General features: G+C 51.0%; 5 protein-coding genes across 14 annotated transcripts; 4 read left to right on the forward strand and 1 right to left on the reverse strand.

The window, feature by feature from the left end:
* The first annotated feature begins 3069 nt into the window (after positions 1-3069).
* Positions 3070-16086, forward strand: Fis1 (fission, mitochondrial 1). Of its 2 annotated transcripts, none has more exons than XM_050127894.1 (5): positions 3070-3358; positions 12589-12721; positions 15078-15154; positions 15531-15636; positions 15761-16053. In XM_050127894.1, the coding sequence occupies exons 1-5, from the start codon at positions 3335-3337 to the stop codon at positions 15856-15858; spliced, it is 438 nt and encodes a 145-aa protein (XP_049983851.1). In that variant the 5' UTR covers positions 3070-3334; the 3' UTR covers positions 15859-16053. The 2 variants fall into 2 exon arrangements, with proteins under 2 accessions (XP_049983851.1, XP_049983850.1); XM_050127893.1 differs by lacking the exon at positions 3070-3358 and adding an exon at positions 11474-11853 and having other exon boundaries at positions 15761-16086.
* Positions 16087-16771: 685 nt separating this feature from the next.
* Positions 16772-28064, forward strand: Cldn15 (claudin 15). 8 transcript variants are annotated; one of them, XM_050127883.1, is made up of 8 exons: positions 16772-16838; positions 16947-17323; positions 17485-17570; positions 17826-18129; positions 22516-22680; positions 25111-25192; positions 25279-25395; positions 25477-28064. In XM_050127883.1, the coding sequence occupies exons 4-8, from the start codon at positions 17913-17915 to the stop codon at positions 25577-25579; spliced, it is 684 nt and encodes a 227-aa protein (XP_049983840.1). In that variant the 5' UTR covers positions 16772-16838; positions 16947-17323; positions 17485-17570; positions 17826-17912; the 3' UTR covers positions 25580-28064. The 8 variants fall into 8 exon arrangements, with proteins under 8 accessions (XP_049983840.1, XP_049983838.1, XP_049983835.1 ...); XM_050127881.1 differs by having other exon boundaries at positions 16779-16838; positions 17666-18129; XM_050127878.1 differs by having other exon boundaries at positions 16779-16838; positions 17716-18129.
* A 2239-nt stretch (positions 28065-30303) lies between these two features.
* On the reverse strand, positions 30304-36527 carry Znhit1 (zinc finger HIT-type containing 1). 2 transcript variants are annotated; one of them, XM_050127892.1, is made up of 5 exons: positions 36397-36527; positions 34019-34189; positions 30903-30982; positions 30612-30781; positions 30304-30521 (listed from the first exon to the last, which is right to left on the reverse strand). In XM_050127892.1, the coding sequence occupies exons 1-5, from the start codon at positions 36413-36415 to the stop codon at positions 30500-30502; spliced, it is 462 nt and encodes a 153-aa protein (XP_049983849.1). In that variant the 5' UTR covers positions 36416-36527; the 3' UTR covers positions 30304-30499. The 2 variants fall into 2 exon arrangements, with proteins under 2 accessions (XP_049983849.1, XP_049983848.1); XM_050127891.1 differs by lacking the exon at positions 36397-36527 and adding an exon at positions 35809-35955.
* A 40-nt stretch (positions 36528-36567) lies between these two features.
* Positions 36568-46496, forward strand: Plod3 (procollagen-lysine,2-oxoglutarate 5-dioxygenase 3). Its single transcript, XM_050127872.1, has 19 exons — positions 36568-36710; positions 37018-37109; positions 37209-37345; positions 37424-37587; positions 37694-37806; positions 37922-37985; positions 39384-39481; positions 39676-39777; positions 39936-40061; positions 40188-40309; positions 40483-40587; positions 40721-40846; positions 41102-41243; positions 41349-41462; positions 41560-41628; positions 42766-42870; positions 43577-43723; positions 44636-44761; positions 45895-46496. The coding sequence occupies exons 1-19, from the start codon at positions 36593-36595 to the stop codon at positions 46048-46050; spliced, it is 2226 nt and encodes a 741-aa protein (XP_049983829.1). The 5' UTR covers positions 36568-36592; the 3' UTR covers positions 46051-46496.
* Positions 46497-51870: 5374 nt separating this feature from the next.
* LOC126491929 (2-acylglycerol O-acyltransferase 2-A-like) lies at positions 51871-57385 on the forward strand. Its single transcript, XM_050127914.1, is given in 11 exon segments — positions 51871-51952; positions 52339-52520; positions 52659-52850; positions 53039-53051; positions 53197-53223; positions 53226-53361; positions 53486-53504; positions 53506-53671; positions 53838-54026; positions 54535-54714; positions 57342-57385. Coding segments are annotated over 11 exon segments (1230 nt in total).
* The last annotated feature ends 10523 nt before the right edge of the window (positions 57386-67908 follow it).

The following is a 67908-nucleotide window of genomic DNA, read 5'->3' on the forward strand; positions in this document are numbered from 1 at the left end:
GTGTGTGTGTGTGTGTGTGTGCTCACTGTGGAAGTAGAAGAACAGAGAGCTGAGGCTAAGGAAAAGAGCCAGTGGCTGGCTGTTAGATGCACAGTCTGGGTTTACTGCACTGGGCTTTAACCAGCAGAGCCCCTGGTATTTGGCAGCTATGGTCATCTTTGGCTTCTAGCGGCACGGGGTGGGGCCTCTGAGAATCATCTTGAAGTTTGGGGGCCCTCAACTCTTAGAAGAGCTAGTTATAAGGATGTGTTAGAATCCAGCTTCTGGGGGCTGGATACCTGCAGCGGTGCACGCCCCCACCTGACAGGCACCCTGTGGAGACGTTGTGAGTCCCTAGATAACAGGATCTCTTCCCCAGGAGTGGTTTTGGGGAGCCACACATCCTGCTCCCCACCCTCCTGCCTGGGAATCAGAATCTCAGACATTGGCTCTTCAGGCATGACAAACCCCTGAAGTGCCTCCAGTGACTGTACCTGTGCTCTGCTTTGTTTTTAAGATTTGTTATTTAATGTGTATTATGTGTGCCTGAGTGTATGTGTATGTACCGTATGTGTGCAAGTACCCGAAGAGGCCAGAAGAGGGCGTTGGCAGTTGTCAGGGGCCAGGTGTGGCTACTAGGAACCTATTGTGGAATATTAGCTTAAGATGTGTTACATTTGTTTATGCTGTGGAACATTTGTTTAATGATGCAAAGATGTGTTGCACTCTTTTATGTGGCATTTGTTTATCTCTGTGAAGCTGTGTTACATTGCCTGATTGGTCTACTAAAGACCTGAACAGTCAATAGCTAGGCAGGAGAGAGAATTAAATAGGAGGAGAAATCTAGACTAAAAAAAGAATGAGAAGAAAAGAGAGAAGGAGAGGAGGATGCCAGCCACACATTCACACAGACATGTACCCACACATCCACACACCCACACAGACACACAGCTAGTCACAGAGTAAAAAGGAAAGAAAGTATAGAATAAAGAACGGTTTAAAAAAAAAAGCCCAAAGAAAATTTAAATTAGAAAATCTGGCAAGAAATAAACCATGCTAAGGCCGGGCATTCATAAGTAAGATGAAATCTCAGAGTATTAAAAAACAAAACAACTACAAGAACCACACTCAGGTCCTGTGGAAGGGCAGCAACTGTTCTTCACTGCTGCCCAGCTCTCCAGCTCTCATTGTGGCATTTTTTAAAAGAAAAAAAACCTTCAAGACCAATTCTCAGACACCCCACCCCCTGTCGCTAGAAGCCAAAGATGACCATAGCTGCCAAGTACCAGGGGCTCTGCTGGTTAAAGCCCAGTGCAGTAAACCCAGACTGTGCATCTAACAGCCAGCCACTGGCTCCTAAAGCCTGGAGCTACAGGTCCCTAGTTTTCACGACTTAAGTTCTGGGTCTATCAGCACTTAAGAACTTCTCCTCGGGCTGGAGAGATGGCTCAGCGGTTAAGAGCATTGCCTGCTCTTCCAAAGGTCCTGAGTTCAATTCCCAGCAACCACATGGTGGCTCACAATCATCTGTAATGAGGTCTGGTGCCCTCTTCTGGCCTGCACGCATACACACAGACAGAATATTGTATACATAATAAATAAATAAATATTAAAAAAAAAAGAACTTCTCCTCCTCGCCTGTTGACTGGCAGAGCAAAAGAGCCCCAGCCAGAAAGCTATGACAGCTTTAGTAGTCTATCCAAAACCCTCTAAAGGTAGCTTCAGGTTTCTTAGTTATCACAGGGAACTGCCTGGTAGCTAAGGCCTGTGATCTTATCTCCACACAAGATCTGTTTGTTGTGGGCCAGGGAAATGGCTTAGTTGGTAACCGGCTTATCACGGGAGCTTGAAGACCTGAGTCTGGACACCCAGAGTCCACGTAAAGAGCTGTGCATGCTGGGGCAGGCATTTGTAACCCAGTGCTGGAGGTGTGTGTGTGTGGGGGGGGGGGTCCTGGGGCTCGCTGGTCAGGCATTTGTAACCCAGCACTGGAGAGGCGGAGGGGGGAGGTTCCAGGGGCTCGCTGGTCAGGCAGACTATAGGTGAGCTCCAGGTTGGAGGGTTAATTACTGCAAAGCCTCAGATGGACAGGAAAGTTGACTTGCCTAATAAGGAGCTGATCCACATAGCAAACCCACTAGTATCTACCACTTTGACACTATAGGGATCTGACCTGCAGATGGAACCCTCTATCCGCTAAGGGCTCCCTTCCCATCCATGCCGTTCACACAGTTCCACTCCCGAGGAGAGACTGTGTTCAGCTGTTCTGGTTAAAGAACACATAGGCTTCTGGAGATGCCGGTCACTTCTATCAAACACAGGTTCAGTGAGAGAATTTGTCTCAAAAAAAAAAAAAAAAAAAAAAAGACAGACGGAGAGCCCGGTGTGGTGATGTGTGCCCCTAATCCCAGCACTGGGGAAGCAGAGGCAGGCGGGTCTGTGAGTTGAGAGCCAGCCTCATGTACACAGGGCATTCCAGGTCGAACAGGACTTCATAGCGAGACCATCTCAAAAACAAAAAAGAGGGACTGAAGAGGAAACCCAAGTCGGACCTCTAGATTCCACAGGCACTCACACACGTATGCACCACACACACACATACACACACACCCCAATTTAAAATAATAATAAGTCATTTTTATTACATTTTATTTTGTGTATGTGCACACCCAAGGTGCATGTATGGAGGTCAGGGAATAACAGCAGTCAGCTCTCGCCTTTGACCATGTGGCTCCCGGGTATCGAACTCAGGTTATCAGACTTGGCGGCAAGCACCTGTACCCGCTGAGCCATTTTGTGGGTCTGTAAAAATAATCTTCTAAAAATCTGATAGATGGAGAGACTCTTCCCAGCATCCGGTCGCGCCCCGCCCTCCTCGCGTCGCCCCGCCCCCTTGTAGGACAGCGTGCGCTCATTGGCCATTGCGGTACTCTTGCTCCGCCCTTGATCCCGCCTCCCTGCGGAGGACAGCTGCTGCGCAGACGCTATGACTTCCTCTTCCCAATGGAGGGGCTCCCGGTCCTCCAGATCACCGAGCCGGCTTCCTAGAGCAGCCCCTGCAGAGGTGCCACCCGGAAGTTCAGGCTCCCAGAGAGGACCCAAGCGTGCTCCCAGTAAAGCTCGCCCTCCTCCCTGTACCCTGAGGCTGGCCTCAGGTGGCTGTCCTTTGACAGGAAAGATGAACGAAGCCCATTGGCTGTCGCATGAAGGGTCGCAGAGCTGCGTAGTAAGGGATGAACCCCCGAAGAGCCTGTGGAGAACAGCCTGGGCCTAGCCCTGGCTCTAGCTGATAGATCGCTACGGATAAAATCAAAGGAGGCTGTCATGAGATCATCCTCGGGTGCAGGGTACATGGATGCACAGAGATGAAGCTGCAAGGGTAAGTGGGGTCGATGCTGAGGGCTGAGACGTTCAAACACTATCTTGAGTAGCCATTTATTTATTTATTTATTTATTTATTTTTGAAGCAAGGTCTTGCCATGTAGCCCAGGCCAGCCTGGAACTCAGGAATCCCCCTGCCTCAGTCTCCCAAGTGCTAGGGCCATAGGCATGAACCACCACCACTCTCGGCTGTAGACGGTATTTCAATAAGGACATCAGTGCCTCTATTTTGACCACGAAATGCAGCTTGTGCCAGACTGGGTTGGACTGTGTTGACTGGAAGCAGGAACTACCTGATTATATAAGTATTAGCTATTCCGGCTCTTCCACTACGGTGTAGCTTCCATGAGAACAAGGCTTCTCGTTTCCTACCTAGCACTGAGAAGAATGCCTGGTACATAGTAGCTGCTTAGTAAATAGTGTGGGTGGTTTTACTCTAGATGCTACATCTTCAGTTACCGCTTTGCCAGAGCAACTGGGAAGTAGAAGAAAGGTAACTGAAGGTTGGAAGATATCAAAAGCGGCGTCCTGGTCAGGAGGATTAGCTGAGCATCCTGAACTGACCCCTGGCACAGGCTCCGATGAGGTCAAGAGAGGGGCCCAGAGCCCAGAATCCGCACCACAGCTAAATTTAGTCTCACCGACCTTCAGTGTCCTTGTCCTTTGTGCCCACACCCATGCCAGTATTGGAAAATGATTTTGTTTTCTTTGAATATTACCATCTACAGGTGCAAAGCCAATATGCGTGTGTTGTTTAAGCCGTCTGTAGCATCATTTAATCATTTAATAAGACCGTTCCCAAGATGAGTATCTTCGTGCCTGCCTGTTCTTCCCCTTTCATTGAACATTTTCCCAAAGAGTATATTACTTAACCAAATTATATTGTGTCTTACTGCTTCTTAGGTTACTTCCTGTGTATTAGCTTTCTAGAAAGTTCATAGTGATGATGGGCATTCCTATAAATAGAAACAAGGCTTCAAAGCTGACCTGGGCTATTGGGACCCTGCCTCCCATATATATGTGTACGTGTGTGTGTGTGTGTGTGTAAAAACATGTATGTATGTGTTTGTACATATACGTGGGAGGCAGGTGAAATATCTCTGTTCATAAAGGCACTTGTCAAGGCTGATGACCTGCATTTAATCTCCAGCACCCACATAAAAGCCGTATATTTGTGCACGTCTGTAATCCTAGCACTGGGGGTGGGGACAGGTAGATCCAGGGCAAAGTAGCCAGTCTATTGGGTACACTCGGGGTTCAGAGAGAGAGACCCGGTCTATAAGGTTGGGGGGCAGTAGTGGAAGAGATTGGATGTCAGCTTCTGGCCTCCACATGCACACACACACACTCTCTAATAATAATTTTTAAAAGTTAATAATGAGGGGATGAAGTTGGCTCATAGGTTAAGAGCACTTGTTGCTCTTGCAGAAGACCCAAGTTCAATTCCCAGCACCCACATGGTGATTCACAACCATCCATAATTCTAGTTCCAAGTTATCCAACACCATCTTCTGACCTCTGAGGGCACACCAGGCCTATATGTGATACATGTATACACATGCACATCCGTACACATAAAGTGAAAAATAATTGTTTCCAAAGTTACTAATGACAAGAATCTGTTTCCTCAGTAATTACGGCTTGAGTGTCTACTGGTGTTAGGCACTGAACTGGGCTCGGGAAGAGCAGACAGACGCAGATCCTGCCCTCAGGAACCTCCCAGCCTAAGGCAGGAGGCCAGGACTCAGCCCATGGTCAACACAAGTGGCCCATGGCACACTGAAAAACAGCACAGAGCAAACAGAGCCACTAGCAATGAGGATGAAATCAGATTTTCAGTTTCAGGAGGGGGGGGGCAATGGTGCTGGGGAGGAATTTTAGAACTGCGCCCCCTTAAAAACCGGTTCTTCGCCTGGGTTGGGTTCTGAATTAACATGCACTGTGACTTCCTACTTCTTCCCCTCTAGTTGGGGGACAGCGAACAAGTACTTCCAAACTTAGGGACCAGCGAGATGGCTCAGCGGTGTGCTGGGAACAGGGAACTGCAGTTGAGAAAATGGCTCCATCATGTTGGCATGTGGCAAGTCTGTGGGGCATTTTCTTGAATTTCAGTGAGGGAGGGCCCAGCCCAATGTGGATGGCACCACCCCTGGGCTGTTGGTCCGGGTTCTATAAGAAAGCAGGCTGAACGAGCCATGAGGGGCAAGCCAGTAGGCAGCACAGCTCCGTGACCTCTGCCTCCAGGTCCCTGCCCTGCTCCTTCCCCCCAGTAATGGATGATGTTTGGGATGTAAACCAGATAAACCCTTTCCTCCCTAAATTGCTTTTGGTCACGGTCTTTAGCAGCAATAAAATGTAACTAGGGCGCGCGGGTAAAGTGCTTGCCGCGAAGCCAGACAACTTGAATTTGATCCCGAGACCACGTGGTGGGAGGAGAGAACTGAGCCCTCCTGCAGGTTTTCCTCCAACCTCCATGTGGACTTCATGGCATGCACACCTGCCGGCCATGGTGGAGCACACTTTTAATCCTAGGAAAGCAGAGGCAGGTGGATCTCTGTCAGTTTGAGGCCAGTCTGGGCTACGTAGCACCTTCTAGATCAACTAGGGCTACATAGGAAAAAAAAAAAACACAAAAACAGAGTATAGAGTGAGGCATACACTTTGTTAGAGAGGAGTAACTGTACGTAACTGACTTTGCCTCTTGCGTGGGCTCTAAGCACAGAGCCCCTTCTGTCTTTTCTCATCTGAAGTGTCAGTAAGAACCAGGTGCAGAATTGAAGGCAGCTTTAGTTCAAAGCAGGTAGAAGAGGAGACCGTTGGTGTTGTTCAGCCAGTAGGGTGCTCACTATGCATGTGTGAACTCCTGCATTCCCCTCCCCAGCACCACATAAACCAGAAGTGGTGGTACCGCACCAGTAATCCCAGCTCTTGAGAGGTGGGAGCAGGAAGATCAGGCAGACATTCAGGGTTAGCCTCAGCTACCTAGTGAGTTTGAGGCTAGCCTGAGCTAGAGACTGGGAAGGAAGGAAAAGAAGCAGAGAAAACGTGGAGTGAGAGAATGAAAACCTCCTTTAGTGCACAACTGAGGTTAAAAATCCCAGGTCCGGGGCTGGAGAGATGCCCAGTAAGTGAAGAACTTGCTGAACAGGCCTGACGCCCCAGTGATCCCCTCCACCATGTTAAGTGGGAGAACCAGCTTTACAGAATTGTCCCTCAGTCTCCATACTTGTGTTACGGCCTTTGTCATACACATCAGACTCCACGTGAGAACGGTAACTTTCTAGAGCCTTTTTTCTTACGTCTCAGAGGCCTATCCCAAGGAGGAGTTGAATGGGTGTCCATCAGGTCTGCCAAGACAGAAACATTTGTCAACCCGGTCTCCTCTCAGTTTCGCCAACTCCCTCTGGTCAGATTAAGTCCTTGTGTTTCTGTTCAGGGCTAGGGATAGAATCCAGGCAGCTGCAAATGCTCTACCACTGAACCGCACCCCAGCCCCTCACTGGGAGATTCTAGGCAGGGACTCTACCACTGAGCCACACCCAGCCCCTCACTGGGGGATTCTAGGCAGGGGCTCTATCACTGAGCCACACCCCAGCCCCTCACTGGGGGATTCTAGGCAGGGGCTCTATCACTGAGCCACACCCCAGCCCCTCACTGGGGGATTCTAGGCAGGTGCTCTACCACTGAGCCACACCCCAGCCCTCACCATCCCGGTGCTCTGTGACCAAGTTATATCCTCAGCCTTCTTTTTTATTTGTTTGTTTTTGAGATAAGGTCTTTCCATTTAGCTCTGGCTGGCCTGGAACTCGCTGCATAGACCAGGTTGGGCTTGAGCTCATAGAGATCCTCCTGCCTCCGACTCTTGAGTGTTGGGATCAAAGATGTGTGCCACCGCACCCAGCTTTAGTTGTTTGTTTGTTTGCTGTTTATTTTTTATAGTTATTTTATTTGGGGCAGGAGAATGGCTCCATAGTTAAGACACTTGCTGCTCTTACAGAAGATCCGGGTTCAGTTCCCATCACCCACATGGTGGCTCACAACCTTACATAACTCCAGTTTTGAGGGATCTGATCCCCTCTTCCAACTTTCAATGGCACTAGACATGCACACGGTGCACATATATACATGCAGACAAAACATTCATGCATATAAAATAAATTAATTAAAATTATTTTATTTTCATTATGTATATCTGTCTGTGCCTGTGTGTGAGTGTGTGCACATGATGCAGGTGTCCTTGGAGACCAGAGGTGTGTCACCTCTTCTGGGACCATTGTGGTTGCTGGGAATCAAATAGGGGTCTTCTGCAAGAGAATCAAGTTCTCTTAACCACTACCACTGAACAACACACACACACACACACACACACACACACCTTTCATTATTTTGAGACATGGTCTCATTAAAGTTCGCTTGGCCTTGAATTCATTCTTTGACCCTGGTGGGCGCTTAGCTTGTGATCCCCTTGCCTGCTCCTGAAGTAACTAGGATCTGGGCTCACAACCTCCAGTCCCAGAGTGCCCTTGCCCTTGTTGGCCTGGAATTTGCTCCCATTTGCCTGCGTTGCTTGTTCCTTCCCATGGTTATGCCAGAATCCCGCTTCCTCTGAGCGCATCACTGTGTCCTCCAGCAGCTTCCTTTCTTTGGTCCCTTTCCCGTAATGTTTCAGTGCGCCTTTGTCTCCCTGAGCATCTGTGTGGGTTCTGGTCTTCTTTCCCTCCTCATTTGTTCACTTATAATGGAGGAGTCACATGGTCAGGGGCTGAGTGTGGAGGCGCCAGGACAGCTTAGTGAAAATCGGCTCTTTCCACCAGATGGGTGCCAGGGACCAAGCTCAGTCATCAGCCTTGGCAGTTAGCACCTTTACCGACGGAGCCACGTTTTTGTGCTAGTGATCAAGCCCTGGGCTCATGTTTACTAGGCAACACCCTGCGCTCTGAGCTACAGCCTAAGCCTCCACTTAAACGAGAAAACGATTTCTCTCCTCTCAAAACCTCACACAAACTTGGGTTCAAGATTCTCCAGATCCCAGGTGATTCTCCATTTTGTGGATCCTATCTTGGGGTCTCCCCTATGCTGGCATCTGAACCCCCAATTACAGCACTTAGTCTGTCAAGACATTGCCTGCTTCAGATGGCCCTCACAAGCCCCAGATTGCCCTGTACCTACGAGTGCCTAGTTTTCAGATTGAGAGCAGTAACAGCTGAGAGATTCAAGGAAGCACCTGCCATCACTGGTTTCTTAGGAAATTACAACTCAGGAGTAGCCAACTGGAAGACGTGCGTGGGCTGTGTGTGGGCATAGAGGGTAATTCATGCATGGCCTTCATGATACTTCCACGTGATCACCAGCTCAGAAGCCCTGAACTGCAGTTGAGAGCCTTTTATGGCAGCTTCACTCCCCTAATGAACAAGGGGTGGGTAAGGCACAGAGTTCCAAGCTTTTCATCTAGGACGTGGTCTTCTGGAGGGGCCTCCGTCCTGAAGCTTCCCAGGACCCACCAGAATCCACCTCGTGAGAATGGAAAGAGTTCTCGTTCCTCAGGAAGACCCAGGGATTCAGGACCAGGATGTTCGGTGACCCCCATCAGGGATTTTATGTGGGTGTGGTAGCCCACACCTTTAATCCCAGCACTTAAGAGAGAGGAGGTGGATTTCTATGAGTTTAAGATTATCCTGGGCCACGTAGGCCATTCAGGGACAGCTAGGGCTACGTAGTGAAAATACTGCCTCAAACAAACAAAACCCAGGGATCTTACCAACATTGCGTCAGAGTGATCTATATACATCTATCACTTTGTCACCCTGTTTGGGGTTTTGTTTTTCATTTTTAAAAAAATTAATTATGTGTATGTGATGTGTGGAGAAGCATCCAGAAGCCAGAGGCATCGGATCCACAGAACTGCAGTTACAGGAGGTTGTGAACCATCTGACATGAGAATTGGGAACTGAGCTCAGGTTTTCTGGAAGGGCAGGCTGTTTTCTTCATTCTTTATTTTATGTATTTTGGTGTTTTGAGACAGGATCTTTCTGCATGGCTCTGACTGTCCTGAAACTCACTCTGTAGACCAGGCTGGCCTCAAACTCACAGAGATCCACCTGCCTCCCAAGTGCTGGGATTAAAGGCCTGTATCATCACACTTGGCCAGACTGTTTTCTTAAGTACTAAGCTATCTCTAGCTCATTTTTCATTTTTTTTTTTAAAGACAGGATCTTGACATGAACCCATAGAAGTAGAGGTGTCACGCGGCAGGACTGGGAGAGAGAATAAAGACAGCTGGGACCGGGAGGAGCTGCTGAAGTTGGTGGCTTATGCTGAGCCATTAAGAAAGAAATACAGCATCTTACACAGTATTTGTAAGGGGAGAATGGGCCAAAGTAGCAGAGAGCTAAATCAGACGATGCTGGCAAAGAGAATACATGATACTCAGACACCTACATCTGCCCAGGGACTGATAGCCACAGCCCACGGGGAAGAACAGGATCCCAATAAGCTGCAGTCTTCACTCCTTCTCGGCACGGGCCCCAGCCTCAGACCTACCCAGCCTGCTTCTGGACAATGACGCACAACTAACCTCCCCTTTGTCTTTTTATCCGGGCCTCCGAGAAAGCCTTGGATTCTGTCTTCAGACAGGGTCTCCTGTACCCTAGACTAGATCTGAACCAGCTGTGTAGCCAAGGATGGTCTTAAACTTACTGATCCCCTGCCGGTGCCAGGATTCTGTTTATTTATGCCCCCAGTGTAGGTGCGTGGGGATGGGAGTTTGATTTCTATCGGGGTCAATCTCGGTACTTAGTGAGCAGCATAGAGGAAGTACTCATCATGAGTGAGGAGTCAGCCAGTAAGCAAGGGGCGGGGGTAGAAGGAATACCAGGGCTGCACGTGCAGAGGGCCTCTGGTCATTGCGGGTTTCAGAATCATAGGGCAGGGCAGTGAGTGTGCCGACTAGTGTATCAACTCGACACACAAGCTAGAGTTATCTGAATGGAGGGCCCCTCAGTTGGGAAAATGCCTGCCTAAGAGCCAGCTGTAAGGCGTTTTCTTTATTGGTGATTGATGGCGGAGGGCCCAGCCCGTTGTGAGTGATTTCTGGACTGGCGGGCCTGGGTTCTATAGGAAAGCAGGCTGAGCGAGCCAGGGGAAGCAAGCCAGTGAGCAGCACCCTTTGTGCCCTCTGCATCCGCTGCAGACTCACAGGTTCCTGCCCTGCTTGAGTTCTGTCCTGACTTCCTTTGATGATGAACTGTGATGTGTGTGTGTCAGCCCAACGAACCCTCTCCTCCCCAGGTTGTGGTGTTTCATCACAGCCGTCGTAACCCTGCCTCGGGCAGTGAGAAAATCTGTCTCACATTCAAACCCAGGCGGTTGGCACCTAAGGCTGACTTTGGACCTCAGGAGCATGCGCACACACGGAAGGGAGGGGGAATTTGTGCAGCCACAAATAGGGATTTGGTAATAACTTTGTTCATATTCCGCAGAAATGCATTAGGCTGCCGGGTGTGGTGATATACAGCTTGGGAGGCAGGGGCAGACAGATCTCAAGAGTTTTAAGGCAAGCCAATGCAACATAGGAAGACTCTGTCTCAAAAATATAACAACAGAAAAGCGTGCTGAGTCTTTGAGTATTAAATTCCATTGTGTGCCTGAAGGGCAAGATGAAAGGCCCAGACCGTTTACCACGTACTGCTCCTAATACTAAAATACCAGAAGTTAGCACGCGTCCCTTCTCCTCAGGCCGAAGGCCTCGGGTCCTCAGTTACCCCAAGAAGATAGTTTGGCTCAATTACATTGGAAAGAGCTGACGCTGCAAGAGCGAACTTTTATTCTTAATTATGTGCAAACCTACGTGTCTGCATGAGGACAACTGCACAGGAGTGCAGTTGCAGGGGGAGGTCAAAAAAGGGCACTGGATTCCATGGAGCTGGAGTCACAGGCAGCTGACCTGGCGCCTCTGCAAGAGCAGTATGGGCCTTTGACCCCCGCACTGTCTCTCTTGCCCCATCAGCTTTTCTTCATATTACTCTTAGTGTCCACTGTGGTCATGTGCCCCAGGTCTGTGGGGAAATAGTTACCAAACCCTCTTGCAGTGTGTAAGTAAGCCAAGGCCCTCGGGCCCCTGGTACCCATTAGGGTTTTGTTGCAAACACTGAAGATAAATAGCCTCCAGGGGTCTACGGAGGCTACAGTCCAGCACAGTGAGGGGCTGTTAGACTGGTCGCTAGGACGACGTGATCCTCCAAGGAGGTAGGGTCTAGCTAGGATACCAGGGGAGGCCAAAGGCAGAGGAACCCAGCGTAGGCGCTAGCGCCACCGCCCGCCCCAGGCATAGGAGGAAGGGGCGGGGCCTCCACAGGTCGTTGCCGGAAGTGCCTCTCCGTCCCTGCCACTGGACCATGGAGACCGTGGCCCAGTAGAGACCTTACTGTGAGGCTTGCAGGGGCAGTGGCCATGGAGGCCGTGCTGAACGAGCTGGTGTCCGTGGAGGATCTGAAGGTGAGGCCTGGGACATAGGAGGAGAGCAGACTCGGCAAGGGCAGCTCCTGAGGAGAGCTAGCCGAGGCCGAGCACCGCTGGCTTCGACTTGTTGGGGAAGCTGGACTACGGCTCCCAGCAGCCTCTGCGGTATCCTGCTTCTTGTGGGTACCTGCGCTGTGATCCTGGGCCTGATGGGAATTGTAGTTTCCAGGGTTTCGGCACCTCAGCCTTGCGGCCTTGAGTCTAAGGGGGCTAAGTGTGATGCAGAGTTGAGAATTTGGAGTACTCATGCAGGCGATGAGGTAGCATAGTCACCGGCATACGCTTTTGCAAGTGTTGAGCCCGGCATGGTTCACTGCATGCCTAGCCTTCGTCCTTGCAGTGCCGTTTTCTTTCCTCTTCTAGAACTAAGGTGAGGCAGATCCAGGCCCAAAAGAATGGGGGGTGGAAAGGGACCAGCAGCCGTAAGCGAAGGTCGCTTAGGAGATCATTTAGCTGCTGGGGCAGTATGTTTACTGTTCAGCTTCTTGGGGTCAGCTGGTCCGGGAGCAGTGCCCGCAGCTGCCACCAGGTGGCATCTCCACTTGGTACCACTAGGGGCTGGGTGCAGGGACCTTCCGAGGGGAGGGCGCCGAGCCTGGGTACCAAGATCTGCAAGGGGAAGGTGGTCTAGCTGGGACTAGACACCGAGTTCAGCTGGGGAACGGTGGATGCCCTTTGCTTATAAATGATGTCTTTTCTCTCTAACGACAGAATTTTGAAAGGAAATTTCAGTCTGAGCAGGCGGCTGGCTCAGTATCCAAAAGCACACAATTTGAGTATGCCTGGTGCCTGGTGCGAAGCAAATACAATGATGACATCCGTAAAGGCATCATGCTCCTGGAGGGTAAGGCGCTGGGTCCCTTGACCTCACCCCTCCAGGATCCTTTTCAACATGGAACCCTCACCCCATGGCTCATTCGTCACCCAGTAACCACCAGTAACTTCACCGCAGCAGAGGACTAGGTTGCTCCCCTGTATCCCCAATTTCAACATCCAAACATTCATTCGGATGGAAAATGCTGTGGGAAAAAAAATACATGTTCTCAGGCAACTCAGAGTGCTTCTGTGCAGGTATAAAGACCTGAGTTCGAATCCCCAGCTCCCATGGAAAAAGCTGATAGTCGTGGCTGCAAATGTCTGTATAGAGAATAGAAATGAGGTATTGCTGGGGGCTTTCTTGCTGCAATCTTAGCCCCGGTGCAGAGGAAGACTTTCTCAAGGGAATGGGGTAGAGAGGCCTCTGGTCTGTGTGTGCATGTGCACACAGCTACCCGTACATACCACGCACACACACAGTATCCACGTAACACTTCTTGTTCGGTTATTAATTGCTGTTAATGTAGCATTTACATTGTGTTGGGTAGCTGTAATTAAGAAAGTTCTAGAGATTAGAATATCTGTGGGGCTGTTGTATTAAGAGCATGTGATCCCAGCGCTCCATCCAAAGGTGGAGGCATGGGGGCGTGACCGCAGAGATGAAAGCAGGAAGTTGAAGTCCAGAGTCAGTTCCGTATCAAACTCGAGGTCAGCCTGGGCTACCCCCGAGCTCCCTGTCTTGAAAAGGCATCTTTGGGGAATACAGCTAGGTGCTATGCAAATACAGTTTAATTTTATATAAGGGCCTTTATATCTGTAGGTTTTGGAATCTGAGGGGCATCTTGGGATAATGCCAGAGGCAATCAAAGAACGATACTAACAAAGATGCCTGCGTCCTTTAGTTTTTGGTTTTGACACAGGGTCTTTGTATCGCTTGGGACGCTTCCACGTCTGCTTCAGCCACCTTAGTGCTGGGAAGTAAGCTGTGAGCTCAGGGATCCTCCTCGTAAAAGCAAATGCTGTCCCCTACTTGGATCGGTTCGGATTCTTCAGGTTTCTTGTGTAGTAGGACACAACAGGAAAAGTGGTCTCGGAGTGTCTGAGTCTCATGAGGGGCACAGTGCAGACACTGAGAAGGTCTCAACACTGCAAAACTTAGCCTCAAAGAATGGTTGCGTACACCGGTAACTCCAGCACTCAGGAGCCTCAGGCACCTGATCGAGAGTTTGAAACCAGCTTGCTTGGGCCACATAGCGAGTGGCCCTATCTTATTCTATCTGTCTGTCTGTCTGTCTGTCTACCTACTTTTAAGACAGGATTTCTTCTTGTAGTCCAGGCTGTCCTGGAACTCACTCTGTAGATCAGACTAGTCTCAAACTCACAGAGATCCTCCTGCCTCTGTCTCTCCAGTGCTGGGGTTAAATGTGTGCACCACCATTGATAGCTCTGAGTCCTAATCTTAACCCCTACCTATCCCACATGCGCGGAGAGAGAAAAAAATTAAAAAAAAAAAAAAGTCAGGTGATGGTCGCTCAGGAAAATTAAGAGAAAAGGGTGCGTTGTAGTGATGTGTGTCTTTAGTTCCAGGACTCAGGAGGCAGAGGCAGGTGGGTCTCTGTGAGTTCGAGGCCAGCCTGGTCTACAGAGCGAGTTCGGGACAGACAGGGCTACACAGAGACACCCCGTCTCGGGGAAAGGGGAAAGCTCAGTCAGCAGAGTGCCTGTCTCCTGTGTACGGGACTGAAGCCATGGTCCAGTTCCACACACACACACACACACACACACACACACACACACACACACCCGCCCCCTCTGGCATCGCAGAAACCAGGTGTGGTCCTGTACTCAGGAGGCGGCAGCAGGAGGCTTAGAGTTCTGGTCGTCCTCAGGTAGCTGTCACAAAAGAGGAATGCAAATGTCCGGCAGGAGTGACCTTGCAGTGAGACCAGTAGCTGGCCAGTGGGGATGCGCCCTTCCATGCAGACTGCAGCAGTGTGGACCAGGTCGCTGGTTCCCAGCATCCGCACGGGGCTGTCACTAGAAAGCAGAGGGTGATAGAAGCTGATAATGGAGGTCTAGGACAGTGACCTTCCCAGCATCCTAGTGAGTCAGCATGGCAGGACCTGTGGGGCGCAGTGTTAAAAAGAGGATCCAGGGGCTGGAGAGACGGCTCAGCAGTTAAGAGCTTTTCACAAGGACCTGGGTTCACCTCCCAGCTACCACGCAGCAGCTCACAACTATCTATAACTCTGGTTCCAGAGGATCCGAGTACCCTCACACAGACATGCATGCAGGCAAAACACCAGTGCACATCAAATAAAATAAATATAAATTTAAAAAACAAGAGAGAGAATCCATCTTTCTCCTCTCCCTTCTCCCTCCAGAGCTGTTGCCCAAAGGGAACAAAGAGGAACAGCGGGATTACGTCTTCTACCTGGCGGCGGGCAACTACCGACTCAAGGTAAGGCGCAGAGTCCTTCTTCCCATTGCTCATTCTGCTTGAGCCCCCCAGACAGAGCCCTGGCCCTCAGGAAGCGAGCAGCGGGCAGTGGGCTGGAGTGTAAGTGCATGGGTATACAGTAATTCCAGGACAGACTCTAAGGGAGGATGAGAGTATCAGGGTGTGGAGATCATGGTGACGTCAGGATTGGGGTGCAGCCCTATGCCTGTAGCTGTTATCTCCACTAGCTTATCACCCCCCCACAGCTGGGCTGTTTGTGGACTCTACTCTGTGGGGTGGGGCTGTGGCAAGAGGGGGGGAGGAAGATGAGCCTGAGCTGAGGCGGGTGGGGCTGGCGGGCAGCGTCCTGACGAGCGAGCATGCGGTGTGACTGCAGGAGTATGAAAAGGCCCTGAAGTATGTGCGCGGGCTGCTGCAGACTGAGCCCCAGAACACCCAGGCCAAGGAGCTGGAGCGCCTCATCGACAAGGCTATGAAGAAAGGTGACACCCCACACACAGTCCTTTATCAAACCTACCCCCCTCGAGGGTCCCTGGAGCCCCAGCCTCCAGACTCCTCTGTGGGGGGCAGGACCGATCTGCTCACGGCCCCCTCTGTCTTTTTCAGATGGACTAGTGGGCATGGCCATTGTTGGTGGCATGGCCCTGGGTGTGGCGGGACTGGCCGGACTCATTGGACTAGCTGTCTCCAAGTCCAAATCCTGAAGACAGCCTCACCCGCTCTCTGCCCTGGTGCACCCGGGAGCCTGGGGGCCGCTGGAAGAGGGTCCTGTTCGTCCTCACCATCATCTGCCCTTCTCCTCCCCACCCCTCGTCATCCATCTCTGCCGTCTCCGTGACCTTCAACCTCTCATCCCCCAGCACCTGTTGTTTAGCCCTGAGTCAAGCTTTGCAATGAGTGTAAATAAAATTGGGCTGCGGCTTGGGAACCTCTGTGCTGGAGAGTCTGTTGAGGGAGGAGCGGGTTCACCGGGTGCACTGTGGCCCCCGCTACCCCCCTCCAGGTTCCTTTGCCTACATCCCAGCCCACACCCTTCCTTCCTCCCCTATCCTGAATGCACAAGGCAGGAACAGGGAACAGCTCGGAGTACATGGCCTTTCCATCGCCCCAGAATCCTGGGAGAACAGCAAACAGAAGAGGGAACAGCAGCCTGGGATTTATGACCGTGGTCTCCTCTGACCCACTAAGCCGCCTGGAGTTTTCCACTGCAGGGGGCCCCCACTGGGCTTCCTCCGAAAACCTCCGCCCTTCCCTCCCTTTGTCTTCCCGCCCCCTCCCCTTCCTCCATCCAGTCCTTCTTAGGGGGGCATGGATGGATGACGTAGTATGAGAGAGGAAGCTGTATGAAGATGCCAGGGGCTGTGGGGGTTGTCGGGCACAGGATACCCCAATCCCAGCCTGTGAGACAGGAGGCAGAGAGCTCACAGACCTCACCCCACGCCCCCTGTGCCAGGCTCTGCGTGGGCCTGTTTGGCTTCCCGGCATACTTATCATTCCACAGCCCCTGCCAGGCTTGCTGTGGGGGGGGGGGAGGTACCTGGGGGGAGCACGGAGGAGTCTGGTGCAGGAAAAGGATGGGGGTGTCAGAGGGCATGGCTTTGTCTCACATACTCCAGAAAGGGAACCCTGGTGCCAACTCACCAAGCGAGACGTGGTCAAGAAGGAAATCTTTATGCTCAGACAGGTGCGCAGCCAGGATGGAGTAGGGGGACCCAGAGGATGGATTAACAGAGCTGGTGATAAGTTCCCAGTAAGTGAATAGGCAGAGAGATCAACCAGAATCATTTCCTAGGCCCGTGATCCATCCCCCAACCCTGGGCCCCTGGGTCCTTGGCAGCGAGATCAAGCTCAATACCGAAGCGTCAAAGGTCAGCTCCGGGAGGGACAATTCAGGAAGTTTGGAGGAAAGTAGCATTGGTCGCCTCACCTCAGCCTGCGGCTTTCAGATCCAGGGCAATTACCAACTGCTGGGGCGATGGGAGTGTGCCGGGAGCTGTGATCTGTGGTCCCAACTCCCATTACAACCTAAGAAGCCAATCATGTTGTGTCAACAAGGCTGAGAGCCAAAACCTCCAGCCCTTTGATAATGCTGGAGTCTAGTGGGAACCAGGTGGCTGGGTTCCAGAGCTTCTGTCGCCCCGGAATCAACCTTCCTGGTCCTCGGGGGATGTAAGTGTCCCAACTTGGGGTCTTCAGTGACTTGGGTTGCTCTTGGGGGTCTCAATCCATCGCAGAAGCCTGTGGTGGGCCCGTTGGAGGTTCTCTCTTGACACGCTGATCTCTCAGCTACTGAAAACTCTGTCCCTCTCATTTCCCGACCCTGGTGACAGCTGAGTCAGAGACAGGCCACTTCCCCTGGATTCCTGATGGATCCCTGGGGGCTGCTCCTTCCTTGGCTGTATCCCTGAGTCTCCTAGTAAGTCCAAGCTCCCCCCCCTCCTAGGGCGGGGAGTCCCGGGCTAGGCCGGGGGAGGGGGTGGACTTTTGGCCCGTTTATTCCCTCCATCGCAGTCAACAGCTGCTGAGCGGAGCAGGCTTGGCTCATTCCTCTGACCTGCCAGGAAGGAGAGAGTCCCAGAGACTGGGCCGAGACAATCAGACCTGAGCTCCAGGAGAAGGCAGACGAGGATCGCAGCTGCACGGCCCGTCCTACACCCTTCTCCCTCCTTAGTCTCCAGAGCCCCCAGAATTCACCTGGAGGTGCCACATCTATCCCAATCCCTGGGGCTCCAGCCCCTTGGGGGATCTGCATCCCAGCATGTCGATAGCTGTGGAGACCTTCGGCTTCTTCATGGCAGCCTTGGGACTGCTGATGCTGGGGGTGACCCTACCCAACAGCTACTGGAGAGTGTCCACCGTCAATGGGAACGTCATCACCACCAACACCATCTTTGAGAACCTATGGTACAGCTGTGCCACCGACTCCATGGGAGTCTCCAACTGCTGGGAGTTCCCTTCCATGCTGGCCCTCTCTGGTATGGGGTGAAGGGGGCTCGAGGGGACAGAGGGAGATTGGGTGGCTGGCTGGAGATATCCTAGAGGACAGGTTGGAGGTGGTTGCCGTTGGTCTGGCCTTGGGCACCATAATGACAAGTTCAGGTCAAGCCCTCGGTTCCGGGCGGCTGCAGCGAAAAGTCCTGCATGACCCAGAGCTATACATGGCTCCCTGTCCTAACGTGTGACCCTCCCTAGCTAAGTCAAGCTTCCAGGTGCAATTCAGGCCTTTGCTAGCTCCAGCCGCAAAAGAGTGATGGTCTTGGATGATGAATTTGGTCTTGGCCATCCGCAAACTAAGAGCAGTCATGGTGCCGGTGCGCGAGTGGTCACGAGGCCTCTAGGCAACAAAACTTGCTGGTGTGAATGGGACGTTGACTATATATATTTTAGTGTTTTATTCTGGGGAATGTTTGCTCAGTTGGCAGGGGTGAGACCAAGACTCCATCTTGGTTGATTGACTGCTAGCCCCAGTAACCCTCTGGACATTAACAGACTGTGGTCTACCTACCCTGCTGAACTTGAGGGCCCTCAACGCAGCTCGCTTATTGTGGAGGAGAGTCTCCTGAAAGTCTGGGTGGATGCTGGAGAGTGGTTATGTGGACATGCATGTATATTTGGGGCTCAGAGTGTGGCTTTTGTTGTTTTGTTTTGTTTGAAGGTGTTAGCATGCTACCGCATGCAGCTCTAACTTGGGCCCTGGCGTTCCTTTGCTACCTGCATTGCCTGCCCCTTGCTCCCCTGCACAATAACCCTCCGTCGCTCCCCGTGCCGTCACTTCCCCCAAGGGGTCCACTTGGACTTCCTAGTCTCCCCCATGCTACAGAGACCAAGAGCTGATGACCGCAAACCCTCCCTGGTTGCTCCTGCCAGTAGGTTCCGATCTTGCCTTTCGAGGAATCCGACTGTAGATGATGAGCAGGTGGGAGGCTCTGAGGCCCCCCAGGGTGGGAAAGTGGGTGCTGGGAAATGGCCCCATCAGTCTGGAAGGTGCCCTGAGCAGTGATGGTGTCTGGGTGGATCACAAACTCAGAGCAGTAAGTGCCCAGAAGGGACCATAGATGTGGGCAACTCGGCGCCCAGCCAGCCTGCTGCATCCCCGGTGTGCAGAGGGCATTTGGTTGTGAGCCTGGCCACTCAAGAGGGGCCTCTCACCGTGTTGCTGCTCTTTGCCTGCAAGAGAACATGAATTTGGAGGAAAATCACATGGGAGGTTGCTGGGCGTGATGGAGGATGGAAAGCCTTGAGGCCTCCAGGCCTCCAGGGCTGGAATCACTTCCCTTTTGTGTTTTTGGGTTTGGGTTGTTTTGTGGGATATGTGTGTGTGTGTGTGTGTATTTATGTGTGTGTGTGTGTATTTATGTTTGTGTGTGTGTATTTATGTGTGTGTGTGTTTATGTGTGTGTGTGTGGTATTTTAAGGCATGGTGTTGCTATGTAGTTCGTTCCCCGACCTCACTATGTGGTCCTAGGCTGACCCTAAGCTCGGAAAGATCCTCTTGCATTGGCCTCCTAGGTGCTGGGATTACAGGTGTGCATCACCGTATCTAGCTCTTCCTTTTATACGGACACTGCCCTTCCCCCATGTACATCTGTGCTTTTCAGAAATATTTGCATCATTAGCTGGACCACTCTGCAGAGCTAAGCACCCCGCCTAGAGGCCGAGGAACTGGAGAGGAAGCTGTGATTCTAATCCACTGTGTCTGGGCTGAGGACCAGTTTCTTCCTCTGTGGTCTGCTGAGTCCCAAGAGGGATCCTATCTGTTTGCACCCAGTACTAGAGGTTAAACTAAGGACTATATGCATGCTAGACCATACCCTCTGTCCCTCACTGGGGGATTCTAGGCTGGTGTTCAAGCTCTAAGAGCCACCCTACCCCAGCCCCTCCCTGGGGAATCACAAGCAAATGCTCTACCTCTGAGGTAGCGCCCCAGCCCTCTTCTTATTTATTATTTTCATTTTATTGGGTTGTTTTGTTTTATTTTTTGTTTTTGTTTTTGAGGCAGGGTTTCTCTGTGTAGTCTTGACTGCCCTGGAACTCACTCTGTAGACCAGGCTGGCCTCGAACTCACAGAGATCCGCCTGCCTCTGCCTCCTGAGTCCTGGTATTAAAGGCGTGCGCCACCACCACCCAGCTTTCTTTTTATTTTTCATTTTGAGACAATCTTGCTGAGATGCCCAGGCTGGCCTTGACTTTGCAGCCCCCTTGCCTCAACCTCTCGGGTACGAGGGTGATTTCCCACATAGCTCACCTAGCCAAGCCACTGTGACCCTGGACCCACGCACCTGCAGGTCCTTCGGTCATCTTTCCTTTCTCTATCAGCGTTCTCTGCACATTAGGAATTGGTGGGTCCTGGAGAGATGGCTCGGCGGTTAAGAGCACTGACTACTCTTCCAAAAGACCCTGGTTCAGTTCCCAGCACCCGCATGGCAGTTCACAACTGTCTTAACTCCCCAGGAACTGACACCCTCACACAGGCATACACGCAGGCAAAACACCAATGTACATAAAATAAGAATAAATAAGTTAAAAAATAAAACTGGTGGGAAGCCAGGTGTTGGTGCACACCTTTAATCCCAACACTTAGGAGGCAGAGGCAGGTAGATCTCTGTGAGTTCAAGGCCAGCCTGGTCTGCGGAGTGAGTTCCAGGACAACCAGGACTGTTTCTGAGAAACCCCAGTCTCCGGAAAAAACAAAAACCAAACCAAACCAAACAAACAAACAAAAATGGTGGGGAATTCTAGAAGGTGCGGCTGGGAGTCATAATGTCCTCTCAGAGAACTTTGTCCCTCCTCCTCACCTCGTAACTCCACCGTGCTATGGGCCCCACCCGGGAAAGGGGTACAAGGTCCCCGAGAGTGCTTGACAGCCGTCAAAAGCAGGAGGAGCTAGCAGCTTTCCTCGTCTTTGAGAAAAGGGAAACTGAGGCACCAAAAGATTATGAGCTGAAGTGACTGGGATGAGTTCGTTGGCTTAGGTTTCCCAGCTCCCCAGCTCCCACCCCCACTCCCCACCCCCAGCTCTAGACCATCTGTCCTGAGTCACTACTGCCCCCTGCTGGTCACTCCAGAAGAAACTCAACTCCAACCCAGCGTGTCCGTGGGGTTGGAATGTCCGCACAGGCCTGTAATCCCAGCAACCCAGGAGCTGAGGCAGGAGAATCAAGAGTTACCTCAAGATCATCCTCGACAACATAGCCAGTTTGACCTTGTCTCAATCAATCAATCAACCAAACAAACAGGCAGGGGATGTAGCGCCGCCTGTTGGTAGAGTGCTTGCCTAACATGCTGAAGTTCTAGTGAGATCCCGAGTCCTTCAGAGAGGCAGGCTTGTGGACTGACATTCTTTATAAGAAAAGGAGAGGATGGGAGGAGGCATGGAACCCTCACCCCAACCTCCCAGTCACCCCTCCCAACCATTTGTTTGCAATTCTACCCTAATCGCATGGGTGTCTTAGGGAGAGGCTGGAATATGTGTGTGTGTACTTATATGTGTGTGTGTGTGTGTGTGTATCTATGTGTGTGTATGTATGTCTCCCCTCGAGGGGACAGCTAGGAGACGGGGCTTCATCTCTTTGGCTATGGGAGCATCGTCCATGCCGGGTGAAGACTGTTGTGGCTGCTTTGGGTCAGCCATCCTTCTGCCAGTTAAGCACTCTCTGTGCTCTCTGTGTGTGAGGCAGCCCAGTTAACTCGCTGGTTCCCCCAAGGTGGTATTTGGTGGAATCCTACTTTGGTTTGTTCTCCTGGGACCTCAAGAGGAAGGAGTAGACATCGGTTATATTCCCCCAGGGAAGGAATTTGGCAACACCTGGGTCGAATCCCCAGGTCTGGTTGTGTGTGCCTGTCATGCTAGCCGTGGAGACGGGTGGAGGGATGGGACGCGGACCGACGGACACAACACAGACGAACATGGGACGATGGCAAAGGATCAGAAGCTTAAGGTCACGCTCAGTTATTTAACAAATATGAGGCCTGGGTTTAAGTTTGTTTGAGTGTTTTGGTTTGTTTTTTGTTTGTTTGTTTGTTTGTTTTTGAGACAGGGTTTCTCTGTGTAGCCCTGGTTGTCCTGGAACTCGCTCTGTAGACCAGGCTGGCCTCGAACTCACAGAGATCCGCCTGCCTCTGCCTCCCGAGTGCTGGGATTAAGGGTGTGCGCCACCACCAGGGCCAGCACCCTTCCCCTCATTTTTTTAGTTTCGACAGTAGCACCCCTGCAGGACGAGGGAGCCAACAGGGAGGTTGATGTGAATCCCAGAGAGGAAAATTGCGAGGAGCTTTAGGTGCTAGAGACCAGTGGGACAGCATGGCGGCCGAGGGACGTGCGGAAGAGAATCACTGACGGCTTCATTCCGCCCGCTCCCCAGGGTATGTCCAGGGCTGCCGCGCCCTCATGATCACTGCCATCCTCCTGGGCTTCCTGGGCCTCTTTCTGGGCATGGTGGGGCTGCGCTGCACCAACGTGGGAAACATCGATCTCTCCGTGAAGGTCAAGATGCTGGCCATTGCAGGAACCTTCCACATCCTTGCTGGTAATGAGGGAGTAGGGGGTGCGTGGGTTAAGGAGGCCCTCGCCACAGTCCCCAGCGGCTTCTCCTGTCCTCCTCTCCTGCTTTCAAGCGTATCTCACCTTCTCCTCATTGACCCCTGCTGTCTCTTGGCCATCTCTCCCTGTTCCCTACCCTGTCTGTACTCTGCAAATCTCTAGACCACAACTTAGTGTCCAAGAGTAGGGCTGCCCCGCACACAGCTGAGCCACATCCCTGCCAGGCCTGAGAGGCTATTTCCTCCAAAACTTACGGGGGATCAGAGTCAGGGTGTACACACACACACACACACACTCACAGTAACAACGCTATAGACGGCCTATACCTTATTGTCCAGCTTGTTACATTTCTGCACACGTTTCTTCACAATAAACCATGCAGAACTGGTAAGCAAAGAAATGGATTTTGAGGTGACCCAAGATTGGTCCAGGTATCCCCGGGGTGGATGGGAAGAACCAACTTCTGAAAGTGAGCGCCTGTACTCACACACATACCCCCGCACACCAATAGTAGTAAAACAATAATATTGATAATAGTCATTTTAAAAAATCCAGACAGGGTGGGTATTTCCCATTTTCTAGATCTGAAGGTTTGGAAAGGTCCCTCAGCCAGCGTGACAAGTGACGGGTGATAACCCACAGGGATGTCTGTCGGGGCAGGAAAGACTTTCTTGACAGCCAGGCTTTCAAAGACAGGGGTCATGATCATTTTCTCTGCCAGCTAAAGAATTAAGAGGCAGGGGAAATCTCAAGCTGGCCAGGTAGCAGAGAGAAACCTTGAACGCAGCAGATGAATCAGCAGGTGAGAAAAGGCATTTGTCGGGGATGAGGAGACACACACATGCAGCGGACACACAGAGGAACACTCAGCAAGGCAGAGGGGGAACTGAGAAGCCAAAAGTCCAGGATCTTTTGAAGGCGGGACGTTTAAGTCTGAAGAGCCTTTCCTCTTTAGGGTTGGTCAGTGTGAAGAAAGACAGGATGACTGATTGGCCCGCAGCTGTTGCATAACATGTCCTGATCCAGCACTGAACCGATGAGCCAGTTCACCCATGGGCAGGAGGAAAAAAAGCCGACGAGGCCCTTGTCTTAAGCTGCCAGGCTTTTGTCCCAAGTCCAGAAGGGAGGGGGAAGCCAGCCATCTTAGAAGTTCACCATCTTCATGACCTAGGCATGGCCACTCTCCTTGTCCCCCAGGGACTCTTTCTAAATCCTAGCCCCTCAGTATATTTGAGGGCTAGCAGGCATAGAGCTGTGTGGCCAGCGATAGATGATAACCCACAGGGAGGTCAGCAGGAATCACCTGCTGATTCATCTGTTGTGTTCAAGGTTTCACTCTGTTACCTGGCCAGCTTGAGATTTTCCCTGCCTCTTAATTCTTTAACTAGCAGAGAAAATGAAGCCAATCATGACCCCCTTCTTGAAAGCCCAGTTGTTCCATCCCCTGCACTGAGTTAACTCTGTAGTGGCTCACGACTATAATCTCAAGAGGTAGCAGGATCAGGGTCATGCCAGGCTACGTGGTGAGTTCAAGGGCAGCCTGTTAGGAATATTTTCTAATGTGAGCTCTCTGCCAACGCAAAATAATCCCAATCAAGCCAAATCAGACCAGATTAAAAAATATCCAGATTTAATTAGACACCTCCGCTCCTGGGTGGCCCCGAGGGAACAGGAAGTCGCCAACATGACCACTGGAAAGGAAAAGGGAAAACCACGTGTTTATTTTTGGGGGAGGAGTTTAAATAGCCTCTGCTGTGCACTGAGTCACAAGGTGACGATCAGTAACACAGGAAGAAGAAAAGCTTTAAGGATGAACCAAAGTGGTGCATCACCAAGTAATATAGCTGAGAAACCAAGACACAAATGAACCAAAGGGCATGGATCCCAAGTGGCTCACTGAAGTGAAAATGGTGAGCAGAAGAAAAATTGAATGGTCTTGACCTTTCCTGGAGAGGGGTCAAGGTTCAAGGGGCACAGGGGAGGGGCCTCCAAAGATGGAGGCTGGGTTTTACACAGCCTCGGTTTCATAAAATTGTCTTTAAAAATGTAAGATATCCCACTGAGCAGTGGTGACATACACCTTTAATCCCAGCACTTGGGAAGCAGAGGCAGGTGGATCTCAGTGAGTTCAAGGCCAGCCTGGTCTACAGAGCAAGTTCTGGGATAGCCAGGACTGTTACACAGGGAAACCCTATCTCAAAAAAATAAAATCAAACAGAGAACAAAAAAAGTAAGATATCCTAGGACTTAAGTGGCCTAAAGGCTGCGTTTGAATGTGTCTGGGCCACAGGCTGTGTCTGGGACAGATGAAAGGGACTATTTCTCTTGGACATGATGTCCAGTCCCTCAAACCCCTCAGAGCTTACTTGCTTTGAGAGGTTGTGACCCAGAGGACCACCCCCACCCTTTTCTCCAGGTACCTGCGGGATGGTGGCTATCTCCTGGTACGCTGTCAACATCACTACTGACTTCTTCAACCCCTTGTATGTTGGAACCAAGTAAGTGAGGAACCCTGCCCTTGGGGACAATGGGTAGGTTTCGGCCTAGCCCCTCTGGGCTGGCACTTACCTCTTCCGCTCCCCAGGTACGAGCTGGGCCCTGCTCTCTACTTGGGCTGGAGTGCCTCCCTGCTCTCGATTCTGGGCGGCATTTGTCTCTTTTCCACCTGCTGCTGTGCCTCTAAGGAGGAACCAGCCACCAGGTAAGGAGAGGGAGGAGGATGGAGGGAGGACGACGACATGCCGTGACCACCTGTGACCCTGCCTTCCTCTCAATTCCACAGGGCCAGGCTTCCCTATAAGGCTTCTACGGTCGTGATACCCAAAACCACTTCGGACGAAAGCAATGTCAGCTTTGGCAAATATGGCAAAAACGCCTACGTGTAGGAGCTCTGGCCTGGTGGACATGGTTTCCTGCCCTCCTAGCCCCAGCGAAAAAGTGTCCCCAGGATGCTCGGACCAGTCTCCAGTTAATAACCTCAGGACAGGCCATTTCCAGGCGCCACCCTGTGCCTGGAAGCCATGACCTGCTCTGGGCATACCTTCTCTGGCACTCCAGCCTCTCCCAGGAACAGAAGCTGCGGGGGGCAACTCACATGGCCTCCTACAGCTGGACCCAAGGGGACAGAGGTGTCTGCAGCTTGTGATGCCATATAAATACATGCATAAATAAATGTATATTGTGATTGTTCAGGGGCTTCAGGGGCCACGAAGTTGCAGCCGAGTGAGGGGCTCACTCTTAAACCACAGACTGTCAATATTGTCCACTTTTGAGCTGTCTTGTCCAGTGAGGATCTGAGTTCAAATCCCCAGAACCCATGTAAAAAGCCAGGCAAGGTCACACTCCCATACCCCCAGCGCTGTTGGGAAGGCTCTCTGAGGCTTACTGGCTTCCAGCCTATCTCCAGGTTCAATGTGAGACCCTGTCTCAGAGGTCTAAGGCAGAGAATGATAGAGAAAGTGCTGGAAGCCCTCCTCCGACCTGTGCAGGCACACAGACTGTGCACAAACAGCACGCACAGGTTCTCAACAAAAGGCATTGCCAGTACCCACCTCAGGGAATTATTGCTAGCTGGGATGCTCCCTGGCGTCTCTCTCTCTTGACTCTTAATCTGTGTTCTTCCAGCTGCATGGAGGAGCTGTTAATCCAGAACAGGTGTCTCTCTGTGTGTGTGTATGTGCGTGTGAACTAGATTTGGGGTTTAATAAAGATATTTTAAAAGATGCATTATTTACATGTGTGTGTGTGTTTCTGTGTACCATGTGCCTGCAGGTACCTGAAGAGACCAACAGAGGGCACCAGATCCCCTGGCACTGGAATTACAGGCGGTGAGCTGACGTCTGTGGGTGTTGGGAGCAGAATCTTGATCCTCTGTCAGCTGCTAGTGCGCTTATCCACAGAGTCATCTCTTCAGTCTCTTAATAAAGATATTCTAATGTAGACAGAAGCTCAAGCGTCGAGAGAGGACCTTATAAGAAAGTGATACCTGCTGGGCAGTGGTTGTGTGTGCCTTTATCTCAGCTCTTCAGGGAGGCAGAGGCAGAGGGATCTCAGTGAGTTCGAGGCCAGCTTGGTCTATAGAGTGAGTTCCAGGACAGCCACGACTGTTTCAGAGAGAAACCCTGTGTCGAAACCATACACCCCCTCCAAAAAAACTCCAAGCCCACCTGCCTAGGGATGGAAACACACCCAGTGGGCTGGACCCTCCCTCACCAATGAACAACTAAGAAAACTCCCCACTTGCCAATCTGATCCAGTCAGTCCCCCACTGAGACTCCTTCAGATAATTTTGGGCTGTGTCAGTTAACAGCAGAAGTGAACCAGAACACCCACGGTTGTTTTGCACCTACCATGTACACAAATACTCACACACACACCAGAAGAGAAAGGAAGGAAGGAGGGAGGGAAGAAGGAAGGAAATGAAGCCACTAGACAGAAACCTTTAGTCCAGTGGGAGAAAGGGACGGGCTTCTGACTGGTGTCTCCTGCAGCTGAGTGGTGACCGGGCAGGATCTGCCTCTGGGTTCTTCTAAGCAGCCCTTTCTTTTTCTATAACAAACCCACTCAATTGCATCGGCTCCCCTGCCTGCCTCTTCTTTCCTTTTCCTTTCAGAAAGCCTGAGCCGAGTTGCACAACTGCACACTTAACTGTATTGAGCATGACCGTTGGGCTGGGCTTCTGTTTCTTCAGTCACTGTGTGGTCACATAACTATAAAAGACCAAGGGCAACTTTAAAAAAAACAAAACAAAACATTCCCCCCCCCCCTTTTTTTGAGACAGAGTTTCTCTGTGTAGCCCTGGCTGTCCAGGAACTCACTCTGTAGACCAGGCTGGTCTCAAACTCAGAGATACACACCTGCCTCTGCCTCCTGAGTGCTGGAATTAAAGGCGTGCGCCACCACTGCCTGACTAACGAAGACATTTAGGTACTTTGTGTGTGTGAGAGTACACACATGTGTGCCAACCATACGTGCAGAAGCCAGGACAACTTGTGGGAGTCAGTCCCAGGGATCGAACTCGGGTCCTCAGACTCAGCCACAAGTGCCTTACCCACTGTACCATCTTACCAACCAAAATTTTAGGGAGAACTTGTCTCAAAGAGCAAAACAAACTCACAGAACTGGATCTCATTAGTAGCTTATTAAGGTCATTTGTTCAACAACTACTTAGGACACCCTGCTGTACTTAGCAGGGTAATTTCCAGGGTTACGTGATTACAGCTTGCAATCCACTTAGAGAAGCAGTGATCTGTAAACACCACGTCAGTCTCAGCAGCCAGCACCATTGGCAACGGGACCTGGGACTTCCCGGGAACGGCTCGGTCGTACGCTGTAGTAATTCCACACACACTCCACTTCTGACATCCTAAGGAGACAGGACAAGCACCAGCCTGACTGAGCCACTAAAGTGTCAGACAGAACTGGTTCCCTCTCCTATCATTTTGCAACGCTCCTCCGCCCTTGTTCCACTTGCCCAGGTACCTAGCCCTTGAAGCTAGCTCAAAACTGCAAACACACGAAGGGCTGGTGATAGTGCAGTCTGTAATCACAGCTGCTGGGGAGGCAGGAAGATCAGGAGTTCAAGGCCTGCTGGAGCTAGAGCAGGTCAGTCTGGACCACCTAGTGAGATCCTGTTTAAACTGCAAAATGAAAAGTGAGCTGGGGGGGGGGGGGTAGCTCAAGGGTGGAGTGTTTACCCAGAACCCTCCAGGTGAAGCCTGTTAGGTGAGGTTCTGTAGAAGAGCTTGGGCAATATATTAAACTCCATAAAAATAAATAAATAAGAGTAAGAGTGAGAGTGAGAGTAAGAGAGAGAGAGAGAGAGAGAGAGAGAGAGAGAGAGAGAGAGAGAGAAACAGAGAGAGATGCAAAAGAGGAGGGAACAGGAGTAGAGGGGAGGAAGGGAGGAGAAAGAAGTAAAAATAAGCTCAGAACCAGAAAGATTAAAAGTATCCCTTCTGGGGCTGGGCAGTGGTGGCACATGCCTTTAATCCCCAGCACTCAAAAGATAGAAGCAGGTGGATTTATTTGAGTTTGAGGCTAGCCTGATCTACAAGAGCTAGTTCCAGGACAGCTAGGACTATTACACAGAGAAACCCTGTCTTGAGGAACCAAAAAAAAAAAAAAAAAAAAAAAAAGAAAGAAAAAAAGAGAAAAGAAAGAAAGAAAAAAACCTTCCAAATTGGGTATGGTAGCACATGCTTTAAATCCTAGCACTCAGGAGGCAGAGGCAGGTGGATCTCTGAGTCTGAAGCCAACCCGGTCTACAGAGGGAGTCCTAGGACAGCCAGGGCTACACAAGAAACCCTGTCTCAAAACAAAACAAATCCAAAAACCCTACTTCCTTCCAAACTAAATTCCTAAGAATAACTAAGAAATAGGGCCGGTGAAGATGGTTCAGCGGACAAAGACGTGTGCTGCCAAGGCTGGCAGCTTGAGTCCGACTCCGGGAACCAGCGTGGTGGGAACACACACACACACACACACACACACACACACACACACACACACTGCCAGGGCTGACAACTTGATTCCGACTTCTGGAACCAGCGTGGTGGGAACACACATACACACGCTGTTAAATCTTCAAAAACAAGGGAAAAACTCGAGGCAAACAACAGGAGGTGAAGAAGAGGGATTGTAACAGGACACTAACCACCAGGGTTGATGCAGCTGGCCTCGCTGGCTGGCTGGGATCCCTCCCTCCTTAGCCCCTCTACAAGCTTCCAGAAGCTATGACCTCTGGTGAAGAGATGCCTGCCCCCAAGAGGAGGAATTTTTTAACTTTTATTGTTTTTATGTATATGCGTTTATTGTTCTATGCATGTGTCATTGTTTTATGTACGTTTATTGTTTTATGTGTCTTTATTGTTTATGTTTATTGTTTTATGTGTTTGTTTTATGTATGTGTTATTGCTTACTTATTGTTTTATGTATGTATGTTTTGTCTTCACATATATCTTTGCAACCCCAAGCATGAGCATAAAGCACCCTCAGAAGAGGGTGTCAGATCCCCTAAAACTGGAGTTACAGATCGTAGTGTGGGTGCTGGAAATCGAAACTGGGTTCTCTAGAGGAGCAACCAGTGAGCTTAACCACTGAGCCATCTCTCTAGCCCAGCAGGAAATTTTTTTCCAAAGGTACTCAAGTGGCTGTTGTTTCTTGGCTATAACAGGCAGGGCAGGGGAGATGGCCGGGCGGATAAGGCGGTGGGACCCTTGAAAGCCTGATGACTCACGGTTGGTCCTTAGCCCCCACACGTGCCATGGCTCCTATGTGCAATCCTAGCCCCTCTGCAGTGAGATGGCATGTAGGATGCTCACCTGGAAGCTCGTGGAACAGCTAGCCGGAAGCCCACTGAGGGGAGACACAGTAAAAATCTTGTCTCAACAAGGGAGAAGAAGAACTGAGTCCCTCAAACTAAAGCAGTTGCTACTCAAGGCAGAGACGAGTTAAGCGTAGCTGGAGATGGGACATAAACCCCACAACACAGAGGGCAGACAATGGAAGGCCAGAGGAGGGAAGACAGGACACATGCAGGAGCAACAGTCAATTCTGCCCTTCACCTCCAAATACCTCAGAAAAAGCCGTCAGGTTCTTTTCGCTGGGCCATTTTTGATCACTTTTTATATTTACATCTATTATAACTCTGTGGGTTAGACCAATCCCACACAGTCCCCAGGGTCCGTGTGGTCTCCATTGGTTGGCAGGACACAGCTCCGCTGGGTGAATGGACAGTTCTTCTCTCTACCCTTTGAGGATGAGCTGGGGGAAGGGTTGGGGATACTTCCTCTCCTGATGTAGGTTTACACGGTCCACTTCAGACACCTGCAGAGAGAAAAGAAGCCCGTTGGAGGTGGAGAGAGGCCCTGGATGCTGTGTGGAATGGCACTAGGGCATGGTTAGAGTCGGGCTCACCTGGTCTCCTGGTGGGTGCCCAGGCAGCGCACTGTGCAGTACCGGGCACCACAGCTCACACAGGTGTACGGGGATGGGAAGCCACATACAGCACAGAAGGGGCGCTGGGGTCGGGATGGGGGACCAGCACAGGCTGTCAAGTAGTTGGGACCCTCAGACGCACTCAGGTTCTGCAGAGACATGAAGGGACAGGCATCTTGAGTGCTCTGATCTGCCATGCAGCTGATGTCCACCAAGGACCCTTTGCTTTCGAGGGAACCACCACCACCACCAGGCCAAGGACTCTCTCACCTGCTCCTCCAGCAAAGCCTGGAAGTTTTTCCGGAAGCGAAGCTTGAAATGGTCACCTCGAGTTTTCTTCTTTTTCTTTCCTGGGGGAACCAAGGTCAGGTAGCTGCTACACAGCTGCTGTGACACTTGGGGTCTGCCTGTACCCTGACATCTCCAATCCTGGTAGCCCAGGCTGGCCATGAACTCACTATGTAGACAAGGATGACCCTGGACTGGTCCTCCTGCTTCTACTTCTCACGTGCTGAAACCACAGGCCTTTCGTTTTCGCTGACTTGACACAGGGTCTCATTACATACCCCAAGCTGACGTCAAACTCACGATATAGACCAGGTTAACCTTAGACTCGTGGCAATTCTCCTGCCTCAGTTTTCTGTGTGTTGGTGTACACACCATCATACCTGGTGCTCCATCTTTTTTACTCCACATGAAGACACGCAGGCCCAGAGAGGGGAAGACAGTTACTCCCAGCACAGGAACTAGTCATTGGCAAAGACAGGACTGGTTCCCAGACACCCTCTGCTGGACCCATCCCATATGGGCCTCCACAGCCTTGACTTCTTTTCTTTCCCAATGACAGGGATAGTTTTTTTGTTTGTTTATGAGACAGGATTTCTCCATGTAGCCCTGGCTGTCCTGGAACTAGTCTGTAGACCAGGGTGGCTTTGAACTCAGAGTTCTGCCTGCTTTTGCCTCTCAAGTTTTGGGATTTAAGGTGCACACCACTACCACCCGGCCAACAGAGATTTATTTATTTATTTATTTATTTATTTATTTATTTATTTATTTAAAGACAGGATTTCTCTGTACCTTTGGAGCCTGTCCTGGAACTCACTTTTGTAGACCAAGATGGCCTTGAACTCACAGAGATCCACCTGCCTCTGCCTCCCGAGAGCTGGGATTAAAGTCATGCACCACCACTGCTGACTTGGATACTTTTATATTCTGTATTAAAAGAGACATTCTTGAGCCGAGCGATGGTGGCACACGCCTTTAATCCCAGCACTCGGGAGGCAGAGGCAGGTGGATCTCTGTGAGTTCGAGACCAGCCTGGTCTACAGAGCTAGTTCCAGGACAGGCTCCAAAGCCACAGAGAAACCCTGTCTCGAAAAACCAAAANAAAAAAAAAAAAAAAAAAAAGACATACTTGGGCCTGGAGAGATGGCTCAGAGGTTAAGAGCACTGACTGCTCTTCCAGAGGTCCTGAGTTCAATTCCCAGCAACCAAATGGTGGCTCACGGCCATCTATAATGAGATCTAGTGCCCTCTTCTGGCATGCAAACATACATAGAAGGAATGCTGTATATATAATAAATAAATAAATCTTTTATTAAAAAAAAAAAAAGACATACTTGAAGCCAGGTGGTAGTGGCGAATGCCTTTAATCCCAGCATTCAGGAGTCAGAGGCAGGCAGATCTCTGTGAGTTTGAAGCCAGCCTGGTCTACAAGAGCTAGTTCCAGGACAGGCTCCAAAGCTATAGAGAACTCTGTCTTGAAAGAAAAAAAAAAAAAGAAAAAAAAAAAGACACACTTGAGCTAGCAAGATGGCTCCGTGGGTAAAGAGCTGCTGCCGAGTCTGACAGCCGAGGTGAATCCCCAGGGCTCACATCACAAAAGAGGGAAGCCAACTCCTGAAAGGTGTCCTGACATCCACCCGCATTCCATGCCACGGCATGCATGTGTGCACATATATGCACAAATAGAGCAACAGAAATTGTTTAAATTTAAAAAAATCTCTCTGGGCAGTAGTGGCGCACACCTTTGATCCCAGGACCTGAGAGGCAGAGGCAGGAGGATCTCTGTGAGTGCAAGGCCTGTCTGGCCTATATAGAGAGACCCTTTCTCAAAATATAGACTATAGTTGGCTGTTTTACTTCTTTGCTCTTTAGCTCCTTTGGGGGGCCCACCACACAGCTCCCAAACAAGCATATACATGGAGGCTTATTCTTACTTATAAATGCCAAGTCTTAGCTTGGCTTGTTTCTAGTCAGCTTTTCTTAAATTATCCTGTCTACCTTTTGCCTCTGGGCTTTTATCTTTCTCTATTTCTATATACCTTTCTTTACTTCTTACTTCGTTGCTTGCTATGTGGCTGGGTGGCTGGCCCCTAGAGTCTTCCTATTCTCCTTCCGCACTCCTGATCTCTCTTGTTTCCTCAACCTTCTTTTTCCCTTTCTGTTTATTCTCTCTGCCTGCCAGCCCCATCCATCCTTTCTCCTGCCTTGCTAATTGGCCATTCAGCTCTTTACTAGACCAATCAGGTGTTTTAGACAGGCGAAGTAACCCAGCTTCACAGAGTAAAACAAATGCAACATAAAAGAATGCAACACACCTTTGCATCATTAAACATATACTCCACAGCATAAACAAATGCAACACATCTTAGAATAATAGTCCACACAAACAGACAAAATCCTTCCGCAACAGGAAGAGCAGAGAAAGAACAGGCATGTACATTTATCACTAGCTTAGCACACACAGCTGTTGATAGTTTTTTGTCGAGTTAATCCCGCCCTCCCAGTCCAGGCGTCCTTGGAGGACAAAGGTAACGCCAGCAGACACTAAGTTACTCAGTGGTTCAAAGTGCCTTAGCCCACCAGCTCAGACATCCACAGAATGAGGGACAAGATCAAGGGATGACAATGAGAGACACGGTCACCACAAGTCTCAGAGACGTGACACAGAGGGGAAAGACTGACAGTCAGTCAATCCAGAATGACCGACGGCCTTTTGTCTGTGTATAACCCGCTGACTGAAGATGCATTCTCTTCTCAGATTGTCGACTCTCTGAATAAATTGAAGGTTTGAAGAACCAGGGGCTGGCAAGATTGCTCAGCAGCTAAGGGCACCTGCAGCCAAACCCAGCAACCTGAGTGACCTAGTTCAAACACTGCTACAGGGTGGAAGGCGAGAACCAGTAAGTTTCTGTCTGACCTCCACATGCAAGCATGTGCAAAACTGCGCAAACACACACATGCATAAATACACACACACACTAAAGAAACAAAAAAATGCAATAAAGATTCAGTCCCATCTCTGCTCCATGGCATCTGCGGTAACAGGTTGCCAGGAACTTCGTGACACCATCTCATCCTCTCTCCCACAACGCCCACCACACCTGTGTCTGCATCGTCATCAAACTGAGGCAGCCTCTTGCCCAGCTGGGGGAGGCCTGCGTGGGGGTCGTCCTGGAAATTGTCGTTCTCTAAAGCCTCGAGCTGTCGATTGATCCGCCGCTGCCGGGCCGCCCGGTCCAGCACCCGCCGCTGTCCAGGGTCCTGGGAGCGAACTGGATGGGACAAACAAGAGTTATGGAAGACAAGAAAGGAAGGCGGCTGGGCTGGCAGGGCAGAGAGCCACAGTCTCCCGGCCTCGCCCCAGCACTATGCTGCGGGAAGTTCCCAGCTCTTGACCCTGCTTCCTTTCAGCTGGGGGAGCCGACTTCAGCCTTTCATGCTGTTTGTCCCCAGTACCAGCAGTAACTCGAGACACAATAAATTGCAGCTAGAGAGGTGGCGCAGGGGTTGAGAGCACTTTCTGCTCTTGCAGAGTTAGAGTTCAGTTTCCCAGCACACAGGACCATCAACCACCAGGGTGATTCACAACCACCTGTAATCCAGCTCCAGGTCCTCCGTGGGCACAAATCCCTAGCCTTTATCTAGCATTCCATTCGCACATAGCAACACACACACACACACACACACACACACATATAAATTTTAAAAAGTAAGGCAGTGTATGTAGAGGATTGACACTATGTTGACCTCTGGCTTCCCTATTCAACACATCTGTGACTCTGCAGGGCCAAATCCAGGGTATGTTTCTAGAATGTTCCTTCAGCCTGAGCCGCATTCCTATGCCCTGTGACTGCACTGAATACTCTCCTTGAACTAAGAGTCTCTGTTCCTTGGCGTGACTTCCAACTGTCCTCCTGTCGCGGCTGGTGTGCTTTCCAGTCCCACGTCTTGGCCCCCCTCTTCAGGCCACCTCTGCTTGTCCTTCTATTAATAACCCCCCCCCCACCTTCAGTAGGGTCTCAGGAGGCCCAGACTGACCTGGAACTTACTACGTAGCTGGGCACGATTCTGAATGACCTCTTGTGCACCACCATGCCTGTGGTTTCTGTGGTGCTGGGGAATGAAACAGAGCTTTGTGCCTGCCAGACAAGCCCTCTACCAGCCGAGCCAAATCCCTAGCCTCTTTCTCTAGCATTTCATACTTCAAAAAGCTCATTTATTTTATGTGTTTCTGTGCGCACGTGGGTACCGCAGTACACAGGTGGAGGACAGAGGACAATTTGTGGAATTTTTTTTCTCCCATCATGTGGGTCCTAGGGACTGACTTCGACTCAGGCTTGGCAGCAAACACCCTTACCTACTGGGCCACCTGGGCAGCCCATTCCTGGTGCTTCTAACGCAAAGAAAGAGCTGTGTTCCACATAACAAGCCAGTCTCAAGCCAAACCACAGACCTGGTTACAAGACATCGAGAGGCTGAGGCAGGACCAGCCTAACTACACAGGCAACCTAGGGTACAAAGTGAAACTTGTCTCGATAAATAAAAAAGAACTTGGAGAGTGGCGTGCGTGGTGGTGGGGAACCTAAAGCCAAGGCCTTTGATTTCCTAAGCGGCTCCGTCCCCTCCATCCAGAAGCTGGGATGGGTACAAATGCTCATTGTACCCAGGCTTTGGAATGACAAGGCTCTCCTCTCCATCCCTGGTGTCTAGCTTACGGCAAACATTCACCAAAACATTCACCAAACACGAATGAATGGTTGCGGCGCTGCCCCAACGCCGGGCGAGAGGGCCTGCAAGGGGATTTGACAGGAATAACCGGGCGGCGGGGTAATGTTAAGATGGATTCGAACTTGGGATGCAGAAAAGGGCGAACCTCTAAAGGCTCACGTACCCGAGGGTTTCTTCTCCACCATTTGCGCAACAGTTGTCAGAAGAGCCTACTGCGCACGCGTATTAACCACTCGCCCTCGGCCCAAGCGCATCCCTTCCGGTGGCGTGCACACGGGCGCGTGCGCAGCCAAGCCCCGCCTACTTGAAGCCAGGCCGTGATGTTCCCTTGGAGACCAGAAAGCTTTTCCGCCATCTTTGATAGGGGCAAACCTACTTCCGGTCGCGCTGTGGTTGTTAAAAAAAAAAAACCTAGGAGCCCCTGACACCCCCCCCCGCCCCCCGCCAAGGGTCACTTTTAAAACATGGTGCGGGAGGTCTGCGGGGTCCCGGGGCGTGTCCCCGGGCAGCGGGGAGGCGTGGTGGGCAGGTTCGGGGCTCTGTGGAACCCCCGCCCGCAGCGATGTCCGCGCGATCCCGCCTCTCCGGGCCCGTCGTCCCCGCCGCGCGCCCTCGCAGGTCTCGCCGTCCAGTCCTCCTCCGGGTCCGGACTGCGGCCAAGACCCGCCCCCGCGTCCCCTGGACCCTCCCGGGGGGCTCGGATCCCCGGCTCCTCCCCACCCCCAGCCCGCGCCCACGGGACAAGCCTTGCCTTGTCTCGCCGTCTGCATCTCGGGTTTTCGGTGGCCTCGGGTTACGCCTTTTTTCCAGGGCGGAGTCCCAAGCCCAGCTCCTCCTCACAGCGGGCTCGGCTTCCCTTTTCCCAGAACCTTCTCCCAGAGCCGGAATCCAGGCGCTGAGCTCAGCCCCGTGGCGGGCCCGGGTGTCGCCTGAGGGTGCTGCTGACCATGGCTGCTTCGGGCCCGGAACCCCGGTTTTTGCTCCTGCTGCTGTTGCTGCTGCCGCCGCTGCCCCCTGTGACTTCTGCCTCCGATCGACCCCGGGGCTCGAACCCTGTCAACCCAGGTGAGAACCCGGGAGGCCGAGGGGGCAGAGACGACACGTCTGCCAGCCTGGGAGGGAGCGTCCTTTCTCACCGGGGACCCGGCGCATCACCCTCTCCCCACGCTGAAACTAGGGGCTTCCAGTCTCCCCGGACAGACAGGAACACCCCAGCCCCCATTCCTGTTTCTCGACTCTTCTGGAGACCAAATGGCCCTGAGCAGGAATTGAGGAGGGAACGGGGAGAACTTGAGTGAGATAGCAGGGAGGTGGAGGGGATACACAGGGATAAACACGTGGGTCCTAAGTGCTAATTCCTTGGCCGTGTCAGACAAATTGCTGGTGATCACTGTGGCTACGGCAGAGACAGAGGGCTACCGGCGTTTTCTGCAGTCTGCAGAGTTCTTTAACTACACCGTACGGGTGAGTGGGGGGACTCATGGGAGAAGTTCCCTCAGGAGTGGGCTGGGAGCTGGTCGTGTTGCCTCACCTTGACCTGTGGGAGTGGGTTCTTTCCTGCAGACCCTGGGCCTGGGACACGAGTGGCGAGGAGGTGATGTCGCTCGAACAGTTGGTGGAGGCCAGAAGGTCAGGTGGCTAAAGAAGGAAATGGAGAAGTACGCGGATCGGGAAGACATGATCATCATGTTTGTAGACAGGTAAAGAGGGTCTGTCTGGGTGGAGAGAGAGGGAAAACGGAGGAGCAGAGAGAAAAAGAGACCCTTTTCCTCGTCCAGCTACGATGTGATTCTGGCCAGCAGCCCGACAGAGCTGCTGAAGAAGTTTGTCCAGAGTGGCAGTCACCTGCTGTTCTCTGCCGAGAGCTTCTGCTGGCCCGAGTGGGGGCTGGCCGAGCAGTACCCTGAGGTGGGCACGGGCAAGCGCTTCCTCAACTCTGGTGGTGAGTGCCAAAGTGCCGTCAGCAGCGAGGCATTGCATGCTTCTGGTTCTTGAGGGTTGGAGAGAGAGTGGGATCCTTGGGGGTCTACTTCTCTTCTGTCCCCCAGGATTCATTGGCTTCGCCCCGACCATCCATCAAATTGTCCGTCAGTGGAAATACAAAGATGACGATGACGATCAGTTGTTCTACACGCGCCTGTACCTGGACCCAGGGCTGCGGGTAGGGAGACTCGGGACATGAGGGATGGAAGGGAGGGAAGACATGAGGGGACTTGCAGAAAGACACGGTGTCCCCTGTCCCCTCTTCGTTCACGGCTCCATCTTGTGCCGTCTAGGAGAAGCTCAAGCTTAATCTGGACCATAAGTCCCGGATCTTCCAGAACCTCAATGGAGCCTTAGGTGAGGAAGAAGATGGTTCGAAGTAGGTGATGAGGGATGGGTTCCTGCCAGAACTGGGCTGGTCTACGGATGACCAGTGTGCTAACCTATCCAACACCTAAGCGCATTATATTGTGTTAGCAATAGTGAGACTGTGAGTGTGGCCCTGCAGCAGAATGCTGCTGAAGGTTTGCCAGTGAGGGGCTGGGGGTGGCTCAGTGATAGAGCACCTGCCTAGAATCCCCCAGTGAGGGGCTGGGGTGTGGCTCAGTGATAGAGCACCTGCCTAGAATCCTCCAATGAGGGGCTGGGGTGTGGCTCAGTGATAGAGCACCTGCCTAGAATCCTCCAATGAGGGGCTGGGGTGTGGCTCAGTGATAGAGCACCTGCCTAGAATCCACAAATGAGGGGCTGGGGTGTGGCTCAGTGATAGAGCACCTGCCTAGAATCCCCAGTGAGTGGCTGGGGAGTGAGGAACTCAGGGCTAGAAGGTGTGCCTAGCATACAGAAACCCTAGGTTCAGCCCCCAGCACCATCCACATATCTGTCTAGCAGACATACGCTAAGGTCCCCAGTCAGGGACTCTACTACCGCTGTGATTTCATTAACACAGAGCTTCTGCAAAGGGAGTGTTCCCTGACTTCCCACCTTGGAAGACCCTTTGGCAGGTGAGAAAATTGACTTCCTTAGGGACTAGTGAGTCACCCCAGGTCAGGTCGAGTGACCTCTCGAAGGCGGCAGCAGCCTGGACAGACTGGCAAGGCGAGGATGGTGTGAGTTCCCTGGTCTCAGAGGCAGGAGGACCTCGAGTTGCAGTCCATCCTGGGCTACATAGCGAGACCTGATCAAAGGAAAGAAAGGACTTACAGAAAAACTCCAAAATATATTGTTTTTCTCATGTGTTTTGGAGTGGAGCACACTCCCGGTGCAGAGTCAGAGGAGAGCACGTGAGGCTGCTCTTTACTTCCGTGTGGTTTCTGGGTGCCAGGCTTGGTGGCCAGTGCCTTTATCAGGTGAGCCACCTCACCAGTCCCAGTCAGACACTCTGTATGATGATTTAAAAAAATAAAATAAGGTGAGCAGTGGTGGCACACACCTTTAATCCCAGCACTCGGGAAGCAGAGGCAGGCGGATCTCTGTGAGTTCGAGGCCAGCCTGGTTTACAGAGTGAGTTCCAGGACAGGCTCCAAAGCTACAGAGAAACCCTGTCTCGAAAAACCAAGGTAAACAAAATAATAATAATGCTTTTATAAGGAAATCCCAGCCCGACAACAACAACAGAAGAAAGCACTGCCCTGACTGAGCTGTAGTCCAGACCGCTGGGCCCCCACACTGCTCTGTCCACTAGAGGAGCTGGGACCCCGTTGCTCTGTGGTTCCCAGATGAAGGAACTCCTGAAAACCTCCTTTCCTCCCCCAGATGAAGTGGTCTTAAAGTTCGACCAGAATCGTGTGCGCATCCGAAACGTGGCGTACGACACTCTCCCTGTTGTGGTCCATGGAAACGGTCCCACCAAGGTGCCTCTGGGGTCCTCAGCCCCTGCTTGTCTCGAGCCCTGGGTACCCCATCCCTCCTGGTCCATCTGGTCCTCCCCAGTCCCAGTAAAGAGGTGCTGGGACAGCCACCTCTCTTCACCCTGTGCTGAGCCCAGCTTGCCTTTCATGTGTCCCCAGACATGTCCACCTCAGCTACCCTCCCTCTGTTCCAACAGCTCCAGCTCAACTACCTGGGGAACTATGTCCCCAATGGCTGGACTCCCCAGGGAGGCTGTGGATTCTGCAACCAGAACCAGAGGACACTCCCGGGGGGGCAGGTGAGGAGAGAGATGAGATGTAGGGGAGGACAAGCTGGGCAGCCCCAGTTGCCAAGCTCCTGGGCATCCTGATCTGGCAGCGTGGTCAGTGGCCGGTGAGGGCTGCGGGGCAGAGAGAGGCCCGGGCTTCTGTGAGCCTTGTCCTGTGGTATCCTCAGCCTCCCCCCCGGGTGCTTCTGGCCGTGTTTGTGGAGCAGCCTACCCCCTTCCTGCCTCGATTCCTGCAGCGCCTACTGCTCCTGGATTACCCCCCAGACAGGATCTCTCTCTTCCTCCATAACAACGTGAGACATGGGACCTCCCCACCCCCACATCCTACACCTTTTCCCATCCTTCCTGCCCTGATTGCATCTCTGGGTACCACCTCTGCCCAAGCTGTCAGTACATGCTCCTCCCTGCCCCATCTTTAGGAGGTGTACCATGAGCCTCACATTGCAGACGCCTGGCCGCAGCTCCAGGACCACTTCTCAGCTACAAAGCTAGTAGGGCCAGAGGAAGCCCTGAGCCCCGGCGAGGCCAGGGACATGGCCATGTGAGTGAATCTCCCTCATCCTGCCATAGACGGTGGAGCCCCTGGGGAAGGAGACACGCACTGACTCTTGTCTTCCTCTCAGAGCTGGGAGAGCCCCACTTGTCCCTCCGTTCCCGTTGCCTTGCCCCCACGCCCCATTTGAACTCTCTCCATTTGTGGGTCTTCCCCTCCAGGGATAACTGTCGGCAGGACCCCGAGTGTGAGTTCTACTTCAGCCTGGATGCTGATGCTGTCCTTACCAACCCAGAGACCCTGCGCATCTTGATTGAACAAAACAGGTGACCAGCCAACCCTATGCATCCATGAAACCCCAGGAGGGCCTAGGAGCTCCACCCCTCCCTTGGGTGGGTCATAGTTCTGTCCCCTCTTGTTCACTCCCCTCTGCCCAGCCTTCACCTCTGTTTTATCCAGGAAGGTAATAGCCCCCATGCTTTCCCGCCATGGCAAACTCTGGTCCAACTTCTGGGGTGCCCTGAGCCCCGATGAGTACTATGCCCGCTCCGAAGACTATGTGGAACTGGTGCAGCGGAAGCGAGTGTGAGTCCTACCCATGTGTGCCATGCAGGGACCAGAGCCTTCCCTGGATCCCCACTTTGTAGCATCCTGGGTGGTCATTAGACAGGCCACAGCTGTGGGTAGGGACCGGCAATGGATTGGGTGGTGACTTCCCATCATTGGTGTGATTGCCACAGGCTCAGGGTTCTGGGGTACCCTGAGGGACGGAGCTTTTACAGTTAATAAAGTATAATCTGAGGGGTTGTCCGCCTGGCTAACGATACTCGGTGTCTGCAGGGGCGTGTGGAATGTGCCCTACATATCCCAGGCATATGTGATCCGCGGGGAGACCCTGAGGACAGAGCTGCCCCAGAAGGAGGTGTTCTCAGGCAGTGACACTGACCCAGACATGGCTTTCTGCAAGAGCCTACGGGATAAGGTGAGTGGGGTGGTTGGCATGGGTTGCCAAGCCTGGGGACTTGAGGCTGTGCCGACAGCTTCCTGTGGTCCTCCTCACGCATGCCCACCCTTTACCCCACTCCAGGGCATCTTCCTCCACCTCAGCAACCAGCATGAGTTTGGCCGGCTGCTGGCCACTTCTCGCTATGACACTGACCACTTACACCCAGACCTCTGGCAGATCTTTGACAACCCTGTGGTGAGAAGGACCCCCTCCATTGCCCACCACGGGGAGTGCGTAGCCCAATGGGGAGAGTCTAGAAGGCGCCACTCAAATGCCACAACCCCTCTTGCAGGACTGGAAAGAACAGTACATTCATGAGAACTACAGCCGGGCCCTGGATGGGGAGGGGCTGGTGGAGCAGGTAAGCTGCCCCAGGACCGCGGCCTATGTGACCCGCCCACCGCTGAGCTCCCAAAGACTGAGGGTTTGCTGTTTGGACAGGAGGGAGGCTGATAGCCACACTGAGTATAACACTGCAATCCTAGCAGTCTGGAATCTGATGCAGAAGGATGGAGAGTTCCAGGCTAGCCTGGACTGCGTAGTGAGTGTCATACGGTCAGGTGGCTACACCAAGTCTCAATAAAACAGATGGGGCAGAGGAGACCACTCTGTGGTTAAGCACTTAACACATGAGCATAAGGACCTAGTTCAGCTCTCCAGAACCTAAGTAAATGCTGCATGTATGGTAGTCTGTCTAATTCCAGCATTAAAAGGCAAAGACTCAGGATCCTCAGCAAACTGACTGGCCAGACTGGCTGCATCAGTAAGCTCTGGGCTTGACACAGGAAAAGTTGAGCAGTTCCTCGTGGTGAACTCAGATCCTCACACACACACATTTGAGTATGCACGCCCCTACACAGGTGTGCCCACGCTCACATGAAGACAAACAGAGGTGTGGCGCTTGCCTATAATCCCAGAATTCAGGCAGTGGAAGGAAGAAGCTAGGAGGGTTAGGAGTTGAAGGCCAGCCTCAGACACATAGCAAGTTCAAGACCATCTGGATTACGTAGTAAGACCTTGTCTAAAACTAAGAGAAATAAAGGGGCTGGGGATGTAGCTCACTCGGTAGAGGACTTGCTTGGCATTCACAGAGCCCTAGGTTCTGTCCTCTACCATATGCAGCACCGAGCGCGGTGTTGCAGCCTATGAGCTCAGCACTTAGGAAGACCAGAAGTTCAAGGCCAGCCTTGGCTACACAGTGAATTTGAAGCTAGCCTGGGCGACATAAGACCTTGTCTCCAAAAAAAATGGGGGGGGGGCAGAACAGGATCATTGTCCTAGATACTGGGGCTCTAGGCACCCTATTTCTGCCCTTCTCTGACCGCTGGAAGCTGATGCAGGAGGATGGAGGCCTCTTCGCTGACTACACCCCAGCAGCTGCCTAGAGAGCTCAGGTTGCCCTTCCGTAGATCCTCCCCTGTATGTCTCCCTCCCCTGTCCTGTCGCCTGTCCCACCCCTTGTCCCTCTCCCTTGAGTTTCACCTTGCCGTGTCCCCAGCCCTGCCCAGATGTGTACTGGTTCCCCCTGCTGACGGAGCAGATGTGTGACGAGCTAGTGGAGGAGATGGAGCACTACGGCCAGTGGTCTGGAGGCCGGCACGAGGTGAGGGTGGAGGTTCCCAAGGGGGCAGTGGGCTTGGGGTGTGGAGGGATTCCCAAGGGTGGGGCTCATTCAGGGCGTGGCAGTCACTTGTCTCATTGCTGTGACAAAGTATCCGACCAAAACAACTCGAAGGAAGGGCTCACAGTCTGTGGGTACAGCGCATCACGGCGGGGAGGCAAGGCGGCAGGAGCCTGACACAGCTGGTCACATGACATCTGCAATCAGACACAGAGACAGATGGGTGCTGGTGCTCAGATCCTGTTCTCAGGACCTTGGCACGTGGGATGGGGCTGCCACAGTGGTCAGGTCTTCCCATCTCTGTTAACGTAGTCCGGATGAGGCCCATCAAGTTGACAGTCCAAGTTAGGTCTTACACAGAGGGTGCTTATTTCATGGGCTATGGCTGTTCGATAGCATAGGAGAGCTGACAACACCAGAGACCGAAAGGCCCAGCACAGTGACTCTGGCTGGCAGTGGTGCCGTAGCCTTTAGTCCTAGCCCTTGGAGACAGAGGCAAGTGGATCTCTGAGTAGTTAGAAGCTAGCCTGGTCTACAGAGCGAGTTCCAGGACAGCCAGGAATACACAGAGAACTCTATCTCGAAAAACAAACAAAAAGACTAGGAACCAGCAAGAAGAAGCTGATACTGTCCCTGAGGAAGAATGGGCCAGCCCAGATGTGAGGGGCTCAGTGTCTGCTGTCCACAGGATTCCAGGTTGGCTGGAGGATACGAGAATGTGCCCACTGTGGATATCCACATGAAGCAGGTGGGGTACGAAGACCAGTGGCTTCAGCTGCTGAGGACATATGTGGGGCCCATGACCGAGTACCTGTTCCCTGGCTATCATACCAAGGTAGGGTATCCAACCACTGCTGTCTTCTTGTACCCCAGTCTTGGAAGGCTCCACACGGAACCCCCTCTCAGTCTCTGTAGACTTGGGGCTTGGGATCGAGGTGGCTTGGGAAGAAGCCAGGTCTCCGACTTGGGCTGCTCTGTCATTAGAAGAGTCCCTGGCCGGGCATGCAACCACCTGTAACCTCAGCGCTTGAGAAACTGAGGCTCAAAAATAATAATAATAATGATAATAATAATGTTTCATCAATAAAATACACTTAAAAAAGAGAGAAAGAGAGAGACTGAGGCTCGAAGAACAAGGGTTTGACGAGACCATGGGCTGCTCAGTGAAACCCTGTCTCAAAACAGAAAGGAAGGGCTGGGGATGTGGGTCAGTTCGATGCTTGCCCAGCGTGCACAGAGCCCTGGCTTTGTCTCCAGCACTGTGTAAAATGGGGTAGGACAGTAATACAGGACTGTTATCCCAGCACTCAGGAGGGAGAAGCAGGAGGACCAGAAGTTCAGGGTCATCTGTAGTCACACAGTGAGTTCAAGGCCGGCCTGGGCTACATGACCTTGTCTCAAAAACCAGGAAAAATGGGGCTGGGGAAGATGGGGGAGAGTTCATGTCATCAGCTCCCGTGTGAAAAGCTGGACATCGCGTTACACATCTGTACTCCCAGTTCTGGGGAGGAACCCAAGGTGCAGGAGGACAAGTAGACCCAGGTGTGGTAGCACACACCTGTTATCCCAGCACTAACGAGGCAGAGGCAGGCAGAGCTCTATGAGTTCGAGGCCAGCCTGGTCTACAGAATGTAGCCAAGGCTACACAGTGAGACCTTGTCTTGAAAAACAAACAAAAGAATATGAGAAAAGGAAGAGGCGTGGCTTCCCTTGCCCGTCTTGTGGCTTCCACTGCATGTCCCCACAGACACGGGCAGTGATGAACTTTGTGGTCCGCTACCGGCCAGATGAACAGCCCTCACTTCGGCCGCACCACGACTCGTCCACCTTCACTCTCAACGTTGCCCTCAACCACAAGGGCGTGGACTATGAGGTGAGTCTGGGTCCTTCCTGTCTCGGGACACTGCACACACTTCCCCGGCAGCCATGTCTCAGCTCCTTTCCCAGCCTCTGGCTGTGTCAGGTCATGGCTGGACTGCTCACAATCATGAAGGGACAGGACAGGAACTCCAGCAGGGCAGGAACCTGGAGGCAGGAACTGATGCAGAGACCTTGGAGGGGTGCTGCTTTCTGGCTCGTTCTTCACGGCTTCATCCACGGTGGGCTGGGTCTTCCCCCAGCAATCATCAGTCAAGAAAATGCCCCACAGGCTGGCCCAATGGAGGTCTTACCTCTGTTGAGACGCCCTCCTCCCTGATCCCAGCTTGTGTCAAGTTGATGTAAACTCAGCCATTACAGCTGCCTCCCTACGTCCTCTGGCTGGCCATGTCTGAATTGGTTACTTTTCTGTTATGGCCACAAACTTCCTGACAAAAGCAATGAAGGGGAGGGAGGGAGGAAAGATGGAAGGAAGGAAAGAAGGAAGGGAAGGAGGGAGGAAGGAAGGAAGGAAGGTCGGTCTGTTTTGGTTCACATTCTGGGAGTACGGTCCCTCATGGTGGGGAAGGCATGCTGGCAGGCGGGAGGCTGCTAGCTACGCTGTATCCACAGTCAAAAAGGTGAAGCCTGAAGCCCAGCACACTTTTTCTTTTTTTTTTTTTTTAATTTAATTTAATGTTCATTGGTGTGTTTGCCTGCATGTGTGTCTGTGTGAGGGTGTCGGGTCCCCTGGAACTGTAGTTACAGTTGTGAGCTGTTGTGGATGCTGGGAATTGAACCTGGATCCTCTGGAAGAGCAAGCAGTGCTCTTAACTGCTGAGCCATCTCTCTAGTCCTTACTCGCTCCTTTTGATCAGTCCTAGATGATGAGATGGCACCATCCTTCTTTGGGAGGGGTCTCCTCCGCCCCTCTCTAACCTGTTCTAGAACTCCCTCTCAGATATTCCCAGAGGTGGGTTTCTGTGATGGCTCTAAATTCCGTCAAGTTGGCATGCAGATTAACCAGCACCTCTCTTGCCTGTCTCAGCAGCCCGTTTAATTGGCACCTCCCCTGTGCCTGTTGCCCCCTGCCCCCCACATCCCCATGTCTGCTAACCTTACTTTTTATGTTCTCTCTCATCTCCCCAGGGAGGTGGCTGCCGCTTCCTGCGCTATGACTGCAGAATCTCATCCCCAAGAAAGGGCTGGGCTCTCCTGCACCCTGGCCGCCTCACACACTACCACGAGGGGCTGCCTACCACCCGGGGCACTCGATACATCATGGTGTCCTTTGTTGACCCCTGACACTCAACCAGTCTGCCAAACCTCTGCCATTGTGCCTTGTTGGGCTCCGGGGGTGCCGTTCTCGGAGAGAGGGGGCCCAGCTCTTCTCATTTCCTGAGCGTGTCTGTGTGCCTGGCACGGAATGTTCTGCCCTCAGCGTCCCTCTCAGGAGGTCCCTGGAGTCTGCCACCTTCCTACCGACCCGATGGACTCAGGGACAGTGGACTTTCGTTGTTTTATTTTTTGTTTTTTTTCGAGACAGGGTTTCTCTGTGTATCCCTGACTGTCCTGGAACTCACTCTGTACACCAGGCTGGCCTCGAACTCACAGAGATCCGTCTGCCTCTCCCTCCCACGTGCTGGGATTAAAGGCGTGCACCACTGCTGCCCATGGGAGTGGACTTCTGAGGGTTCCCTGATAAATTATTGAGCTTCCTCAGCCTCACATTAAATAAAAGGGTCTTTGTAGCTCTCGAGTCCATGAGTCATATATGTGAAGTCGGGGTCTCATGGAGCCCAGGCAGGCCTCCAACTCACTATAGGGATTACGGTGTGGACCACATGCGCAGTTCACACGGTGCTGGGATCAAACTCGGAGTCCTGCGTGATGGCAAGTACTCTACAACTGAGCTACATCCCTCTCCTTTATTCTTGTTGTTTAAATAAATTGTGTGTGTAAGTGTCGGTGTGTACATGAGAGTGAAGGTGTCCATGGAGGCCAGAAGATGGTATCGTACCCCCTTGGAACTGGAGTCACCGGTAGTTGGGTAGAGAGCCACCTGTCTTGAGTCAGGTGGGAACCAAACGCTGGTCCTCTGTAAGAACAACAAGCACTCTTAACCTCTGAGCCATCTCTCCAGCCCTCACCCCCTTTTATTACATTTATTCAGCGTGTGCACACGCGCGCATGTGTGTGTGTGTGTGTGTGTGTGTGTGTGTGTCTTATGGGAGTAGGTTTTCCACCCACACAAATATTCTCTAAAAGTTAAAAAAAAAATTTAGACTCAATTAGACTTGATCACCACCAGTCGTACATACCTGCCTCATCACGCTTGGATGCTCACAGCAAGTCCCTTCTCTGCCCAGCGTATAAGCTGATGACAGCCGATCCACACATGGTTGAGGGAAGGTCTGTTTTGTAGATACGAGAGAGGACAGTCCAGAGCAGAGAGGGAAAACAGCAGACTGGACCTGGCTGGGAGGGAAGCAGAGCAGAGGGAGAGGAGGACGGAGTACTGGCAATAGAGAAGACGGCAAACTGGTGCCGCACGCCGTAGAAGACTCCAGCTCTCCAGAGGCAGAGGCAGGCGGATCTCTGAGTTCAAGGCCAGCCTGGTCTACGAATCGAGTTCCAGGACAGTTAGGGCTACACACACAGAGAAACCCTGTCTTGAAAAACAAGCAAACAAATGAGAGAGGAAGAGAAGAGACCATGGCTGAAATAACAGGGTTATGAGGAAAATGAGCCGCTCTGGGGAGGGAGGGAAGCTCCCGAGGAGGAAGTCAGGATGCCGGCAGGGACTCGGAGACAGGTCCTTGTGATACTGAGGGAGCCTGGAGGCCCCCCGCCCCCAGCATACGCTTTGCTGTGCGGATGGGCACTGCATACAACCATTTGTTCTTTCTGCCAGTGATAAAGGAACCGGCTCCTTTGGTAGAGGGGAACCAGCGGCACGTGTTCTTAAGAAATGCTGGCTTTTGCCTAACTGCTGGAATTTGGGAAAATGGAGTTTGCTTTGCACCTGACACCCAGGCTCCTAGGAAAACCTTCCTGGCGGTGGCAGACAACCCACACATGGTTTGAACACTTTTGCCAGAGTGTGTATGTTTGTGAGTGCTGGGTGTGTATGTGGCGCCTATGCAAGCTAGGCGGATGCTGCCCACTGATCCACACCCCGCACCCCCAGCCTCTTACTGGGGGCTCAGCAGGAGCCCCACAGCTGAACTCCATCCCTTGCCTTGGGCAGAGCTCTGTCCCATGGATGGTAGTAATCTGAGCAAGGGGGTAGGGGGAGGGACTTTGGCAAGGTCCCTGGAAGGAGCAGTCTATATGAGCCAGAGGGAAGAGGACTGGCTTTGCCTGTCTGCCTGAGGCCCAGAATTTTGTACAATCACCTCCTGCATGCTGGCTTTCGGTAACTTTTCCTGGAGGGTAGATTTCTGTTCATTAGAGAGAGAGGGCAAAAGTAGCTGGGAACACAGCTACGTTGGTAGACTTTGCCTGGTGTCTTATTTAGGGTTTCCATTGCTGTGAAGGGTCACCATGACCTCAGCAACTCTTATAAAGGAAAACTTTTGTTTTGTTTTGGTTTTTCAAGACAGGGTTTCTCTATGTAACAGCCCTGGCTGTCCCAGAACCCACTTTTAGACCATGCTGGCCTCAAACTCAGAGATTTTTTTTTTTTTTTTTGGATAGAAGCCACTTACTTTTATTTTTGTTTTTTTTTGTTTTTTTTTCTTTCTTTCTTTCTTTCTTTCTTTCTTTCTTTCTTTCTTTCTTTCTTTCTTTCTTTCTTTATTAAATATTTCTGTCTCTTCCCCACCTCCGCCTCCCCTTTCCCTCCCCCTCCCCCAATCCATTCCCCCTCCCTCGTCAGCCCAAAGAGCAATCAGGGCTCTCCGTCCTGTGGGAAGTCCAAGGAAAACCCTCCTCCGTCCAGGTCTCGTAAGGTGAGCATCCAAACATCCTAGGCTCCCACAAAGCCACTACATGCAGTAGGATCAAAAACCCATTGCCATTGTTCTTGATGTCTCAGTAGTCCTCATTGTCCGCTATGTTCAGTGAGACCGGTTTTAACCCAGGCTTTTTCAGACCCAGGTCAGCTGGCCTTGGTGAGTTCCCGATAGAGCATCTCCATTATCTCAGTGTGTGGGTGCACCCCTCGCGGTCCTGAGTTCCTTGCTCATGTTCGCTCTCCTTCTGCTCCTGATTTGGACTCAGAGATTTTTTTTTGGCCTATGTCTCCTGAGTGTGGGGATTAAAGATGTGCACCACCACATATGGCCAAGGAAAACATTTAATAGGGTAGTTTACATTTTCAGAGGTTCAGTTCGTTATCATCACAGTGGGACATGCTAGCATGCAGGCAGATATGGTGCTGGGGAAGGAGATGAGGGTCCTACAGCTTGCAGGCAACAGGAAGTGACCTCTCACTGGGTGTAGCTTAAGTAATATATGAGACCTCAAAGCCCACCTCCACAGTGACACGCTTCCCCCAACAAGACCACACCTACTCCAACAAGGCTACACCTAATGCCACTCTCTCTCTTTTTTTAAAAGATTTATTTATTTATTATATACAGTGTTCTGCCTGTATGCATACCTGCACCCCAGAAGAGGGCACCAGATCTCATTATAGATGGTAGTGAGCCACCATGTGGTTGCTGGGAATTGAACTCAGGACCTCTGGAAGAACAGTCAGTGCTTTTAACCTCTGAGCCATCTCTCCAGCCCAATGCCACTCTTTTTGGGGGTCATTTCTTTCAAACCACCACACAGAGCATGCTTGAAGTCCAGGCGTCTGTGCCCGGTGCTGCACTGAGCCCCAAGTGGCGGGGCACACTGTAATCCCGGCAGGAGATCAGTGAGTTTCATGCCTGCCTGGGCTTTATGAAATAGTGTCTTAAAAAGGGGAGGGGGCAGTGCTGGAGGAAATGGGCAACAAAAGACCAAAGAGATTACCCCATCCAAGTCTGGTTTGGTGAGCCAGTGACCCACGACAGCTGTCATTGACTGCCTGCGGAGCTAATCTCCCACCTCCCAAGTCTACTGTGGCACCTCTCTCGAGACTGCGTGAGCTGGGACAGGAACTGAGTCAGAGTGAGAGGCCAGAAAGACAGGTGAAAGTCTGATACCGACCCCACGTGTCGGGGTGGGCATGGGGTGGAGGTCAGAGGTCAACTTCAGGTGTCAATCCGTTTTGCCATCCACCTTGATTTTAGACAGGGTCTCTCATTGACCTGGAACTCAGCAATGACCTGGGTCACCTGTCCCCACCTCTCCAATGCTGGGATTACAGTAAGCGTCCATGCCCAGTTTCATGTGTGTGTGTGTGTGTGTGTGTGTGTTTTGAGACAGGGTTTCTTTGTGTAGCCTTGTCTGTCCTAGCTCTGTAGACCAGGCTGGTCTCGAACACGCAGAGATCTGCTTGCCTCCAGGGTGCTGCGATTAAAGGCGTGCTCCACCACTGCTGGGCTCATGCCTAGCTTCTTGACGTGGTTGAGTTCTTGGGGGGCAAACTCAAGAAGACGAGCCCTTTGCTGACTGAGTTATCTCCCTAGCCCTCCCCCAGCGCCTTTTTAAAAGATTTATTTGGGGACTGGAGGGATGGATGGTTCAGCCATCAAGATTACATATTGCTCTCCTAGAGAACCTGAGTTTGGTTCCTAGCACCCAGGTCAGACAGCTCAACTGTTCTGCTGGAAGACCCACCTCAGTGCCCCCTTCCCTCTCCAAACCCACCAGAAAGCCTGGCAAGCGGTGGCTCCTCCTCTGGATTTGCTCAAGACCACGCCCACCGGATATTTAGGCTCCGCCCATAGACCTGCCCTGTGATTTCTCTCCTCCCTTTCCTGAGAGTCACCTGGGAGTGCTTTGCTCAGATTAAATCTGGTTTTATGAATCTGGATTGATCTGGTTTACTGTATTGATGGGGAAACCTACTACTGGGGATCCGAAAATCTTATCAACAACCACCTGTAACTTCAGCTCCAGAGAACCTGATGCCTCTGGCCTCCAAGGCTCCTGCATTCACCCTCCCACCCCGAACACACATACACATGATTTAAAATAAACAAATAAAAAAAAATCTTCCTGTAAATTTTTTTTTTGTTTGTTTGTTTTTTTGTTTTTTTGTTTTTCGAGACAGGGTTTCTCTGTGGCTTTGGAGCCTGTCCTGGAACTAGCTCTGTAAACCAGGCTGGTCTCGAACTCACATATTTGCATTTGTGTTCGTGTGTGTGCACACGTGTGTCCAGGGGCATGCAGGTGCCTGTGGAGGCCAGGAAAGGGCATCAGGTCCCCTGGAGCTGGGGTTACAGGTGGTTGTGAAACAGCTAACAAGGGTGTGGGAACCGAACTTAGGTCCTCGGCAAGAGCAGTAAGTGCTCTACAGGGTTTCTCTGTGTAGCCCTGGCTGTCCTGGAACTCGCTCTGTCAACCAGGCTGGCCTCAAGCACACGGGAATCCATCTGCCTCTACCACCCGAGTGCTGGGATTAAAGGTGTGCCACCCTGACCCGGTGCCCAGCCATTGCTCCAGACTCTCTGTACCCTCCCCTTTCTGTGAACGACAGTTATTCAGCCAAATTGTGTGTGGGGCCTGTGTGTGCTGTCCCAGATGATTTCAGGAAGGTTGAGCTCCTGTGCCTGAAGACAGCGTACCCCAACAGCGGGGCACTAGAACCGTCAGCAGGCCCCACAGCTGCCTCTTGATGCTTACAGCCTTGGGAATTTGACCTTATTTAGATCTGGGCACTGACTATGGGATTTTCAAACCTGTTCTTGTAACGGCCCATGGGGCCTTATACAGTACATGTCAGATCTCTACTTCAGCCTATTAGTGGAGACCAGAGGCCCAAACTGCTCTGGAGTTCAAACACCTTGCTCTAGGCTCCTGGGTCATTTCCATTTCATACTATTGGTCACTCCTGAAAGCTCGGGGAGAGATAGCTTTGCCTTGCCCCTGTTCACAGTTCACTGGCCACGTGGCTCAATGTGTGGGCCAAAGCAAGGGGGTAGAAATGGGGGTTGGCCCAGGCTCGGGGGTCAAAGTCAGAGGAGTGAGTCAAGAGGGGGGTGTACTTAATCTGTGGGTTGCCCCTGTGCAATTCCCTTCTAAAGTATGGAGGTCTCGTCCAGTCCCCTGCATCGGAGTCTTCGAGTGTTTGCTGGGCTTCAGTGGGTCTTTTCGTTCCTGGGACTTGGTGAGTCCCCAAAACCCCCGGAATCAGACAAACCTGGTTATTGGTGCTTTTCTTTTCTGGGGTCCTAGCAGGAGTATGGGGCTTGAATACCGTAGGACTGGGAGGGTGGGCCAGTGGGGAGAGAAGGGCTTAAACATCTGGGCTCTTTTTAAAAAAAAAACATTTGTTATTATGTGTATTTATTTGTGGGGAGGCATATTCATGCCATAGCAAATGTGTGCAGAGCAGAGGGCAGCTTGAAGTAATCGGGTCTGTGATTTCATTATATGGAACCCAGGGATCGAACTTAGGTCACCAGACTTGACAGCAAGCACTTTTACCGTCTCAGTCTTCTTGCTGGCTCGAACATTCGGGTTCCTAGCACGCCTCGCGATCTGGTCCTGCAGCCCTGCTGTGCCTGGTGGCCTTGGTCCTAGCCTCCCTAGGCCGAGCCTGGACCCTCGCAGTCCTCTACCTGACCTGGCTCTACAGAGACAGATACACACCCAGGAGGGGGGGCGGTCGCCGCTCTGCCTGGGTCCGGAACTGGGCAATCTGGAGGTATTTCCGAGACTACTTCCCCATCACGGTGAGGGTCCCAGAAAGTGCGCTGGCTTGATGGATGGGTGGGGTTTCAAAAGAGACAAATGTGGCCACCCGTCTCTCCCCACTTCTGGAGCTGTTCCTCACTGGGAAATGGGATACATCCATACCCTTTGTTCTCCAGCTGGTCAAAACGGCCGAGTTGGATCCATCCCGAAACTACCTTTTTGGATTCCATCCTCACGGGGTCCTGGTTGTTGGGGCCTTCAGCAACTTCTGTACAGAGGCCACAGGCTTCTCTGGCCTCTTTTCGGGTCTCAAGCCACACCTTCTCATGCTGCCATGTTGGTTACAAGTGCCTCTCTTCCGAGATTACATCATTTTTTTAACATTTATTTATTATGTATACAATATTCTGTCTGTCTGCAGGCCAGAAGAGGGCACCAGACCTCATTACAGATGGTTGTGAGCCACCATGTGGTTGCTGGGAATTGAACTCAGGACCTTTGGAAGAGCAGGCAATGCTCTTAACCACTGAGCCATCCCTCCAGCCCCCGAGATTACATCATGACCAGCGGTAAGGAAGCCCCTTCTGGAGATCCCCGGGCTCTGGATGTTACCTAACCTTTCTTATCCTGGGCTGGGGGAGGGGGTGCGGGCGCCTGTGTTCACCTCTATCTTGGTGGTATCCACGAGACCCAGCCTTTGTCCTCTCCACCCAGGTTTAGTCTCTTCTGACAAGGCTAGCGCTTCTATCTCTTGACCCACCCCGAGGGTGGCCAGATGGCCGTCCTGGCTGTGGGAGGTCTCCTGGAGGCAAAGCCAGGAACAGTGAGTTTGCAGCTCCGGAATCAGAAAAGATTCATTAAATTATCACTGGAACACGGGTGAGGAGTGGGCGGGTGGCGGCAAGGTATATCCACGGGAGCTGCTCTGTTAGAGAGGAGGAATGTCGCCCCGGTACCTTCAGGCTCCAGTCCGCCGCGGGCGGGTCTCTTCCTGCGCCTCCAGGGCTTCGCTTGTGCCTGTCCTTCTCCTTTGGAGAGAAGGCGCTCTTCCAGCAATATCCTAACCCGCCAGGCTCCTGGATGAGGAGGGTACAGGAAGCTCTTCAGGCGATGCTGAGCGTGGCCTTGCCTCTCTTTCACGGTCGCCTGGGTCTCCTGCTACCCTTCCGCGAGCCCATCCACACTGTGGGTGAGTCATGTATCTTTCCCATCATCTCCCTTAAAGCCTGACGTGCTAGCTCTCTGGTCCATGAGTCTGGCATTTATTCCCCAAGCTTTCTAGCCTGATCCCCAGTTAGTGGGAGATTTAGAGACACCTCAACAGTCAATCTTCTCCCCTCCCGTTCCGTCCTCAGTGGGCGCCCCAATTCCAGTCCAGCGAAGCCCGAGGCCCAGCCGGGAACAGGTGGACCAGCTGCACGCGTTGTATGTAGAGCGTCTCACACAGCTGTTTGAGGAACACAAGACACGATTTGGGGTCCCTGCTAATCAACACCTTGTTCTCACCTGGGCTCCTCCATGTCCCCGTGTCCTAGCCTTCCTGAGTGACTTCAGGGGATGGGGGAGGGGGATGAGGATGCGTGGGAAACGAAATTAAATGTGAGAATAGACAAGAAGCATGCGTGTGTTTGTACAAGTTCAGGGGAGGGAAGAGAAGCCTCGGGGCAGGGGCAGGGGGACCCATTGTCCCCGCTGATCCTGGTAGCCTTGACCACTCCCAGAGACCTGCAAACAGATTACATCGGCAGTGCCTGCCTGCCTGTGTGTCTGGGTCCTCCTGCCCTGCCTGGCCTGTATGTCGGAGATCAGAGTCTCCGGTCCCCCATTGTCCGGGTCCTGCGGGCCAGTGGGTACCTGCTTCGTGCCTACTCCCCCACCTCAACGCCTCAGTCACCAGGGAGGCGAGGGCTGTCCCTTTTCTACCTCTCTTTCCCCACTCAGAGCTCCTCCCAGTAACCTGCCCAGACTCATTGACCATGGAAGTTCAAAGGTCAGTCCAAGAAGGAGCCTAGAAAGTTCTGGGGCTCCAGGTCCAACATCCGACCATCTCAGAGGTGATCTGCTCCCTGCGAGATCACACCCCCAAACCTTCACCCTCTGTTTCCTGGGTCCTGGAGTCACTAGGACAGCTATCCCCATATCCCTTCTCCTCTCTCACCATGAAAACACCTCAGAAGCAAAGGCTTGAAGTGATAGGCGCCTACCAATATGTGGTCACTTTTCTCTTCATGGGTAAGTGTGACTGGCGGGGGAGGGGGGACATGGGGGCCCAGAGACAAGGGAACTAGGAAAAGGACATTGGTGGCCATATGTCTGGGCTGTTACCATTGTGGGCTCCAGGCACCAGGAAGGGGCCACAGGAGACCACAGGGTGGGGGGGGGGGAGCAGGTTGTTTTGACTGACTATGTGACAGACAGAAGCCCAGTCTTCTTTCCCTTTTCACCCAGGCCTTTCCTGGACCCTTCTGGTCTTCTTTCTCCATTTTACCCAGCTCTGGTCCTTCTCTGTTCTCTATTCCGTGTGGCTGTACCTGGACTGGAACACACCCATCCAAAGTAAGTCTGGGGCAGAGGTCTCCTCTGGTCATGAGATGTGTGTTTCCACCGTTCGTGTGTGTGTGTGTGTGTGTGCATGTTGTTTTTGTTTTTAAGTGTGCATAGGTTCTGCTGGTGGGAACCAGAGGTTGATTCCACCACCCTTCTGCCTTGTTCACTGAAGCAGGGTCTCTCAATCAAACCCAGAGCACACTGATATGTGGCTGTCTTTTGCTAGCCAGCGTGCGCTGGGGGATTCCTGTCTCCTTCTGAGACTGGAATTGCAGTGACTTCTGTGCCCACCTGGCACCGAGCCAGACTCCGCTCCTTCATAATAGCTAATTCTGCAGGTGAGCATGTCCAGACATGGTCACCCCCATCCCGAGAGGCTACAGAGTGTGTCCTGCCCCATTCTGGGTCCCTCCCAAACCCGAATCTCTTCCCAGTGAGTCCTGGCTGTTTTTTGGCCTTGGATACGTCATTACTCTAGCTGCTTAAGTTTTTATTAACATAATAGGGATCTCGTGGGCCTGGAGAGATGGCGCAATAGTTAAGAGCACTTGTTGCTCCTGCAGAGGACCCAGGTTGGAGGCTCACAACCACCCACAACTCTAGTTCCAAGGGAGCCACTGTCCTCTTCTGAACGCCACAGGCACCAGGCAAGCTCAGGGTGCACACACATTCATGTAGGCAAACAGTAACTCTTAACTATTGGGGTTTTTGTTTGTTCTGTTTCATTTTTATTTTTCGAGACAGGGTTTCTCTGTGTGGCCATGACTGTCCTGGAACTCGCGCTGTAGACCAAGCTGATATCAGAGATCCGCCTGCCTCTGCCTCCTGGGTGCTGGGATTAAAGGCGTGCGCCACCACACCCAGCATCTATTGGGTTTGAGTATGACATTTTCATACATGTGACCTTACTTATACCCAAGACCCTCTTGTTCCCCTCCTTTCCTCTTTCCAACTGGTCTGTCTTCTGCTTCCATGTCTTTTTCTGTTTGTTTGCAGGGTTTGGGGACCCAGTGAGTTTCATTAGTGTTGTTTACAGGCGTGTGAACACCTCTCCAGTGGCTCCGCTGTGGCAGAGAATGTCTCACCACCATCCTAGCAAGCATCAAGTTCCACCCCATCCCCCATTTTGGAGCCAGAGTCTCTGGCTGACCTGGAACTCACTGTGTAGACAAGCAGGTCTCTCAAGTGCTGAGATTTTTTTTAAATATTTATTTATTTATTATGTATACAATATTCTGTCTGTGTATATGCCTGCAGGCCAGAAGAGGGCACCAGACCTCATTACAGATGGTTGTGAGCCACCACGTGGTTGCTGGGAATTGAACTCAAAACCTTTGGAAGAGCAGGCAACGCTCTTAACCTCTGAGCCATCTCTCGAGCCCCTCAAGTGCTGAGATTAAAGCCGTGACTACCACCACCCCTTTTTTGAGACTGAGTCTCCTGTGGCTCAAGCTGGCTTTGAATGTCTCGTATAGCGGAGGTGGGCCTTGAATCCCTGCTCCTTTTGTCTCCACGCCCCAAGTGTTGGAATTGGAGTTGAGTGTTACTGAGAGGCTGTAATCCTTGCTGAGAATGTTGCTCCTTTTGTAAATGAGGCCAACAGTTTAGCCAAGAACTGCCAGGTACCCAGTGGTGGTGCACGCTTTTAATTCCAGCACTCAGGATACAGAGACAGGTGGATCTCTGTGAGTTTGAGGCCAGCCTGGTCTATAGAGCGAGTTCCAGGACAGCCAGCGGTACTCAGAGAAATCCTTTTTTTGGTGAGGTGGGGGAACAGGGGAGGAGTTGGAGAACTGGCGGGCTACAGTGCAGAGCTGTGTGGAAGGTTAGCTTTGAAGGGTGAGTAGAATTTTGGAAGTAGGAGAAGTGAGGGTAGGTACTGGAATACCATGAGCAAAAGCTCAGCTTGGGATCTGTCCTGGTGTGCACGCTTTTGTCCCCAGCCCCTGGAAGACTGAGGCAGGAAGGTCCTGGCTCCTACAGCGAGACGGGAGGAGGAGACAGTTGACTCCCCGAAAGTTCATAGACCAGCTAGCCTGACATATGCAACGGCAAACCAGAGACCCCATCTCAAACAAGGCGGACAGTCGGTACTGACGTCTGAGTGTACACCCGCACTCACACAAACACTCCCGCACAGAGACTGAAAACAAAACAGGAGGAAACACATGCCTCGTACCAGTAAATCTGGCCAGGAACCAATAGTCCGGGGGAGCTCGTGGGGGGCCAAGGGCGAGCCTGCTACTATCCCATTGCTAAATGGACAGACCATCAGAGGGTTCACTGAATCCGTGTATCTCCATTACCCACAGATTACCGCGGCTCCCAGACCTTCTCAGAAAGCTCCCTTGTGTAACGGGCAATGGTGAAGGGAGAAATGTAACTAAATAAAGCGCAGAGACCAGGTCAGTGCACTGCTCAGCCCCGGAGGGTCAAGGTGCAGGGACCATCTGGGAAAAGAAGAGCAGGAGTCGGAGGTCAGCGCAGACAGAGTGGCTTCCGGACACGGCAGGACACACCACCCACGAACTCACACCAACTGCAGTTGCCTGTACAAGATCAAACCGGCGTGGAAGGGGAGGGGCACACACTCTCCCTACCTGAGCTACTGTTGACAGAGGCTTCTGGAGAAGGGACGGGCAGTTTTCTTTAAGGGTGTCGGCCCTGGCAAGTAGACCTATTCCAGTGGATCCATGCATACCCATGAGTGTATGGGCACCGCAAAACGGAGTCAGTGAGCTGTAAAAGAGTGTGTGGGGGTGGGGTGGGGGGGGGAGCAGTTCAGAGGGGATGAGGAGGGTGAGGGATGAATGGGGAGAAGTGAGAAGTCAATGTAATTGAAATACTTTGTATTCATGTATAAAATTTCCTCCCCCACAAATTAATATAAAATATTGTATTAAAAGAAGATTTAAGAGCTTAAAATAAGGGTGGAGACCAAAGTAGGGTTAATGGCACAGATAAGATGCAGGGTGAGATCTGATGTCTTCTGAGTCCTGTGGCCACAGCATCCTTTCACTTACCTGTTTGCCTGCATCCGGACTGAGAAGCAGAAGGACTTGTCAGCGGGCGTGATGACTCATGCCTGATCAGCTCCTGCGTCAGAAGATTTCTTTCCTGGCCCAAGTAATAATAATAACACCAATTTGTCTGAATGTGAACCGAATGCAACTCTGTTTGTCATCCGCTGTCCTAAAAATACATTCAGGGGAAGAATTTTCTCGTATCTCCAGGCAAAAATTTGGGTAAATTCACAACTTTTGTTGGTCTTCTTCAGATAGGAAGTTGTTTTCTTTTCTTTTCTTTTTTTTTTTTTTTTTTAAAGACAAGGTCTCATGTAGCCCAGGTTACCTTCAAAGTTTCTGAGTGAGGAGAGGGTGCCTTTGAGTTCCTGATCTTCCTGTCTGTGGTGGGGATGGAACCCAGGGTTCTTTTGTGTGTGTTACACAAGCATCCTATCAACTGAGCCATCTCTCCAGCCCTCCTGATATTTTGTTGTGGTGTGTCTGTGGTTTTTTTTGTGTGTGTGTCTGTGTGTCTGTGTCTCTCTGTGTGTCTTTGTGTGTGTGTGTGTCTTTGTGTGTGTGTCTGTGTCTGTGTGTGTCTCTGTGGGTGTGTCTGTGGGTGTGTATCTGTGTGTGTCTGTGTGTGTCTTTGTGTGTATGTCTATGTGTGTGTCTGTGATATGGGAGTGTCATATATCAATCTGTTGATTTCATTGGTTAAGCAATAAAGAAACTCCTTGGCCCTGATAGGTTAAAACATAGGTGGGAGGAGTAAACAGAATAGGGTGCTGGGAGGAAGAGGAAGTGAGCTCAGACTTGACAGCTCTGCTCTCTGGAGCAGAGATGCCAGGCTCCGCTCTCCCAGGCAGCTCCGACCCAGGATGGACATAGGCTAGAATCTTCCCGGTAAGCGCACTTTGGGGTGCTTACACACATTATTAGAAATGGGCTAAATTAATATGTGAGAATTAGCCTAGAAGAGGCTAGATAGAAATGGGCCAAGCAGTACTTAAATGAATACAGTTTGTGTGTTGTTATTTCGGGCATAAGCTAGCAGGCGGCTGGGGTGCTGGGGACGCAGCCTCGCCGCTCTTATTTCAACATGTCTGTGTGTGTCTGTGTCTATGTGTGTAATTGTGTGTGTCTGTGCATGTGTATCTGTGTGTGTATGTGTGTATCTGTGTGTTTGTGTATCTGTCTGTGTATATGTGTATGTCTGTGCGTGTGTGTCTTTGTCTATCTGTGTGTCTGGGTATGTGTCTGTGTGTGTGTCTGAGTATGTGTCTGTGTGTGTGTCTGTGTGTGTCTGAGTATGTGTGTGTGTGTGTCTGAGTATGTGTGTGTCTGTGTGTGTTGTCTGTGTGTGTGTGTGTCTGTGTGTGTAGATAGCGGGATAGCGAGGCTAGAGGACACTCAGCATCCTCTATTGCTCTTGGCCCTGTTCCCTTCAGACAGGGTCTCTCATTGAAGGTGGAGCTCAGTGGCTGGCCAGCAACCCCAGCAATCCTTCTGTCTCTGCTACCCCTGGGCTGAGGTTACAGGTATGTATGAAGCTTGTCAAATTAAACCCTCGTGGGCTCCAGCCCAATAGGCCTTGCCTCCTGCTGGCTCCAGTTCTCCAGGGCCTGCCTTGCTACTTTGTTACACGCCTGGAATATGCTCAAGCCCCCATGCCCCGCCCCATGTCTCCTGACTTCCCCCCTTCACTCTCATCTCTCCCCGCTTCTTCTCTCCTCTTCTATTTGAGACAAAGTCTCAGGTAGCTCAGGCTGGCCTTGAACTCGCTATGTAACCAATGCTCCTCTTGAACTCCTGGCTCCGCCTTCCAAGTTTTGAGATGACAGACTCTGCCTCCATGCCTAGCTCATAGTAAATTCTCTCCAGAAAAGGGCAAGTGCCAGGTGTTGTGGGATAGTCTTTTTGTACACTATGAAGATGTGTCTCTGTGATTGGTTTAATAAAAAACTGAACGGCCAATAGCTAGGCAGGAGAGAATAGGCAGGACTTCTGGGGAGAGAGAGAGAATGCTGGGAAGAAAGGGATTTTTGCCAGCAGACTTGGAGGAAGTTGAATGCGCTGTACTGAGAAAAGGTAAAAGCCATGTGGCCGAAAGTAGATTAACTGAAACAGGTTAATTTAAATTCTAAACTAATTGGAAACAAGCCTAAGCTAAAGGCCAAGTTTTTATAACTAATAATAAGTCTCTGTGTCATTATTTGCCGACTGGAGGTCCCAATGATTACTGCTTCTACGTTTGGCACCCAACATGGAGCATGAACCCATGACCCTGGGATTAAGAGTCCAATGTAGCACAAATAATAAAAACCCAGAGACAGATATTGGGGTTCAATCAGAAAACCAGAAAAACAGGGCTGGAGAAATGACTCAGAGGTTAAGAGCAGTGTCTGCTCTTCCAGAGATCCTGAGTTCAAGGCCCAGTAACCACATGGTGGCTCACAACCATCTATGAGATCTGGTGCCCTCTTCTGGCCTGCAGGTGTACATGCAGACAGAACACTGTATACATAATAAATAAAATCTTAAAAAAAAAAAAAAAAAAGAAGAAGAAATAAAGAAAAGAAAACCAGAAAAGTAAAGCAGCCAAGTCACTAGAGAAGCTGTATCTCTACCAGGACTGGGCAACCGCAGACTAAAAAGACTAAACCTCTTTCTCCTCTCATTTTATATTCCCTCTACTGCTGGGATTAAAGACATGTGACTCCCTAGTACTGGGATTAAAGGTGTAGGCCACCACCACCTGGATTTGTTTCTACACTGATCTTGTGTAGTTCAGGGTAGCCTTGAACTCATAGAGATCCACCTGCCTCTGTCTTCCAAATCCTGGGATTAAAGGTGTGTGCCACCACTGCCTGCCTTCTAGTGGCTTACCTTGCCCTTCTGATCTTTAGGCGAGCTTTAATGTTAAAACATAAACAAAATATCACTATAGTCCCATGCTCTACTGACTGATACCTACGACATACTTCCTTCTGAGTGGCTCTTACCCAAGCTCCCTTCCCTTCAGTGGGTCAAATTCCTTAGACATCCGGCATGGCTGTTCATCTAAATTAACTTGTAAGACTAGCAAATGTCTTTCATTTGATCAGACATAGCCTGCCAAAAAGGAAACCTCCCCAAAGTTAGGTTGGGACAGGGTTTTGTTTTTGACTTCCTTCCAGGAGAATAAAAGGGCCTAACTAAAGAATCTAAAGACCACTGGACCAATCAGATGTCTGAAGAAGAAGCATGAATCATGTCCCAAGAAAAAGAGTAAATTGGCTTAATGGTATAGCACCTCTCCAATAGGAAAAAAATTCATACACCTTCCCAAATGTTTGTTTCTGCTGTTTTCTACAGACGTGTAAGGCAAATGGTCTTTTGGTAGTCTCAACTCAAAAAGTAAATATGGCTTTGGAGTTGGAGTATGACTCTCTCCTTCTCTAAACACAAGCATGTTTGTTAAAGGAAAACTCAGCGTCTTTGTCTCATATCAGAAGAGCCACCTGGTATGGGATTGGAGAAAAAATTAAGGGACTATTCTATTGCCACTAATCTCATCATCCCTTGCTTTTATTTTAACTCTTTAAAACCTTTCTTAAGGTATAAATATTATCTCAAAATTTGTTATATATATAACTTTCTGTCGTGATATTAATGGTTATATAGAGTATTGACTAATTCTAGAAATAGGCTTCGTCTAGCTTCCTGCATGTAATTATATAATTTTGGTTTGACTCTGAAGCAGGTAGTTAGGAATTAAGCTTATGTATCCCAGGTGTATTTAATAAATTGTGGCCCTTTAACCTCTCCAAGGTCTGCTGCATATGACATTCAAAATGTTTAAGTTTTCTGCAGTGAACCATGACCAATCCCAACAGCAACCTTTGAAGTCTCCAAAAGGATGATGGGGCCTCACAATGATGATTCTACATGGTTTGTGGTTACACCACTGAGCTGACAATCAGCTTTTGACTACAAACTGCTCAGGACAATTCCACGGCAGTTAGCTACGATGATCCAGCCTCATAGACCACTCCAGTCAGAACTTCAGCTAAGCCCTGTACTTTCCCATCACACCAAGACTGGGTACCAGCTAGCTCTCCCAGGACTTGGTCTTTATCTCAATGTTTTCAGGGGCTTCTAGAGATGCCATTGCCCCCAGGCAACAGCAAGTCATTTTAAGAACATGATGCCCATATTTCTTTTCTTTTCTTTTTTTTTTTTTAAAGATTTATTTATTTATTGTGTACACAGTGTTCAGCCTCCTTGTATGCCTGCAGGCCAGAAGAGGGCACCAGATCTCATTACAGATGGTTGTGAGCCACCATGTGGTTTCTGGGAATTGAACTCAGGACCTCCTGAAGATCAGCCAGTGCTCTTAACCTCTGAGCCATCTCTCCAGCCCCCATATTTCCAAGAGATGGGTTTGGTGGTGTTTGGTCATTTGGTGGATGTTTGTCATCGTTTAGGGGGGTTGGTTACAAGTTGCTATGGACCATGATCATGAAGGAAACTAAGCAAGGTGTATTAGATCCAGGAGTCTCATTATGGAAAAAGGGGGTACAGGAACGATGAGATAAAAGGGGGGATTACTGGATCTACTTTTAAACTAAAAAGGCAACTACTAGTCTCAAACATTTTATATTGGTATGGATTTTTTGTACATTTCTACAAATTTAACGCTATTTTTGTTATACTGTATATGTGTTTCTACTCTTGTTTAAGTTATTTTTGTATATTGATACAAATCTCAAGTTATTTTTGTTATATTCTTGTTTAAGGCATTGTACCTATGTGGCCCATTTAAAAATATAATGTAAGGTTCTAGTACTTGAAAGCTATTAGGTAGTAGTTAGTCTTTTATAGCCATCAAACTTACAGTTATGTTAGGGATATTTTCAAGGTCAAACAAAGATATATTTTAAATAGATAGATGGTCTTCAAACACTTCAAAGATCTATATATTATGGAATTTAAACTGTTTTAATAATATAGGACTTTCATGACAGTGAAACACACCTGCTCCTGGCCACACCAATTTACTTCAAAAAAAAAAAAAAAAAAAGATGATGGGAATCAAAGAATCTCCATATGGAGTTTGCTTTCACTGTGGCGGAGTTAGCCACTGGGTAAAGAAACCACCCTTGCCTTGACTGCTGGCAGTATGCTGTCTAAATTGGACAAACAGAACACAAAAGAAGACGACTGCTGAACTTTGCCCAAGACAAAGTTCAAAGGACAATCCTTCAAAATTCCTGCTTCACAGAAAGGTCCGTCAGATATTCTGGGCCCGTAGGCTGAAGATGGATGCCCCAGCATTGCAGAGGGACCTGGGGTGACTGTCCAGGCAGCCAGATGTCTCTGTCATTTCTATAGTCTTGCAAATTGTTTGCTCTGCACTTCCTGTTTACTCAGGTGATATTATATACTTCTCAGGTTAGGTCTCTGACAGGACTGAAGACTAGATAATTATAATTACAGTTTTCTTTAGTCATGATAGAAAGTAAATTAGGTACAGAACTAATACAATGCCTAACACAAATGGACTGGACATTGTGAATGTAATTATCACTTGATAATTGTTCTTATTGTATATAGTTTTACTATGTTAGAGTTAAAACCTTTCTATTTAATTTAGACAAAAGGGGGAAATGTTGTGCGATAATCTTTTTTTTTTTTTGTTTTTTTGTTTTTTTTTGTTTTTTCGAGACAGGGTTTCTCTGTGGCTTTAGAGCCTGTCCTGGAACTAGCTCTGTAGACCAGGCTGGTCTCGAACTCACAGAGATCCTCTGCCTCTGCCTCTGCCTCTGCCTCCCGAGTGCTGGGATTAAAGGCGTGCGCCACCACCGCCCGGCTAACGATAATCTTTTGTATGCTAGGAAGATGGGCCACTGTGATTGGTTTAATAAGAAGCTGACCTGCCAGTGGCTAGGCAGGAGAGAATAGGCAGGACTTTGAGAGAGACAGAGAATGCTGGGAAGAAGAAAGGGATTTTTGTTAGCAGACTCAGAGGAAGTCAGACACCCTGTACTGAGAAAAAGTAAAAGTCACGTGGCAGAACATAGATTAATAGAAACAGGTTAATTTAGGCTTAGGAAGCCTAGGCTAAAGCCCAAACTTTCACAATTACTGAGAAGTCTGTCATTATTTCTAAGCTGGCCGTCCCATCTGGAAAGTGCGGCCACAGCCAGGTCTGTAACATTCCATGCTGGCCTGTCTTTTCCTTTCAAAGGTGAGATCTCAGTATGCAGCCAAGCTATCCTGGAATTCACCAGCATTGCTGAGGGCTGAGAATACAGGCATGGCTCAGATGGCTCTGCCCCTACTCCCCTTCATTCCCTCCCCTCCTCTTCTCCCTCCTTCCCTTCCTTTCCCAGAGCCCTGTATCCTAGAGTTCACGGCTGTTGTGGATCTCTTCCTCACCGTGCAGTGAGCAGTTCTCCCTGCGGTCTGGAGGACCATACTCCGGAGGCTTCGTGAGCTAAGCTTCTTGACCCTTCTCTTCCTGCCATTCTCAAAGTGGCCACCAGAGGGTGATCTCTTTTTCACAAGGCAAATCTGTCCCTCTCCAGTTTAAAACCTCTGCCTGCCAGCCAGGCCAGTTTACTGGGAGGATCCAATGGGCAATCACACTCAGTCTCAAACTCACAGAAATCCACCTGCCTCTGCTTCCAGAGTTCTGGGATTAAAGGCGTGCGCCAGCACTGCCTGGCTCTGCTTGTTTGGATTATTTGGTTTTAGCCTTTAAGACAGGATCTTACTTTTTTTTTTTGGATCTTACTTTGGAGCACAGGCTAGTCTTGAACTTCTGAACCTCCAGCCTCAGCTTCCTACATGCTGAGATTACAGGCATGAGCCGCTATACCCTGAAAAGTGCACAGAGCAGGAGGCCTCTGAGCCCTGGGTTTCCCTAGAGACCAGGTGCCTACCTGGAGGGGAACACCTCAGTGCAATTCACTGTTCTTTTCCAGAGGGGCTTCCCAGGCCTGCAACCTGGCAGGTGGCTCAAGACCTCCCTTAAAGATGCCCCTCATTCCATTTACTGTATTAGATTGCAGTATGTTAAACATGCCCCCAGCTAAAAGTAAGGACTTGGGCTGGCTGAAGTGGAACCCATTGGTCACCTCGGCACTAGGGAGGCCAAGGTGGGAAAATGGTGAATTCAGGGCCTCATAATGTAAAAAATAACCATATATATAATTATATATATAATATACATAATAAAATCAAAAAAGTCTGATGATCTGCACTAAAGGGGATGGAGCAACTCATTAATTTGAAAAGGTTATTGTAGTCGGGCAGTGGTAGTTCACGTCTTCAATCCCAGCACGCGGGAGGCAGAGACACGTGGATCTCTGTGAGTTTGAGACCAGCCTGGTCTACAGAGCTAGTTCCAGGATAGGTTCCAAAGCTACAGAGAAACTTTGTCTTGAAACACACACACACACAAAAGAAGAAGAAGAAGAAGAAGAAGAAGAAGAAGAAGAAGAAGAAGAAGAAGAAGAAGAAGAAGAAGAAGGAAAGAAAGAGAAAGGAAAGATTATAAGGTTATTTTAAAGACTGATTTTATTGATTTTGTGTATACTACAGTTGTCAGTGGGTGTGACCCGGATGCTGGGAGCCAAACTCAGGTCCCCTAAGAGCAGCAAGCACTCTTAACCGTTTAGCCATCTGTTCAGCCCCTATTTTAAAAATAATAGGGGAAACACTTCCTGCCATTCCTCGCGCCTCGAGAAGCCGTCTCTCCCACCAGGGATTCCAGATAGCCCATGACGTCAGACGGGGGGGGGGGATGAAAATATCGCTTGTTTCTTTGTCGTTTGACTTTGGTTTGCTTGGCCAGGGAGCTGAAGTTTGCCTTTGCAGACGGTAAGCATAAGGTTTGGTGCAGCGGGGAGCAAGTTTAATCCCAGCACTCCTAAGGCAGAGACGGGTGGATCGCTGTGAGTTCAAGGCCAGCCTGGTCTACAGAGTGAGTTCTAGGACAGCCAGGGCTACACAGGGAAACCCTGTCTAGAATAACAAAAAGCAAACAAACAAAACAAAGCCGGAAGAGCTAGTGAGATGGCTCAGGGGTTAAAGGAATTAGTTGCTTCTAAGCCCGATTGCCTGAGTTCAATCCCCAGAGCCCACAAGATGGAAGAAGAGAGCTGAGTCTTAGAAATTGTTCTCTGGCCCCCACGTGTACCCTGTGGCGTGTGCTTGTACACATGAAGGGGGCGGGGAGGGGGAGAAAGGGAGGAGGAGAGGGGGAGGGAAGAGAGAGAGAGAGAGAGAGAGAGAAGAACCTATTTTAAAACACATGTTATTTTGTTTTGTTTTTTAAGGTGAGCATGAACTCTGACCCCTGAGCTACATCCCAGCTGTTTTTGGTTTCCATTTTGAGACAACAGGTTCCCACACAGCCCAGAAGGTCTCAGATTGCTGTCTAGCCAAGACTGGCCTTGAACTCCTGATCCTCCTACCTCCACCTCCCAAGTGCTGGAATCACAGACAGGTGTGCCTTGTACCACCCCACCCCACTGCAAATATCATTTTTGTTTTGCATGTTTTATTACATTTTATTTGTAATATGTGTAGTGGGTGGCTGCACGCTTGCTGAGGTGCTTGCGGAGGTCAGAAAACAACTTTTGGGAGCCAATTCTCTCCTTCCACCATGAGGATCCTGGGGATGGAACTTGAATCATCCCCTTTGGCCGCAAATGCCTTTCCCTGCTGACCACATCACCAGCCCAATTTGCCAGTTATTTTTGTTGTTAGTTAGTTTGTTTTTCAAGACAGGGTTTCTTTGGGTAACCTTGGCTGTCCTGGAACTCACACTGTAGACCAGGTTAGCCTCAAACTCACAGAGATCCGTCTGCCTCTGCCTTCTGGGTGCTGGGATTAAAGGAGAGAACCACTGCCACCCAGCTCCAAATTGCCAATTTTAAAATCCAAATTTGTCTGGGTGTGGGGTTGCGCACCTTCAACCTCAGCACTTGGGAGGCAGAAGCAGGTGGATCTCTGGGAGTCCAAATCCAACCTGGTCTACAGAGTGAGTTCCAGGACAGCCAAGGCTACATGCAGAGACACAGTCTTAACAAACAAAGAACTATCCAAATCTCTGCCAGGCGTTCTCCCACAGTGATGACAACGGCCACTACTGAATACACAGAGATACAGGGATGTCTCCAACACGACCCTGTCCTAAAAGAGTTCACGATCAAGGCTGACGGTTCTTTTATCTCTGACTCACGAAGCTCTCAAGGGTGTTCCTAGAATCGTACAATTCTGCCCACGGAGTCAACAAGAGCGACTTCCGGCATGGCTGCCTTGTGCTGTGCAGGCTGTGACGAAACCCTGCTGGAGAACGGCTGCTCCAATTGGCTAGATAATAATTCCTCCCATTACCTGAGCCTCTGTGCCAGAAATATAACGCTAAGCCCTCTCCGTGCATCGTCTCACTCAGCCCTTACTGGAAGCGAGGGGCCAGGTCGTGATTCACCCGCGAGCGTGACATCAGCGATCCATCCCCTTCTGCGCCATCCAGGCCTTTCCTCTAAGTGCTGTCCTTCTGAGTCAGGCTTTTAGGCATTCTTCAGCTCTGCAATGATGGGCTGCCAATTGCTTAACCCTTTTGTGTCTGGTCTCCTCCCTTGTCTGAAAAGGGAGCTCGTTGTGGCGGTGGGCGATGGAACACCTGAGAGACGCTGGGGGTGTAGTTCAGTGGGTAGACTGCTTGCTCAGCAAGCAGGAGGCCTTAGCTTCCATCTCCGGCACTCTGCGGAAATCCGAATGGAGCATGGAATCGTGGTTCACGTCTGTAATCCCAGAACTAGGGAGGTAGAAACAGGAGGATTGGGAATTGAAAGTCAGCCTCAGCTACATGAAGAGC

This window comes from Alexandromys fortis, unplaced genomic scaffold (assembly GCF_014885135.2).
Source record: "Alexandromys fortis isolate MF-2015 unplaced genomic scaffold, M_Fortis_MF-2015_v1.1 scaffold_291, whole genome shotgun sequence".
NCBI classification, from domain to species: domain Eukaryota; kingdom Metazoa; phylum Chordata; class Mammalia; order Rodentia; family Cricetidae; genus Alexandromys; species Alexandromys fortis.

What these genes read in the sequence shown, in the direction of transcription:
- Znhit1 (XM_050127891.1), bottom strand. Translation starts at nt 35,830, where the DNA reads ATGGTGGAGAAGAAACCCTCGG. An exon ending in GGTGGAGAAGAAACCCTCGG is followed by an intron (nt 34,190 to 35,808) that starts GTACGTGAGCCT and finishes TGTCCCATCCAG; the next exon opens with TTCGCTCCCAGGACCCTGGA. An exon ending in AGGCTTTGCTGGAGGAGCAG is followed by an intron (nt 30,782 to 30,902) that starts GTGAGAGAGTCC and finishes ATGTCTCTGCAG; the next exon opens with AACCTGAGTGCGTCTGAGGG.
- Fis1 (XM_050127893.1), top strand. Translation starts at nt 11,809, where the DNA reads ATGGAGGCCGTGCTGAACGAGCTGGTGTCCGTGGAGGATCTGAAG. An exon ending in TGTCCGTGGAGGATCTGAAG is followed by an intron (nt 11,854 to 12,588) that starts GTGAGGCCTGGG and finishes CTCTAACGACAG; the next exon opens with AATTTTGAAAGGAAATTTCA. An exon ending in CGACAAGGCTATGAAGAAAG is followed by an intron (nt 15,637 to 15,760) that starts GTGACACCCCAC and finishes TGTCTTTTTCAG; the next exon opens with ATGGACTAGTGGGCATGGCC.
- Plod3 (XM_050127872.1), top strand. Translation starts at nt 36,593, where the DNA reads ATGGCTGCTTCGGGCCCGGAACCCCGGTTTTTGCTCCTGCTGCTGTTG. An exon ending in ATGGAAACGGTCCCACCAAG is followed by an intron (nt 39,482 to 39,675) that starts GTGCCTCTGGGG and finishes CTGTTCCAACAG; the next exon opens with CTCCAGCTCAACTACCTGGG. An exon ending in ACAAGGGCGTGGACTATGAG is followed by an intron (nt 44,762 to 45,894) that starts GTGAGTCTGGGT and finishes TCATCTCCCCAG; the next exon opens with GGAGGTGGCTGCCGCTTCCT.
- Cldn15 (XM_050127883.1), top strand. Translation starts at nt 17,913, where the DNA reads ATGTCGATAGCTGTGGAGACCTTCGGCTTCTTCATGGCAGCCTTGGGA. An exon ending in TTCCATGCTGGCCCTCTCTG is followed by an intron (nt 18,130 to 22,515) that starts GTATGGGGTGAA and finishes CCCGCTCCCCAG; the next exon opens with GGTATGTCCAGGGCTGCCGC. An exon ending in AAGGAGGAACCAGCCACCAG is followed by an intron (nt 25,396 to 25,476) that starts GTAAGGAGAGGG and finishes TCAATTCCACAG; the next exon opens with GGCCAGGCTTCCCTATAAGG.